Below are 60,696 nucleotides of genomic sequence, written 5' to 3' on the forward strand. Positions count from 1 at the left end.
CGGGTCAATGTAGGTAAGCTCCACATCTATGACGTCAAGCAGCTAAGTCGCAAAACTTAAGATACAAGGACTTTGAGGTAAGCGGAGATGTATATTCCCCAATGGACTTGCTTTTGCAGCAATTGGGATCAGTGCTGGGAAGTTGCCTTTTCCTTCCAGGGCTGCAGCACCAGATGAACCATTTCTGGTTCTACTACATATTATTGACTTGCACCACCATTATGCAAAGCTTCTGCTTGGTTCCTTTTGAGTGAGAGGACAGTGATGATGACAGATGTCAGATGATGCTTGCATTTATTGTAGCGGCAGGCTCCTTGCACGTGGTTCCTTGTTGATGATAGGCTCATTGGTCTGTGTGTCATGGGCTACATTTCCATTTAGTTTAAACACTCCCAAGAAACTCCAGGACACAGGTGATTCACTTCCATAAAGGTTACTGGGAATCTTGTGAAACTGTAACAGCACAATGAGATGTTTATATCGTTAAAGAAGCTAAACACACCGTATGAAGGTAAGCAGCACTGCTTAGCTAACGTAGCTGTGTAGCTTATAAAATGAAGCACAACCGAGCTAGCAGCAATGAAACATAAAGCTAACTTAGCCTAGCGTAAACTAATTAGCGTCTTAGCCACCACAATATTCTTAGAAACTCAAAATAGGTGATAACGTTACACAATGAAAAATACTTACAGACGTTGCCTAAGCAAAGAGGGAGAATGAAGAGCAATCAACTCAGAAGCTGGGAGAGCTCACACATGACTGTAGCAGATCACCACATGGCAGTATTCTTTTCGTTTCCCAGCATACACTGGTCCTAGGTTGCCACGGTGACAAAAATAAACAAACTACACTGAACTGGTGAAATGCAGTGACGAACACATTTTCTAGGAGCATAGCACTGTGGAACACCTGACCCAATCACTTCCTTTTCTGTCTTCTTCCAAAACACAAACAAAACAGAAGAACGAAAACGTTTTATAAAAGTTTTAACAAACAACTGTCATGTTTAGCTTTTCCTGCTTTCTTCCTCTACAGCAGCCTCCCTGTGCACTTGTTCTAGGTTTGTCCACAACTTCCACTACAGTGTTGGAAATCAATGGCAACTCTTGTTCCATCTTTCAGAACATACCAGTCCATTGTGTCAGGATGCACTAGGACCTCCCTCTAGGACTTTCCCTCTGATTCCACCACTCATAGTGATGCAGGATGTAGCTGTTGGAGTTTTCAACCTGGGGTTCAGGTTTGGTTATCAGCTGAATATCAAATATATTCTAGAATTATTAATAAAACTAACAAAATAAAACCAATATTGAAAATTATTAATTATAGTTAATAAATACGGGGCACCACCCAGGGACCAATAACCAAATATGAGCCAAATATGATCAGTCTAAAAGAGGGTTTGTCCACTAAAGATGGCAAACAGTAAACAGTAACAATAACAGCAAGTAAATCACTATGAACTATTCTAAGCAAAATTAAATAAAGCCAATAAAAAAAATCATACAGAAACATACAACAAACTAGCAAGCATGTGTGTAGGTGTGTGTGTGTGTGTGAGAGACAAAGGAGGGGGCGGTGGATCCAACCATGTGGGTGGTCGCAGATCTGGTTCAAAATGGGCTTGAGGCCGGCTGATTTTGGAATTAAAATGGTGGTTCAAAACATGTGATTTCAGGATCAAGATGGCGGAAAAATGTCTTTCCCCTGAACTACAAAAATGGAGACGCACTCTGATACTAGCCCGCTGTGGGTCACAGGTCTGGTTATCTGCAGAGGTCCCGTGGTGTGTGCATGTGGAGTTAGTAAGCAGAAGGAGGAGAGAAAGGCACAGAGAAAGCTACATACAAGCTACATACCACCAACTATCGTATAGCCACCAGCAGTGAATGTTCATTCAGCAGCGGTTGCTGGCTTTGGATTAGATGGAATGGGCAATTGTATCTGTTCTCAGAGAACAGAAACAAACACCAAAAATCATAATTACTGTTGTAAATACTCAGCTACAACTTTATCAATGAGTGGAACGGTAGGGAACTTTCATTCAGCAACTGTGTTCCTTAGCTTGATAAAAATACTGACACGTTTTCACACAGTAATAGGAACAAAGCGGTCACGGCCCAGCGGGTGGTACCAGACACAAACAACGTGCGTAGCACGGAAACACACAGCAATAAAACAAGACACGGCAGTCTTTGAATATCCTTTGGAGTTCTTAACAGAAATTTACCTCATGAACCTTGAACAAGTAAGTTACAATAACAAAGTTATAGAACTATCTGCTGCCCAGACATACTAAAGCCCCTTACGTGTCACTTTGTTAGCGAGTAGATGCGTCAGTCCTTTTAGGAAATCCAGCGGAGTTTCCTCTCGGCTTGGATCTGACGATTCCGGTAGTTTCAACGGCACAGCTGATACTTCGGTGGCAGCAACAGGCATCAGTAAAGTCGACGTAAGTTTGAAAAGGTAGAACACAATGGTGATCTTCTCTCAGTTAAGCACGGAGTTTATCCGTCTTCTTCTGCAGGCATGATATGTCATCTTGTGTATAACCGTTTTCTTAGGGATCCAAAATAGTCTTTACATGCCAACTTTGTGATGCATACTCATCTTTGCAGTATATTTAAACATTAGGATACTGAGATACTGATAAGGTTCGTTTTGTTTTTTAACAATTTCATATTTGTGGATTCACCATGATAAACAGAGGCAGCCACAAAATGTTGCTTGTGGCTCCAAACTGGAAACAGATTACAATTTAAGAATACAAATTTACAATTGTAGTTAACACATCTTTAATCACAAAGTGCCGTGTTCAAGAAGTGCAACAAAAAGATTTGAAATAATTACTTCAGACTTGAAATAAATGTGTGTGTTTTCTGGACACAGGTGGAAAACTGCATAGATGCATTGCCGTGAGCTTTTGTCTGTTGTGTATCCTACAAGCGGCTCTTAACATTTCCCTGCGCCTTGCTCTCTGTGAGTTGTCTTTAATTTATAATATATATATAATTTATTATTATTATAAAACTTGTCACTACCAACATTGTATTATCCTGTGTGATACATGGTACTTTAATTCAGTAATATTCAATGCATTGCAAAAGAATTTGTGCTAGGCTAACATTTGGAAGAAGATACAAAACAAAACACAAGCATAATTGCAGAATCACTTGTGGTGACTGTCATGTTGAAAAGAAAACAAATGTCATACTGTAATAGAATATGACATTACAGTTTGAATAATACTTTATATTTAATATCATATATTATATATAACACTTTTCAGCCTGTAAACATTCTTATAGTCCAGTACATACTGTATAAAGTCACAGATCTATGGTGTGTTGCTGTATGAGTGTTTTCTGTAGAAAATTTTCTGTAGAATATCAAACAAAGTATACCTAAAAATTAATGGGAAATGGAAATTCTGTTTGATTAGTGATTTGTCATGGACATTCTCTGATTCTGTTGCAAATTATGGTAACCTCTACTCAAAATGGCAGCTTTCCAGCAGAATTCCCTGACTGAAGAGAGAGAAGAGCTGAAGAGGCAGCTGAATGATTATGGTAAGAATGAGGATACATTTATTAATTCCAGTAATCAGAGATCCAAAGGGGTGTTTGGGTAATTTGTGTGACTATTTGATACATGCTATGCCCCTTTTGTCCTTCATTTAAATATATATTTTATCAGTGTGAAGATCACTTTATGGTTTCTCTTTAAATGGCAGCTTTCCAGCAGAATTCCCTGACTGAAGAGAGAGAAGAGCTGAAGAGGCAGCTGAATGATTATGGTAAGAATGAGGATACATTTATTAATTCCAGTAATCAGAGATCCAAAGGGGTGTTTGGGTAATTTGTGTGACTATTTGATACATGCTATGCCCCTTTTGTCCTTCATTTAAATATATATTTTATTAGTGTGAAGATCATTTTATGGTTTCTCTTTAAATGGCAGCTTCACAGCAGAATTCTTTGACTAGAGAGAGAGATGAGTTGAAGAGGAAGCTGAATGATTTTGGTAAGTGTGAGAATGGACTCATACCAATAATCAGGTATCCAAAGGAGTGTAAAAATTGAGTGACTTTTTTAATTTTAGTATTTTTTTAATCCTTTAAACAGGCACAGTAATCCCATTGGGAAGAAAACATGACGTGTGAGCGTAGACAGAACACACAATCTTTCACAACAAACACACACAAAACAGTAGTTGAAATAAATTCAGGTTGGTGTGGCTGTGGCTCAGAGGGTAGAACAGGTCCACTGATCACAGGACTGGGGTTTAGACTATAGGTTTGCAGTGGCCAGATTTAGAGAAAAGTTGGTCACATCTAAAATTGTGTGATCTGCATAGAAACATTACAATGTGGATGACATTAACAATATAATTTATTACAAGTAGCAATGCTATAGCTGTTGTTACCACCTGGCACAAGGCTGGCAACAAAAAGGGAGGCCTCACACAGATAATAGGAACAAAAGTGGTTTATTTAACTCAAACTAACAAACAACTTAACTAAGTTAATGGCGTGGGTAGATATAAAGAACATCAGTCATGTCAGAAGTGTGTGGATGAGTGAGAATGAAGTGTAATGCATGTTGGTGGGTGCAGCAAATTAAACAAAGGAACAAAGGCTGGGGTTGAAGCAGCAGGCCAGCAGAGAGACAGACTCCCAGAAAGGCAGCCCTTTTATGCCCTCTAGGAAGCCCAACACAGATGGGCAGGTAGACGCATTGGACCCTCCCAGCTCTACCTACAAACCACACCCAGAATCTGCAAAACAGAGAAGACATACAGGCAGGCAGACTGGGGAAGTTGTCACACTGTGCCAAAAGGACAGATACAGTGCAAATAAAAAGTTCAAACAGTCCAGTATCTTAAGTGAAAATACACATTTGTTCAGATAAGGGGCATTGCAAAATACCTAAAAGGATTATGAAGTTGTGCATGCAATCATATTTTACTGAGAGTAATAACACTGAATCCACTGTTTTCAGTTTACTAAATCATTAGTAAAGTATTTATTGCAACAGGAATTATTTGCTTTATGTTAAGTAAATCTGTGATCAACCAAGTAGTACTGGTAGTTTTTCTACAGATTTTTTCTTTCTTGGCTTTGTTTGTCGAATATTCAGATATTTTTATTCTTTCTTTTATCAACAGCTAACTATGCTCAGCAAGGATGGGTGTATTTCAGTGATAGTTTCTATTACATTTCTTCAATCAAGAAAACCTGGCAAGGCAGTAGAGATGACTGTCTGCATAGAGGTGCAGACTTGATAATTATCAACAGCAAAGAAGAACAGGTGTGTGTGTGTGTGTGTGTGTGTGTGTGTGTGTGTGTGTGTGTGTGTGTGTGTTTGTGTGTTTATAAATGCACTGTATGAAACAGTGTTTGAGACAGGTATGTGTCCTGAGAGCTGTGTTTTGGGGTTTTGATTCTGAGGGTTTGGTTTTCTGCATGTTAGTCCTGTCATCTGCTCTGTTTAATTCTCTGAGTTTATTGATTTATCAGTTGGGTATCTGTTATATACTCTGTGGTCTTGTATCCAGTCTTCGTGGTCTGTGTTGTTCTGTTATCTTGTCTCCCTTAGCCACCCTGTCTTATTAGTTAGAATCAGTTTTGCTGTGCTGTTAGTTTAGACTTAGTTTTTAGTTTGCTCGCTACCTTTAGTGTGCGACCTCTACCTGATGTTATAGTTCATCTGGTTATTATCTGTCAGCTGGTGTTTAGTGGTGTTTTGGTATTTTCCTGATTATAGTCCTGTTCCAGTCTCATGTATTAGTTTCTGTACCATCATGCTTGAGTTCTGTCTGTTTGCTAGGTGTCTATTTATGTTCTCTGCCAGTTTCATTAATTAATCTGATTTTGATCATTCTGCTTTAGTCTCTGTGTAGCCTTTATTATTATTATTCATCCGCATCTTTAAGTTACTTAGTATCTGTCTTGTCTCGTATCTTAGTTCCTAGTTTGGTGTCTTAGTTCTTAGTCCTGTACTTTTAGTTCATGTCTTAAGTGTTTACTCCTGGTCTGTGTACTTCTGTGTTGTTTTACCCACGTCTGCTCTGAGTTCTGTTTTACCTTAGCTTCTATCTGTGTTCCTTGTTGGTGTTAGTTTATTTGTGATCTGTCTGCTTCTATTATTTTATTTATATTACTCTGATATGTTTAGTGTTGAGTAACTTGTGTTATGTCTTTTCCCCCCTCAGTAATCTGCCTGCCTGCTAGTCTCTCTGTTTTCCCCTGCTCTCTCTGTCTGCCTGTGTCTCGTTAGTCTCATGTCTCTCACCTGTGTATCCCCACCCAGCTGGTTAACCCTGTGTATATATGCTTGCTTGTTTCCCCTCAGTCTTTGTCTCGTCATTATAGTGTGTATACGCTCTATTATGTTGTATGTGTAGATTTCTGTCTGTTGCTGTTTCTCCTGTTGTTTTTGGATACCAGTCAACTACCTGTAAGCCTGATATTCTGCTTCTTTTGGATTAAATCCCCTGAAATGAATCTCTGCCTTGGTGTCTTGCGTTTGGGCTCACACTCTTGCTTGCACTCGTTCTGTAAATCGTGACACAGATTAGTGGAAGATTCAAATATTAAATGAATACAAGGGCACTGAGGGTGGACATAAGTTAAATATTAGTTGATTACTGTATATTTCTCTCTCTTTAAAAAAAAAGGTATTCACAAGACAATTTGAAAAGATAATGTGGATTGGACTGACTGACAGAGAGACAGAGGCGAGATGGGAATGGGTGGATAGGACTTTGCTGACAACAAGGTATACACATTATTCAAATGTATTATTAAAAATTCAAATTAAATCAGTCTTTGTATTGAAACTAATGGTGTTTAAGCTTGTTTCAAAGAATGATAGTACTTGAGTAGAATTTTAATTAAATGACTGAAATTGGGATTTTATATTGTTGTTTGAACTTTAACTGTTGCTGTTCATTAAATGCTTGTTGGTTTGCATTCTTTGTTAAAAGCTTCTGGTACCCTGGAGAACCTAACAATTACATTGGCAGAAATGAAGACTGTGTAGAAACATGGTACTATAACGATGATAATAGCTGGAATGATGTTGTATGTGAAAATCAAAACTTCTGGATCTGCGAAAAGAAAATGGCTCTATAACTTAGTGTACACACCAACATGACAGCTACTGTATTCAGAAGACATGAAGATATGGTAACAATTTTCAGCTAATCTGTAAAGATAGAACTGAAACACAAGCAAAGTGTTTTGGTTGTAGAAAACAATAAAACTACTGTACTGTATTACCATTACTTTGAATCATTTCCTAACAAATGTAATTGTCTATTAGTTGTCATGACAAAAATGTGACAGACGTGTGATTAGTCTCAGCAGGTTAAACCACCGGTTCTGCAGGATCTATTACATTATGTATCTGTTTAACTAAACTCAAAGTTTAGTTGTTTTCTTAAATCTTACAATGCTTACTATATCCTTGCTAATTTATCTAACTTCTGCATTCTGCAGATGATGATTAATCAAATTCATTGTACCAGTTCGTGGGTGACCCATACCACACGACAACTATTGTAGTTAGGGGTCACCAAGTATTCTAGAGCAAAACTGCCAGCAAGTCACACACACAACAGCACAACATCATAACTGCTCAAAACAGACCCATACAATGCTGAACTAGAAGCAAAGACACTATCATAAAACATAGTCTGCATTATCATTTCTAATTCCTAATTCTTATTATTATAAGTTTAAAGTAGCAACTTACTCTTTTTAGCAAATATCTCCTTTCCTCGGGCTCATGTTGACTGTGAATGATATAATCTGCGTCCACTAAAGCAGTGGTCATACACTGAATTGGGAATTGGGAATTTTTGGGAATTGCAGAGTTAAAACAAATGCCATTATTATTGTGAAAGACTTCAAATGAAATAAGAAACTCTTTATCATGGTTAAAATGTATCTCTACAATAACTAATCCCCAATTTCACTGCTCATGCCTAAACACCAGTGTTAGATGACAATTACATAAAATTTGAAATGACATTGTTATAATGAAATGATAGGGTGGGGTCTTAGCTAGCTAACATCAGATAGCTCATTTTAAGTAAAAGAAATGCAAATTACGAAACTCTGAAGGTAGGAAAGATAAATGTATTAAAGCAGCTAGATAGTTAACTCCTGACATTAACCAGCAATTGCTCCATTAGTGTGTGATACACTGAACTGGAGCAACTACCACTGGGAGTGATGCAGACTGACGTTCAACTAATGTCAATGTTAGGAAATAGTATGGTCCATTTTGGGGTGTCTTAAATATAAGGCATGAGTATGGGAAATATATTGTAATATTTACAATTATAGATAAGAAAGACCCCCCTAAACTTTTGTTTTAGCCTCTTTTGGGGTGGTCCAAGCCTTAATTAGAGTGGTCAGACCGATGGCTCACAAATTATTTAGAACATTACAGCCTAAATTGTTGTCATTAATTGTATTGCCATCATTTCATTAAGTGCAGTGTTCATCATTTAAAGTATTATTTTAGAGTGTAAAAGTTGGGATCACAGTGTCAAAACTCTAAAGCTCTTGTCACCATTTAAAGAGTTATTTTATAGTGTAAAGTTAAGATCACAACGTTGAAACTCTATAGCTCTGAGTGTGTGTGGTCCTCTCTGTGTCTAACTGCCCGGAGGCAGTAACAGTAGCACATGTGTGTGTTAGCAGGCACGTGTGCTCTGGGAGCAGAGTGAATGAGCACAGCATGACATCATAAAAACACCAGAAAAGTTAAAATGTAGAAGCAGAATTAGTGAAAATTGGGTTACAAAATATACATAAACATAGTCCATCACAGTAGGAATGTCTTTAGCACACAGCACAAAAGACACCAGCTTATTCCACAAAGTGAGGTTTTAATCATTTTATTATCCTTAATTAGCATTAATCATTAATCATTAGTAGTTAGTTTATTAATCATTATTAGCTTATTAATTATACTTAGTTACCTCTTAATCTTTGAACATTTCCGAAATGTGTCTTATTTTCTACTTAAAAGTGCTGTGCTGTAATCATGAATGCAGTAACAAAGTGAAGATCCCTGAGTGGGAGCATTGACCGTAGACACTTAGACTATGCATACCTTGGTCAACTGTTATCTACTGTGGCTTTATGACAGCATGGGAGGCTGCAGGTGTCTGCTGTAACAAGTGCATGCTTGGGTCTACTGATATCCACTGTTGTTATAACATGATGAATTGCCGAGGTGTCATTCTGCTGATATTAAGACTACATGTTTAATTACCATTGTTTTGGAATAAACTCTTTTTGCACCAACTCTTGTTTTTTGTCTGCAGAGTTATTGACTATAGTAGAAAGCTAATGGACTATTTTTTGACAAAGTTTAGCTATTAGCTATTAGCAAAAACGCTCTAAAAATCAACATCAGACAGACACAGTTAATGACTAGTTGGTGAACATAGTGGAGCTTTTAGCAGCTAAAGAGCCAGATATTTACCTTAGAAGTTGATAAAGAACAAAAACAGAGATAAAGAGGTGGCCAGAAACACGACTACAAATGAATCATAATGTTGCTCCTTCACTGCTGGATGTGTAAATAAGAAACTGTTTGCCAATAAGCTTGCCATGTCAACTTTGTTGTGTGAAAGGTTGCTGAAACACCAATGTTGAATTCACAGCTTCTTTCCACTGGCCCCAACATATCGTTGATTGCAGGTTTAAGGCAAACAATCCAAATTCTTTCTAAAACTGCATGCCCATGTATTGTTTTTTCTGATATTCCAACTCCATGGGTAAGCTCTGGTAACTGTGTTTAATTTTCATGATGACATGACTTGCCTTAAACCATACCATGATCTTTCCCTAAACATACCTAAGTTGTTTCTGGGCCTAAACCTAGCCAAACTTAAACCATATTGTTACCAAATGATAAGAAGATACATTTTCAACAGTGATTTGTAAAAGTTTTTGAAGTCACAGGCAAATTATGTCACCCTGCAGATCAGATCATATGTGATGTTTTATAGAGGCAGGTACAAACAAGGTGTATTGCCATTATTTTTTAGGACTTGCCGCGCCTTTCACTGTGAAATGTATTTCTTTGGGTGCTATGATTCCCCCCCCTCCCTGCAGTAGTCAGATATTGTTTATGTAGTATTAGCATGCTAGGCTAATCTGGTGATACAGATGTGGTTTTATTTCTTTGGGTCTAAATATTGTTGTTACTACTTTTATGGTGTACTTGTTTGTCTTTTTTTGCATTTGATTTTCTCTTCTTTTGTATTTCTTGCTTGAAAGGGCCATGTAAATAAATGTATTATATTGTTGTTTTACCTGTGGTGTATAACATATATGCATTTGACCATTACAGTTTAACATAATGCTCTGCAGCTGGTGAGAGGAACAGTGAACCCTTATGGGGAAGTAATGATTGATGGGTGTACCAAGAGTGAACCCTCCTATAGAATTTGACCCCTGACCCAGAGCTGGAGAGAGACACAGTGGACCCAGTGTTAGGGGAAGTGATGATTGATGGGTGCAGGGTTAGGGGAAGTGGTGTCTAACAGATGGGTTACACTTATTCTACAGCACTGTGCCCTTATATGGTTTTTAGCAGAGACCTAAACATGTCCTATATAAGCTGTGTTCAATGTACAGAGAGACAGAGTGGTCATCGGGCTGGGTCACTCTCCAAGCTGCTGCAGAGCTTGTAATTGATGCTGAATTCTTTGATGTAATAAACTTTTATAATCAAGAACAGTGTCAAGCGGATTTCTTCTCAACACATCATCGCAGCATTATCGTTCGGACACCACATACCCTTGTATTTTTCTTTACACTTAGGCCTATATACACAAATCCAACTTCCATGTGTTATTTAGTTACTGAGAATCTTAACTTGTGTCATGAGAACACTTTTACAAGCTTCAATTCTCTAAAAACAGAGGTTATATTTTCAGACAAGTGACTCAAGTTGCAAGTTATCAAATTATGGACTGAAAACAAAAACGTGGTGATTACACTACACCTTACACACTACAAACCACTTTGGTGGTTTGTAGAGGAAGACGCACCATCATAGCAAATGCAACAAGGCAATACACTGTCTGTAGTCATTTAAGGGTGGAAGCAAAAAATTTCCCTAGGGCCACTTCAAGGCTTGTATCTGAACATGTCAGTGAAAATATATGGCTGTGACTTTTATGAGGACGTTGGAACTTTCAACATTCAAAAAAGACCTCTAGGTAAGAATATACATAAAGTACAAAGTCTCAAGGATTGAATTTTCCTTCCATCTTTGTTTTTGCTCAGTTGAAGCTTCTTGTTTAAGAAGATCTTTAAAAAAATTCTTTGAAATTAGAGAATTGAAAGGATTGTAAGGACTTGGTTATCTTGATACCATTTGTTCAAGAATGTGTTGTTGTCACTTGTATTTGCTTGGTGAAGAATGTGAAAGCCACATTCAACTTGTGTGGAGATTTGCAGCCGAATCAGGTTTTATTCAAAGAAACCAGTAGCCTCATAATTTAAAGATGAGTATATTGTATCACACTCAGGGTGCGAACTACAGGGGAGCCAGGGTGAGCTTAGTTCTCCTTAATAAGACATCAGCTCCCCCCTGAAAGCATGATTTGTGATATTTTGGGGGTTCTCTAAAATATTTACCGCATGCTTTATTGACATTATTCTCTATATTTCTCTATCATCATGGATCGTGCGGAGTGAAGAAGTGACATGAAACTGCTTTGATAGGGTCTTGCTCCATATAATAGACATTGTGATGATTTCTGCACACAGGAGGAAAACCATATAGACTTGTGGCTGTGAGCTTTGGACTCCTGTGCATCTTACAAGCTACCCTCAACATTTCAATGCGTCTGGCTGTCTGTGAGTTAAATTGTGTCTCTACTTTCACTTTGTGTTGCACATTTAATTTCACCATCTATGACCATACTAGTAGTCGTACTCTAATAATAATGTTACATTTAATACTGTATCTGACAGAGAAGCAGAGAAGTGGGAGAGATTATATCTAACTGTATACAATGGACTTTGAACACATTCGCAAAATCAATTTAACAAAAAACATAAAGCATAAACTAAGTCTCCCTCTCATATGTTTACTTGAGCTTTATTGTACAAAGGTTAAATTTCCTTTATATTACTTTAAGGGATGTTGTGAACAAAGACGCAAACACTAGACTACAGACATGTTTATCTATTTTCACTATCAACAATAATGATAGTTATTCATTTGAAGTGATGATTGTTAATTGGGACAGACCAGGTGGTATTTATAAATCTCATGGAACAAGCTGACCATGAAACACATTATTCCAAAACAAAGAACAAATGAGAAAAAATATACGAGCAAAGCTAAAATTGATATCATAGTCTTTATTGTACGTTAAAATATTAACATATTCTTTTCAAGTGTAATAGACGTAAAATTATTTTAAATTATTCTATAACAGTAATAAGAAACATAAGAAAAATGTTTTGTCAAATGGCTAAATGATTCTGTGACGAGGTGCCCTACTACGCTATGTACCACTGTGCACAGTTCAATATGGCAACCTGAGATAACCTCAGTGTTGAACTACAGTAATAAAATGTTTCTACATTCTCAGACAATTCTGAAGATGAGACATCAGATATCGACTTTGAGGCCATTTTCAAAAACGTGACTGAAGAGAGAGACGAGTTGAAGAGGAAGCTGAATATCTTTGGTGAGTATAAGGAAGAAGCTCAACTTTTTCTATTATTTGCTCTTATCTGGGTTTCTTTTGGATGGATTGGTATCGGGGCTGATGCTAACCTTAGTGGGTTCAATTCCTACTGCGACATATCCAACACTGTGTCCCTGAGCAAGACACTGAAACTCTAGTTGCTCCATAAGCGTGTGACCTCTGACATATATAGCAATTGAAAGTCGCTTTAGATAAAAGCGTCAACTAAATGAGTAAATGTAATGTAAGCAGATTGGTATCAGTCAGAGCCACGTCTGACATGACAGAGCCACGTCTGACTGGCACATTAAACAGTAGTGATTTTCATCTTAAAGAAGAGCCTGACTTCTTTGTTTGAGATGCAACATTTTTATTTTCCTTTGGGTGTCAGTGACTGAGAGAGCGAGAAGTGGTGTCTCTTACTGTGATAAAATCAGGAAGGAAGCCATGCAAATATTTGACACTTTTATTAACTCTAATTCTAGCTGTGTGAAATAGCGAGCAAACACATCCTGTACACAAGGGCAATGAATATAATATATATATATATCCAATCCAATCCATTGTATTTATATAGCACTTTTTATAAAACGGGTTTGCAGAGCTGCAAAAGGAATAAAACATAAAACACATAAAAACACACAGAACACAAACACACACAAAAAATGGTTCACAAACAATTGAAAGGCAACAACAGCCCTCAAGCTGGGTTAAAAGCCAGAGAATATAAGTGAGTTTCCAGGTGAGATTCAAAAGTTTGGGCCATTTTGAACTGTGGAGGTCGCTCATTCCATAATCTGGGGGCGTGGCTGAAAACGTGTGGTCGCCCCCGGGTATATTAACCTGGTTTTAGGCGTGACCAGCCAGAGCTGATTAGTGGATCTTAGTGACCTCGAGGGGGTGTAAACTTGTAAGAGGTCTGAGATATAACGAGGTGCCAACCCATTTAGTGATTTAAAAACAGTAAGACCTTAAAATGTTTTCTAAAATGGACCCGGAGCCAGTGGAGCGAGGCCAGAACAGGTGTGATGTGTTCACACTTGCAAGTTCCAGTTAAAAGACAAGCAGCCACGTTTACACTAAGATTGCGAGATAAAAACAGATCTCAAGTGATAAAAACAGTATTATTATTATTTAACAGTATTTATCTTTTGGTCAAGTTTAAAATCATTGTCTGTTTTAACACCCAGATTCGTGACTACAGATTTCACATCTTGTTGTAAGGAACCCAGGTCCAAAAGAGGAACATCACCGTCCCGACTAGGTCCAAAGACAATGACCTCAGTTTTATCTTCATTCAGATTGAAAAGTTAGAAGCAATCCAGGCCTTAATATCTTTTAAACACTCTAGTTGAGGTATGAGGGAGTTGTTTTCACTTCTTTTGAGGGGCAGATGGACATTAGCCGGCAAACAGCCCATACATTCTGAGTATATTAGCATATTCCACTCGTAGTTTTGCTTAAAGTAAGGATCCGTTAATGTTCCCATCAGTTGTTGATGGGATACTTATTATTGGAGCAGAGGAAAAGAGAGGAAAAGAGATGACTGGAGAGTACAATTTAGGACCAGAGAAGCAGAACAGAGCAAATGCCTCTGCTGCCCACAGAACTTTACTTGTAAATATGTAAATAAATAACAATTTGCTAAACCTTGACCACAATATCTGGACTTTTCTTCATATACCAATGCATAAATTTATGTTCATGATTGTGGTTATGGTTGTGCTTTATAACAGTTTTTGCAATTGCTAACTTGCATTGGTCAAAACTACAGTCAGCGAAATAGATGTGTATGTGGACCAAACTGTGAATCCTTTTTCATTGCTTTCACACAAAATGCATTCAATGACTACTTTCTCCAAAATCCATGAACTCTTTTCTCATTACTACTTCACCACCTGCAAAACTTTACATATTTGCAGCACTTTTTTCAAATGCTAACAAACCATGTCCAAAACTGTTAAAAACACATTCAAAACAGAATGATTGCAAATGTCCTGCATTTTTGCAGTAATCAGGCTGAAATATTTAGAACAGCAGAATGGCAGAACGTTTACGAACATTTTATGTTTACGTGCGTAGAGAAATGTGTGTAGTGTTGTGAATGTGGTTTTACTGTAAAACTGTAAGCTGAGTGTAAAGCAGGAAATGTGCTTGTATTTTAGCAGAATTGGTTCAAGGGGTTGGTACATTAGTTACAGGTTTTGGTCATTGTGTCTCAGGTATCAGTTTTACTGTGTATACAACTGAGAAAAACTGTATTGCAGCACTGAAATTTCAGGAACTTTTTTCCACAATTACTGAATGCAGTGATACAGAAAAAAAGGATTTTGAAGCAAATTTCAGCATTTCTTGTTACATAAACTATAGTACAGTCAATAAAGTGACAATATGTTATTCTTACAGCTTTCCTCAGTTGCTTTGGTACATTTCTAGAATCATTCCTAACATTTGCAAAACTATTTGTATTTGTAGACTAAAGCAAAGTTTGGATGACAATGATTGAATATGCACATGGCTGCACTTTTTCTGTATGGCATCAATTTCAACAGTACAGACTCATTATATTGCAAGGGTTTTGACAGGATTCACAGTTACGCTTTTATTGTATGCACTGTAATTTGTTGACAATGCATGTCATTGTGATGCAGAAAAAAAAGACTATTTTATGTATCAGTATAATACATTGTGATCAACATGACATAAGAAATTGATAATGTAGGAAACAGCAGAAAATTGTACATAATCATTTGCATAAGTGTGTCATAGCATTTGCAATTTTCAATTTCTCAAAAGACTGAGAAATTGCTTTTACATATGATGTGCACAAGTGACTAGATGATGTGGAGGTTGAACAATTAGAATTTCAATTCTGAAATGACTGAGAACAACTTTCTATAATGAAATACTGATTTATGTGAAAAAATCTGTCACATTTCGCAGATAAACGTTCATTACATTTACGTAATGCTCCCTGTTGTTAGTGTTTTGTAGGTCAGTGTGTGTTATGGGTCAGATCGTATGCTTTCTGAGTGAGAATTGTTGCCAGTGTTTTGGCTGAACGAGTTAATTTTGAGACTTGTATGAAGTGTTTTGGGGGTTTGACTGACTTTTGGAGGTGAGATAACTGTTTGGCCAAGATGCATGTTTGAAAAAAACTGTAACATGCAGTATATACAATAAAACAAGAAAAATAAAGAAATAACAGCAACATAATCAGGGTTGGAAATTAACTTGAATTAACTTGACAGACATGAAAAAATATGTTTTTTCTCAACACTCAACACCTGCTGTATCCATTTCAGATTAAAAGCCCTCTAGTGCTTCTGTGGAATCTTTTTGTTTGTTAACAAGGCTTTTATTGTGACCTACTGTATTTATCAAAGACAAACTCAAAGATAGGGCTGGCAGCAGCAACACTTTCTGTGTGGACACCATGCGTAAGCCGCAGCAGTTCAGCAAGGTAGTCATCACACACAGGTAGTGTGGCCCAAGCGTTAGGGGATACCAGGGGATGTGGTAGGTTGTAATTAGTTAATTAAGTAAATTAAATAATATAGACAAATGAACACACCTTATTTGAATGATTTAATTTACTTGTGCTGAGCAAATTAAGCATTTGAAACATCCATTGTGAGGAAAAGTTGCAGTGCAGGCAGAGGTCAAACTCATCTAACAGGCTAGGTTGTAAGACACAACGTTAAGCAAACTTTTATATCCTCTAGGCTTTGTGGATGCAGCACAAGCAGGCCAAGTATAATGTTTCTTTGCAAATGCATCAAAATAACGAAAACGTCAGAAGAGTGAATGATGAATGAAAGGATATTTTGATGCCTTTTCATCTTTACTACTTAACATTAACTAGCTATAAAAAAAAAATTTAATTCACTGTGCCATTCAAAGGCTACCGGCAGCTACCGGAAACTTCTAAGGTGGACAGTTTACTTGCACATTACCCAGTAGTAGTTGGATGTAGCCACAGTGACAACACGTATTGGTTTGTGGACTAAGTTGAACCCTTTGGTTTGGCATTTTGTCTGTCGCCATCTTGTTTTTGGTATGCTAATTTTGGCTAGCAAAAAACAGGTCAACAGCCAACTCCTTAGAGTGTCCTTAAAATGTCTTTTAGTACAACTGAATGCTGAACAAGGCATTTTTAGGCAACCAAAATGTTACATTTAACTTTCATGAACTGAAGACATGCTGTGAAAGGCTCAAAGTTCTTAGATGAAAACACCAACAGCACACAGGAACACATCCTGATTGGCATGGTTCACCATGGTAGCGACTTGTCAATCACAAGGTAGCCAAACCCTAATGCATACCCTGCTTTATTGTCTGTTTTGCTCTAAATGGGACCATTAACTTTAAACTAACGATTGAGACCATGAACTCTTTAGGAAAGTGTTTACTGAGGTAATAAATCAGTCATTTTGTCATATAATGTCAGTACAATGTAATCAGACTTGTTTTTGCAACCAGTGGAGTCGCCCCCTTCTTGCCATTAGAAAGAATGCATGTTTAAGGCACTTGGCTTCACATTTTGGTGGCAAAACGGATTGTAATGCAGCTGTCAGCTAATTTAAATGTTTAAATGTTGTTATTGTTTTATCAACAACTATTACTCTTCCTGTGGGGCTGGTGTATAAACATATAATGAATGATAACATTGTAATACACAGTTGTAAAAATATAAAATATGGCTTCATAAGGAAAGTTAAATGTAGACAAACGTAAAATACAGTGTTACCCAAAGATGTTCTCTCAAAGAGAGCCACACGGGGTTTCCTCATTAATTACTGAAATGCTTTTGTCGTTAACAGCCAATTATTCTCGCCAAGGATGGATGTATTTCAACGACAGTTTCTATTACATTTCTTCACAACAAGAATCCTGGCAATACAGCAGAAATGACTGTCTGCAGAGAGGTGCCCACCTGGTGATTATCAACAGCAAAGAAGAACAGGTGTGTGCCAAGGTGGAGCATTGTAGTTACTGCAGTTACTGTGCGTTTCATTTACGATGATGACAGTCTGTTTCTCTCTGCAAACAAGCAATTCACAAGACAGTTCCAAAAGCACGTCTGGATTGGACTGACTGACAGAGAGACAGAGGGGGTGTGGAAATGGGTGGATGGGACACTGCTGACCACAAGGTTCACACTTTTTTTTATCACTAATTAATCTGTAATAATGTCAAAAAGTAACATTGCATATTCTTTCTTTTTGGGTTTTTAGCTACTGGGGCATCAATGAGCCTAACAGTCATGAAGGCACAGATGAAGACTGTGCAGAAATAAAATTCTTTGATGAAGAAAACAGCTGGAATGATAAACCGTGTGAAATTCAAAATATCTGGATCTGTGAGAAGAAAGTGGTTCTGACTTAGCAACCAAACTCTCAAAACAAACGACTGAAACATTGGTTATGGCCAAGTTGCAGATAAAGGGGCTCATTAACATGGACACAAATAGATAAGCCGTCACAAACACACACATATTCATTTACTACGAGTTTCACTGCTTTGAATGCTGAGAACCATAACAAGAATGCAATATCACTGCTCTGACTCAGAGCCTGCAGGTTGTCATCATTAGAATGCTTGTTTTAAATACAGTATATAAATGTGTCCATTAATTAATTAATATGTGTAACTACGTTTTTTTTACATGATAGGTCAAAATTTCTGTGCCACTTGTGGAAATATAACCACTAAAATACTGTTAAAATAATGTAAAACCTTTAAATCACATTAAGAGTGTTGAATTGGATCTGTGACCTTGACCCAGAGAGCAGTTTTTGTGCTGAAGTGTCATTGCTGGGGAAACTCCACTGATTGTGCTGGCCTGTGTAGTTTATACTGATGTGCTTTTGGCAAAACATTCTTATTTTCTTATTATTATTCTTATTGTTTGAAGAAAAATGGCAAATTCATTATTTTATGACATAAAGGATCTTGTTATATTATAGCATTTATTATAGGTTGCTAATACTGTATTATAACAGTGCATGCATGTGATTACAATTCAAGGAGACTATGAGTCACTGACCTGACTTACTTAATTCTCCGACATGTTTATTGTATCTGACACCAGGGCAGATACAATTACAGTTGCTTTCTGTTGCCTTGAAATACACCATGAATTTAAAGGATCGCGTTGATTTTATTTGCTGGTTCACTAGTTAGTTTTGACAATAACACGTTTGCTGGCTAAGCCGTTTAATTATCCACCATTTCCTGTTATGCTGTGAACGTAGGCTAAAGACAACTGAGAAGTTCTGTGATTATAGTTAAATTCATGTTATTTGCAGTGTGACATCTATCTATCTATCTATCACGAACAAATACTTATAAGTCCTCTTTCAACATTGTATCACGTCTTGCTTGAATAAAACTTTTAAAAAGCACTGGCATTTAGGATGTGTCATGTGTTGTTTTGTCTAGATTTTCCATGAAATTTAAGGGGGTTCCCAGAAGCTGCATTTGAATGTCTGGTGATGGTGACACCATCAAGCCATAATATGAGACAGTTCTCAAGATTATTGTTGCAAAACCATTTAAGGGGGGAGGGGGGAGGAAAGCTGAACCTACAAAGTGTGAGACTTTGTGTTACATTGGAGAACATAGATCACGCCAACAAACATCAACATTGGTTTCTGTCAACCGTGATGTAATCTGAACATGACCACAATCTTCCCTAATCTATCTAAGAAGTTTTGTTTGCCTAAATAACACACTATAAAGACAAAGAGTGAGTCATAATGATAATTTGCTGAAAGAAGACATACCTTGCTTTGGTAAGCAGATTAAGGTCAGAAACAGAGAAGAAGTTTTTCAGATCAGTCCAATTCTCAGAAAACATCATTACTTTGCCATACTTAAGTGGGTAGCATATTTTGAGGTTTGCTTTTAAGGAGGAGTCTGAGATTACTTCGGATGATGAAAAGCTGCCTGATACTTCATCCAGGAGTAAGTAATTTTAAGGTTGTTTATCATACATTCTGCATCTTGTTTTGTTTGAGTGCAGAGCACGAGTTTGATATGACCATCCCACCATCATGGAGGGCACCGTTTTTGTCAGTCAGATGGGCGTTTTCTTCAGAAAATACAATAAAGAAGCAACAAAGTTAATTCTGTTCTGTCTGTTCTGAGAAAAAGTAAATAAAAAATGGACAGTTTCCTGTTTCAACACAACATGAGGCCCGGCTGCCTGATAATCAAAGTGATTTTGCATGTGTGTGTTTGATTTCTGCACACAGAGGAAAAACGCTACAGACTGGTTGCTGTGAGCTTTGGACTCATATGTATCCTACAAGCTGCTCTTAACATTTCACTGCGTCTTGCTCTCTTCTGCGTCATCTAACATTTTCTCTCTAATTTCATTGAAATTCATCATCTCACATTCACAGTGTTATAAGACCATTAAGTAAAAAAAATTATTTGGATCAAGCAATAACAGGATGGGGCTTTCCATCAGTTTGTTAATTTAGTATGAAATGAATGACTATGTAACCAACTCAGAGTTTGTAATGAGCTGTGATCAATGTAATTTGATCACGGCTCATGTGGACCAGCCATCATTACCAAGTTGCTAAAATGCAGATAAAATCAAACTTTATGATTCAACATCAGACAAAATACAGAAAAATTGACAATCCTGTCTCCTTGAATTTTTTTTACCAATTATGTTGTGGTGTCCACTGCCTGAATTATGTTCACAGATAACATTTGTTTGAGCACTACAGTGAGTCACAGGGAGGTGATCGGGGTGGAGGGAGGAGGAGGTGGGTGCAGAAACTTTTTTGCGACTTATGAGATACATTAATAATAATTTCTTCATCATCAAAACATAATCTGGCATGAATTCCGTTTGGTGTTGCAAAGTAATTTTAAACATGATTTCTATGAGTTGCAAGCATGTATTCATGTTTGTAAAACATAAATACATGCTTGCATAAAACATGTACATGTTTACATGTACATGTATAAAACATGTACAAGTAAACAAGTATCAGCAAAAAATCTCTGATCTGCTGAAGAACAAATGCTGCTCTTCTGAAACCTTTCCAGTGGACTTTGAAACATGATGGACATGTGTGAGGGAACAACTTTTCAGTATGGGTTGCTGCCCTGGATATATGCATGCTTGAGACAGTTTATGTGCATGCTCATTTTAATGTTTAGACTGACAGATGTAGTACATTTTCTAGAGTTAAATCTGAACCGTCTGTGGAAACCATATTACAGCATGATCCATGATATTGTCCACATGATCGGACACGCTCAGCTGCTGCTCATTTAGTTTCAAAACTGAGAATAAGAAAAACATGTGGGCATGAGAAGAACACATATGGGCTGATCACCACTTACTTTTTATTCAGTATGTTTTTGATGCAGCCTGCCAGAACGTCATGTTTAAATTAAGTCCATCTTGTCCTGTTAGTACTTTCTCTGCAGAGTTTTTGTTTTTATTTCCTTATCTCCACATGTCAATGGTGGATTAGTTGTTGCTTTGTGCACGCAAGATAAAACAGAGATTCAGTTTTAGGAAAATAAGGAAACACTTAATTTACAGGATAAAAGCCAGGCAGCATAAAAAACAGTGTAAGTGATTTATAAATGCACCTGGGGATGTACAGGTAACATGCAATCTCACACTCACTACTGTGTACTGTGGCTGTGTCCTTTTTGTAGATATAGCCTATTTTTTGTTGGTTTTGAACTATTTCAAGCAAGGAAATATGCTGTATTTATATATTATATTTATATTTATTTATTGTAGCTATTTCAACAAGGGGCCAAATCAACACAGTCCCAGACAAAAGTACACCTACAGTACATGTAGTGTATTTAGGTTAGTGTCAAAAGGTGAACTTAACACAAGGGTACTGTAACCTCAGTGTTAACTACAGTAACAAAGGGGAATGTGTAAATATTTCAGCTCAATCAGACAGTTCAGAAGATAAGACACCAGATACGGATTTTATCAAAAACATTATCAAAAATCTGACTGAAGAGGGAGATGAGTTCAAGAAGAAGCTGACTACCTTTGGTGAGTATAAGCATGAAATTAAATACACCTCTATGACATGAAAACAAAAAGATGCAACAAACAACATCATAAGAAGGTTTTTTTAAAAGTCTGTTATTATTAACAGAGCATTACTCCCAACAAGGATGGGTGTATTTCAGCCTCAGTTTCTATTACATTTCTTCTATTAAGAAATCCTGGGAAGAGAGTAGAAATGACCTGGTGATTATCAACAGTAAAGAAGAACAGGTGTGTATGAGAGTGAAATCTGTGTGAGAGAGACCTGAGAGAAATAGTGTAAAATCACGTCAAAGCAAGGTCACAGAGGTGGAGGGTGGCTGAAACTGGTAATATTTTCATCATCAATTCAATCAATCAATCATTGTTTCTTTCTCTTATTGTAAACAAGACATTTATAGGACAATTCAAAAAGCTCACATGGATTGGACTGACTGACAGAGGGGACATGGAAATGGGTGGATGGGACTTCGCTCAACAGAAGGTTTCATAAATTACTTTTTTCATTTATTAATAGTGTAGTAATTATGCTATTACAGCAATATTGCTGAATAAAACTGTAGTATAATTTATAAATCATCCAGCCACCAGTAGCAGCAACTCCAGTGCTGCCACTGGTGTAGTTGAGTGAGGCAGAAATCCTGAGTTATCTTTGATTTTACTTGGTATGTATTGTAGAGGTAAAACTAGTTTAGAAGCTAGTTTAGGATCAAATGCAAGACACAGAGTTCAGCAGGTACAGTTCTTAAGATTCAATGACAAATCTGGTGGTGTACAAACAAATCCAACTGAACAGGTAAAGTCCAAACAGAGGAAGTACAAAAACACAAAACCAAATCCAAAAGGCAAAAATCCAAATATCCACAGGAACAGGCAGGGTAAGCAGGAGACAACACAACAGGATAGGAGAGGACACAAGACAGAGCATGACAAGCTACTGAGACAAGGTCCAAACTGACAGAGCAGTCACAGACAAAACCATAAACAGACAGGAACAAACTCAAGTCATCAAAATAAACAAAGGGCAAACAAGTACGCGGACAAAAACAGACATTCAGGCCAAAACCAAAACCAAGCATGCGACAACACCCCACACAGACCAAATCAAAATAAGACAGGAGAAAAGACTAAACAGACAGATACACAGACTAGGATGAATGAAACAGAGCACAGAATACATGAACTACCAAAAAGGACAGAACTCAGGACGGGAGCACAGGACCAGGACTACGACTAAGACATGAACTGAGACACAGCAAGAACTAAGATAAGAAAACGGGAAATAAAACATAAGCGGTAACAACTGAACTAATGCAGAGCAGAGAAAACACATGACATGGAACAAAAAAAAACATTTTAACAGACTGAAACAAGAATCAGACTTACAATCACAGACCGACTCAGACCAGGAACTTGACAGTTCAGTACAAACTAAGCCTATAGAAGAACTGTTTATTGAGTTAAGAGCTCAGCAGCCACCTATTTGCAACAGGTTATCACATCAGAAATGTTTCTGTAGCTTTCACAGTCTTTCATAAAATATTTTAACCAGGGAGTAACACACTGCATATCTCTATCACTATATCAATACTCAGCCCAGCTACATCAAAGATGCTTTTACTCAACTCCAAAGCCTCCACACCCACATGTTGCATCTTCTGTATTTACTAGGTGTAGAAATGTAAAAAAGGGACATGTATACTGGGACAGGTACACTAATTTACTGACCATCGACTAGATTGGCCCCTGTGACTGCATGCAGTTCTCCGGCTGTGAATAAAACCCAGGTGATTCCTGATTGTGGTCTTAGGTATCAATGGCTTGCCAGCAGCTAAGAAAATCAGCTTGTGGTGGGCAACCAGACAATCAAAATTACAACTTTGGAGATGCCGGTAGTGTAGGCACATTTGTCCTTGCACAGAGACAATTGTTAGTGTCCTACACTGATTAGTCACAAGAAGATGACTGACCTTTCAGAGTTTGTATTTGTGACTGAATGATTCTTCATGTGCTGCAGCATCTGTCTTTCTACTGCTGCTAGTGTAGACTTTGCGTCACCAGAAACGTACAGTTTTTGCAGTGCCTAACCCACACAAGCTACCTGTCTATAACAATACTAAATAGTGATGTTGGGTTGAGGTTTACTTTGGCTATGTGCTCCTTTGGTTGTGTTTGGTGCGTAAAAACATTTTTGTTGTTTGGTTTCAGCTACTGGAACGCTGGGGAGCCCAACAGCTATATGGGCAAAAATGAAGACTGTGGAGAAATACGTTTCTCTAAAGAGGATAACAGCTGGAATGATACACCGTGTGAAAACTCAAACTTCTGGATCTGTGAGAAGGTGGTGGTTCTATAACTCAGTATCCAAACCCACCAGACTGGTTATCGGTAACCTGCAGGGAAGGTGGTTCATTGTCATGCATAGACACAAATACATATGGGCATACAAACAGACAAGCTGGTGTGTAAACCTAGATATGACTTTTTGACAAGAAGTCTTTGAACTAACGGTATATGTTCAAAGTAACAGTGTTTGGCCTTTCTAGTTATTTTATATTCTAGCATTCATCTACATACCTAATTGTTATTTGTTTAATCATTTAATGTTCCTCTGATCCTTTAATAGCTTCGATGGTTTTGAATAACATGCGGCATAAGAGAAACAGGTACTGCATCAGCAGGTTTTTAATGTATATGCAAGTGTCTCTTTTGTAAATATGATTGCTGTACTGACTGTTTTGTGTTCAATACCACACAAATTGTTATGAATAAATTGGATCCATTTTATGAAAAGGTCAGAACTTTATTTTATAATTAAACAGGACCACCTCACATGCGTCACATGCAGAGGTCGTCTGACAAATACTGTAATACCAGATTTATATTCATGTGTTTCGAGATTACAGCAACACAGAGTATCAGTGTTACATTATAAAATATTACAACAGCCTATCCCATCATGCCATCATGCACAAATATATACATATATACAGTGGGTACGGAAAGTATTCAGACCCCTTTAAATTTTTCACTCTTTGTTTCATTGCAGCCATTTTCCAAAAATCAAAAAAGTTCATTTTATTTCTCAGTAATGTACACTCAGCACCCCATCTTGACAGAAAAAAACAGATTTTTGCAAATTTATTAAAAAAGAAAAACTGAAATATCACATGGTCATAAGTATTCAGACCCTTTGCCGTGACACTCATATTTAACTCAGGTGCTGTCTATTTCTTCTGATCATCCTTGAGATGGTTCTACACCTTCATTTGAGTCCAGCTGTGTTTGATTATACTGATTGGACTTGATTAGGAAAGCCACACACCTGTCTATATAAGACCTTACAGCTCACAGTGCATGTCAGAGCAAATGAGAATCATGAGGTCAAAGGAACTGCCTGAAGAGCTCAGAGACAGAATTGTGGCAAGGCACAGATCTGGCCAAGGTTACAAAAAAATTTCTGCTGCACTTAAGGTTCCTAAGAGCACAGTGGCCTCCATAATCCTCAAATGGAAGACGTTTGGGACGACCAGAACCCTTCCTAGAGCTGGCCGTCCGGCCAAACTGAGCTATCGGGGGAGAAGAGCCTTGGTGAGAGAGGTAAAGAAGAACCCAAAGGTCACTGTGGCTGAGCTCCAGAGATGCAGTCGGGAGATGGGAGAAAGTTGTAGTAAGTCAACCATCACTGCAGCAATCCACCAGTCGGGGCTTTATGGCAGAGTGGCCCGACGGAGGCCTCTCCTCAGTGCAAGACACATGAAAGCCCGCATGGAGTTTGCTAAAAAAACACCTGAAGGACTCCAAGATGGTGATAAATAAGATCTTCTGGTCTGATGAGACCAAGATAGAACTTTTTGGCCTTAATTCTAAGCGGTATGTGTAGAGAAAACCAGGCACTGCTCATCACCTGTCCAATACAGTCTCAACAGTGAAGCATGGTGGTGGCAGCATCATGCTGTGGGGGTGTTTTTCAGCTGCAGGGACAGGACGACTGGTTGCAATCGAGGGAAAGATGAATGCGGCCAAGTACAGGGATATCCTGGACGAAAACCTTTTCCAGAGTGCTCTGGACCTCAGACTGGGCCGAAGGTTTACCTTCCAACAAGACAATGACCCTAAGCACACCGCTAAAATAACGAAGGAGTGGCTTCACAACAACTCCGTGGCTGTTCTTGAATGGCCCAGCCAGAGCCCTGACTTAAACCCAATTGAGCATCTCTGGAGAGACCTGAAAATGGCTGTCCACCAACATTTACCATCCAACCTGACAGAACTGGAGAGGATCTGCAAGGAGGAATGGCAGAGGATACCCAAATCCAGATGTGAAAAACTTGTTGCATCTTTCCCAAAACGACTCATGACTGTATTAGATCAAAAGGGTGCTTCTACTAAATACTGAGCAAAGGGTCTGAATACCATGTGATATTTACGTTTTTCTTTTTTAATAAATTTGCAAATATTTCTACATTTCTGTCTTTTTCTGTCAAGATGGGGTGCTGAGTGTACATTACTGAGAAATAAAATTAACTTTTTTGATTTTTGGAAAATGGCTGCAATGAAACAAAGAGTGAAAAATTTAAAGGGGTCTGAATACTTTCCGTACCCACTGTATACCTCAACCTCTAGAAACAAGTAACAAGATTATCTCTAAAAGCCTTATTTTTCCTTACTGTTTTCCCTTTCCCTGATTAGATCAGATTTCTCATTTTTTGTCAAATACACTCACCATCCACTTTCTTAGGTACACCCGTTCAATTGCTTGTCAACACAAATAGCTAATCGGCCAATCACATGGCAGAAACTCAATGCATTTAGGCATGTAGATGTGGTCAAGACAACTTGTTGAAATTCAAAGCAAAGGTCAGAATTTGGCTTAAACAACATGAAAGCATTGATCCATCCTGCCTTGTATCAACGGTTCAGGCTGCTGGAGGTGATGCAATGGTGTGGGGATATTTTCTTGGCTCACTTTGGGCCCCCTAGTACCCTTGAGCATTGTTTAAACACTTCAGCCTACCTGAGTATTGTTGCTGACTATGCCCATCCCTTTATGACCACAGTGTATCCATGTTCTGATGGCTACTTCCAGCAGGATAATGCACCATGTAACAAAGCTCAAATATCTCAAACTGGTTTCTTGAACATGACCCAGTCACCAGATTTCAATCCAATAGAGCACCTTTGGGATGTGGTGGAGATTCATATCATGGATGTGCAGCTGACAAATCTGCAGCTACTGCATGATGCAATCATGTTAATATGGACCAAAGTCTCTGAGGAATGTTTCCAACACCTTGTTGAAAGTATGCCACAAAGAATTATGAATATTTGCCTCGGGATTTGAAATGTGTTTGTTTTTATGACTGTTCATTCCAAAATAGTAAATGTAATTCAGCATGAAAAGGCTCAATTTCACAGTTCATTGATACAATGAATAATACTTTATAATAATAATGATACTACTTTGTTTCATAATCAGTAAAGCAGAGCAGTCTGTTTAAAACTGGAAACCTCATAGTTGGCTTATGTAGGGTCATCATCACTAAATAATAGTCATATGTGCAGCTGAAACACCACAGTAAGTGATACATCCCACATATTAACTTTCATAATTTGCCATTTATGCTGTCAGAGGTTCTTGTTTTTGGCCTGTTAGTATCAGATTCCTAACCAGGTGCTTGAGTTTGAGTTTAAAACTCTTTGTTAAGGTCGATCTGTAATCATTTCTCTCTGTATGCTTGGCTTTTTAAAGACACTGGCTGGAGTTTTTTCAGTGAGCGATGCCATTGAGTTCCTTTGTTGTTTACAAATAAAATAAAAAAAACAGAGATAGAGACAGAACATCGAAGAAAATAGAGAAACGAAAGTTCTCTGAACAGAAAAAAAAACAGAACTCACAGGCTTGTTTGTCTAAGTTATAATGCCAGTACCTAACAGAACAGACAGCAATCCTAGACACACTGCAGGAGCTCTGGAGTCCACTTCTGTAACAACATGACAAAATCATGACAAAACATTGTCAATTATTCATGACTATGTGCCCTCGTCTAATCAACAGCTTCATATGTCTCTGATGATAGAGAGTTCCAACATTAAAGTATCTATCATGTTCATCGCCCTGACTGTATAATGCTAATGTGTCATGACCTCTATACAGACATACAGTACATCTCCTCTGATATCCTCAGATAGTGCACTTTTTGTTGATGCCAACAGAAAACCACTAACACAGATTCATATCTGATAACTGTGAAAGTTACCTAAGGTTCTGTCTTTAATTAGATATCCTGTATGTAGAGCGATAGGCATGACCTTTCAGTCTTCACATCTGCTGTTGGGAAACTATTCACACTATTACAGCTGTATCTGTACTGTATCTCTCAAGGCGGATTTAAATGCATCTTGTGGGTTTTTTATTTCAGCCAGTGGGCGAGTGGGCGAGTGAGTGAGTGAACGAGTGAGCGGGGGACATACAGGGTATGTACACATCTTGTGTATAACACACACATAACAAACTGGATGCATCACTTGTTGTTACTAGTTGAATATAGTGCTGATGGGAGAATGTTCTTTGTTTGTTGAATGTTTGGATAGTTAACCAGATCTGTCATCAGAGAGCTAGTCAGCCTGTTGGTGTGCATGTTGCATAAATACATTTTAATTCCTTACTATTGTAGTTGATACATAAACATAACAAATCAAAGGAAAACTAATATAGAAGACAATGTGGAGGTGAAGTACAAATTTCCACTGGGCTATTGTGAAAAATAAATGAACACATCCTAAAAGGTTGACATTGAAGTATAAATTCAGTTTAGCCTACAGTGCACACCCGTTTCTACTTTCCTCAAAGTTTAATTTGTCAGCTTTATTATCTTATATTACAATAAAATCTGAATACAGATAAACACAACATTGCTTCACCTGTGAAAGATTCAGTGTATGAGATGAATCATTCAGTCAAACTGTATTTATATAGCACATTTCGTACTTAAATGCAGTGTAAGGTCCTTAACAGCAAAGAGAGAATCCACAGAAGTGAAATGAAAAAATACACATTATATTAGCTATGTACATATAAAACAAATCAAACAAAAGACTAAAATCACAAGCAATAAAATCATTAGGAAAGAAGGGTACAGGGGAAAAGGACACAATAAACAGTAGGTAGTTGCTATGCATGCGAGTATAAAAGAGTCATAAGACAAATCAAGCTAAAAAGATGGTTAGGGAAATGTGAAGCTAAAAAGATGTTTTAAGATTTCTCTTGAAAGTATTCACTGATTGACCTGTGTCCACCAAAGCGTTTTTTCCCAGCTGAAAACGCCACCTGCTGTTCTGAAAACGCCTCGCGGGGAGCGCTAGGGTGCGTTTTGGAGGCGCAGTGGGGGGGTTTCGAGACAATGTGGTTGCTATGATACATAATTTCCGTGGAGGCGATGTGTTGCAAGTAGGGTAGCCTGCTTAATTTTAGTGAATGTAAAAATGTCACCACAAAGTATGTAGGCCTACTTTCTCTGGCCCTTGCTCTGCATGAAGAGAAGGCTGAAACATGAGAGCACAGACTGTCCGTACCATAGACAGCATAATACTGGACGAAGCCACCCTGCTGATTTGAATGGAGAGCAGTGAAGCCAGTTTTGGACCAATAAAATACAACTACAGGGTTACTTCCTGTTGGCACCAGTGTCTACTGCGCATGATTGCGCAGCATAACCCTGGTTTAATTACGTACAGCAACGGCAGAAACACCATAGTTCTGGTAGCTGCATAGCTGCGCCAACATAAAGTTTCATGGCTCAGTGTGTCTGACTGACTCGGATCGTCATTGATTAATCAGCCCACCTACGAGGCTCACCTGCCATACACCAACGCAGCGTCACTGATCGTCGAATAGTTGTTTTAGATTCACTGAAATTTAAATTCACAGATAAGAAACCTTTGTGGCCTTTTCAAATGAGTTCAAACATTACATCTCATCAATTCTGGGATCTCTAAAGCAAAAGGCAATTAAAACTTTATCAGCTTATGTTTAAAGTTTTTATATATAATTTTTCAATCTCTTTCAGTAAACAATTGCAACAATCTGCCCTTTTAGAAGAGACCAATTTGGCAAGGGAGATAAGTCTCTGCTGTAATAAACCCACCCTTACGGATACTGACAAAAGGAAACTACTTACACTACAAACCAAATTAGATAATATATATACAAGAAAAGCAAATGGAGCCTTCATCAGATCCAGAGCAAAGTGGATCGAAGAAGGAGAGTGAAACTCTTCTTATTTCTGTTTATTAGAGAAAACCCGCCAGGAAAGAAATAACATAGAAACACTGGTCATTAATGAAAATGAATGCTCTGATCCTAAAACTATAACCAAAGAAGTTTATTCCTTTTACAGCAAATTATATTCTTCTAGATTCTCAGCTGATGCAACAGAGGCCTTCTTTAATAAAATCAGAGGTTTTATTCCCCAAATAAATGAGGACTTCCAAATCACATGTGAGTCAGAGATCACGTATAATGAGCTTGAAAAGGCATTGCAGTGTTTGACTTCGGACCGCTCCCCTGGCCCAGATGGCCTCACAGCCAACTTTTATAAACATTTCTGGGAGCATATCAAAGTACTTTTATTTGAAACACTTCAGCTTTAAACAACCGCTCACTTCCACAGACGTTGAGGCAAGGTGTAATTGTTCTAATTCCAAAACCAAACAAAGATCCCAAATTCTTGGACAATTGGAGACCGATTACACTATTAAACAATGATTATAAATTACTAACACACATATTTTCAAATCGTTTTAAAAAGGATCTTCCTCAAATAATAAGTGACACTCAATCAGGATTTATGAGAGGTAGATCAATACACAATAATGTTCGCCTTGTCCTTGATTTACTTGAATATAATGAGCGTATAGGAAGGACGATGGCTTTATTCTCTTTTGGGATTTTTATAAGGCGTTTGACACGGCAGAACACCCCTTTATTTTTAAGGCTCTGGAACTCTGTGGTTTTGGGGAAAAATTTAGAAACACTATAAAATGTTTTTATAATGACACCAACAGCTCAGTATCTCTCCCAGGTGGCACTACGCCTCGCTTCAATATCAACAGAGGTATAAAACAAGGCTGCCCCATCTCACCCTCACTCTTCATAACTGCAGCTGAAATGTTGTCAATCCTCATCAAAAATTCAGATATTGAACAGTTAAATTGTTATAAGTCAACTGGCTGACGACACCACTCTGTTTCTTAAAAATGTTGAGCAGGTCCCAAAGGCTACTGAAACTATAGACTCATTCTCAAAGGCATCCGGGTTACAACTGAACCTGAAAAAGTGTGAGCTGTTATCTATACATGACTGCCACCTTGAGACAGCATATAGTATCCCTATTAAAACTGCAGTGAAATACTTGGGCATACATATAACCAAAGATATTAAGTTAGGTGAATCATTAAATGTATGGAACAAATTGGATGAATGTAAAGCAAGATTAGACAGATGGTTAAGTAGAGATCTTTCTCTGTTTGGTCGCATTTATATTACCAAAATGGAAAGCCTTTCAAGCTGTATTTACCCAGCCTACTCTCTGTCCATCCCCAGCAAAGCTGTCAAAACCATCAATACATTAAACTTTGGAAAAGAAAAAAGCGACTATAGTGAAAGACTATGAAGGTGGTGGGCTACAAGCCATAGACTTTGATTGTATAAATGGAACCTTAAAGATTAAATGGTTAAGATGCCTTCTAGCAAACAGTGGAAGCTTCTGGTATTGTGTGTCCAGGGAATTGTTTAAAAAAATTGGAGGTACTGATTTACTTTTACGCTGTGATTTTGATGTTCCAAAACTTTCTATAAAACTGTCTGCGTTTCATTCACAAGTTCTGTTATATTGGAATTTCCTGTACAAACACAATTTTACTCCTCATAACATACCCATCTGGAACTGCAGATTCATTCTCTTTAGAAATAAGTCCCTGTATCTCAACGAATGGATGGAAAACAATATTTGGTCTGTCACACATTTACTGGACAACTATGGAAATGTTTTATCCTTTGAAGATTTTGGTACAAAACTTAATTTTCAGTGCAATCGTAAACATTATGATATGGTTATCCAAAGCATCCCATCTGCCTTCCTTTTGATGGCAAAAAATGAACTACCTCATATGTTCAACCCCCCTCTTCTTCCTTCATTGATGATTGCTGGTCACCAGTTCTGTAGTAAGACTTTGCAAAACAAAGTGTTCCGTGATCTCTTCACTCTGACTTTATACCCAATATAACACAGCCGAAATGCTGCCTCTCTTATTTTCAATCATTCTTCTGTGAAGAAACTACGCACAGATTTCTTAAAGTTACCTTTATCACCAAAAGCTAAAGAGCTTCACTTCAAAGTATTTAATGACATATATCCTTCAAGAGATCTCCTCTCACATAGATTTAACATTGATCCAACTAACTGTATATTCTGTGATGAGGACATAGAGACCACGGATCATTTGTTTTTCTTCTGTCCTTACAGTAACACATTCTGGTGTGACATGTGTGATTGGCTGGAACCTTATCTCCAGTCTCTCTCCAATTTCACTAGAGATAACATCACATTTGGAATTATAATGAAGAACAAAAACTATGACTGCTTTTAAACACTTATCTCAGGTAAATTTTTCATCCACAAATGTAAATGTTTGAAAACACAGCTTTTACTGTCTTCAAGAAAGAATTTGCATTATACTACAAGTCCCTGTTGTTCATGAAGAAGAAAAACTTCTTGATTTTATTGATGCATAAAAATTATCTGAAGCCCCATAACTGTTTTACTTCTGTTTCTTTATCCTGTTTTTTTTTAATTGTATTTTATTTGTACTATTATGTAATACTACTACTATTACATATTTTCTTCTCTTTTAATTTATTTTCTTCTTCCTAAAGCGTTGTGCTCCGTTTCCTGTTAGCACAGATATTTGGTGATCTCTGATTATGCCAGATACTGTAAATTTTCACCTCAATAAAAAAAAAGAACTGTAGCTTACCCCCTTGGTCCGTACGTGGATTCATGAGATTTTGCGGGCGAGGAAACACCTCGGCATCGCTTCGTTCAAGATCGGATTTGCTCGGTGCGATGTTTGTCCCGCCCCTCCTGCACTGTGATTGGACGGCTGGGTAAAAAGTGACAGTGACGAGCGCAGCGTTTTTCCCAAAGTTGAACATTTTTCAACTCTCGGCGACCGGAAAAAAACGCTCAGCGCTCAGCGACCAGCGCGGAAAGGACGGTCAGCGCCTCGTCACGCTCCTGGCGTTTTTACCAGCTAGTAAAAACGCGACGCTCCCATTGGAATGAACTGAAAAAAGACGCTGGCTTCAGAAAAAACGCTTTGGTTGACATGGGCCCTTATACACAGTAACCAGCAGAGGGCGGTACGCACCACGGATCAATCATCAAAGGGAACCTCCGGAAACAAAGACCGAGCGGCTCACCCAATCAAACAAGACTTCACTTTTAAATGAGCACCCATAGTTCCCCTTCTCCCTGTTACTGAAACCCACAACAAAACCAAAACGGACCCAACTGTTTAGGCTAGAGTTGGGGCTCGGGGTTATACGAGACTCTTTTTCAGCGAGCCAGTGGATTTTGAGCTCCAGCTGTTTCATGGGAACCCAGGAGGGAGACAGAGGTGAGGCAGCCGAGTCCGGAGAAGGCTAACGACACGTAACACTAACGTAACGTTACAGCTAACGTTAGCTGTCCGGTTATTTTTGCTTTCCTGCTGTCACCGAGCCTGTCACCACATGTACGCGTCTTAACAACGTTTTAGAGGTTAATTTAAGGGTTAGAGCTCAGAGTTTGACGTTATCTGACAATGTCCCCGTTAGCAAACACCGAATTAGCAACGTTAGCTAGCTACTTTTTAGTTAACTCAACCGGTAAAGTTGTGGTGAAACACTTTAGAGGTGACTTACAGATGGCAGGTAACTTTAGACACTAGTTTGCTTGTTGTTTTGTTATGACCAATCCATGGCCACCGATAATATTTGTTTAAAACTCTAATATATGTCTTTCTAACCGGGTCGTCTTCAACGGTATCTAGTGTAGTAAGTAGCGACAGGGAGAAAATACTCCGCGCTCTCAAGCTGAAGTTTGCCGCGGCATTAATGATTGAAATGACAATTTCACCCCTAGAGGAGGCACTGGTTTGTAAATAAATGACCGGTGAATGTCACTAAAATGAGTTTTCTGGATGTAAAAATATACATTTATAACATGGTGCACTGATGTGGACCCTCTTGAAAATGAGATGATGCATCTCAAGAGGCTATCCTTTTAATAATAAATTCAGTTCATGTCTTATTATTATTATTAATTTTTTAAGGAAGTAATCCACATAAACTAAATACTATATTAAATATTACATTCAAATTCCCACTTAAGGACTTCACTGTCGGGCATAAACAAGACTGTTGCTGTTGTTTACTACAGATTGGGTAGATGTGGCAAATGACCTACTCAGCAAGTGTCACATAAACCTGAGGCTGAGGAGACTGACGGACTGTGATGCAAATGTTTTCATTGCTCTGTATGAGAACATCTTGGGAGAGAAAGTTCCAGGTAAGAGCAAGCTGCAGATCTACCAACTGTCTACCACGGTTGGTTGATCAGTTAATTAGTTGATCAATAGAAAAAAATAGTATGCAGCTAATCGCAGATCATAGTCATTTTCTGGTTTCAGCTTCTCACATGTGATGATTTGATGTTTTTCTTTGTCTTGTGTGAAAACTGAATATCTTAAGATATTAAAATTCATTTTTCATTACCTGACATTTATAGATCATGCAATTTATTGATTCATATAGCTGAACATAATTACTCAGCAGATTAGATGATGATGATGATGATGATGAGGTTTTAGTTTAGAGCGTGATCTCCTGAGTTTGCTTAGTATGTCAGGAATGCTTCCTAACAACATCGGAACATTACACCATGAGACTGTTAATGTCGCTGAGCTCTTTCCTGCATTGTTAAGTACAGGAAAGAGCTAAAGTGAAAGACCAAAATGTTCCAGGAAGCGTGTGAAAGCATATTTCTGTAAGTTTGGAATTGCTGTCTGCATTTCACTGTTTCTTTGGTTTTTTACATTGGCGTGTGTGTGCATGTGTGTGTTAAGATTACATTGCAGTGCCATGCAGTCAAGAGGAGGACATCCATAATGTTCAGTCTGTGATTGATTCATTGTCCCTGGACTACCTTCAGATCAGTCTCTCGCACATTACAGGTATAATAAATGTTTTCACTCTTAACAACAATATTAAGTCTTGTCTTTGTACAAGAGAAGAGCAACTATGATAACTACATACATGCATAACTTTCACTTGGATTGGCTTGAGATCGTAGAAAATTTCAGCCTCTAGTCACTTTATTTTAAGCTGCATGACCCAAGTTCTTTATTACCTGAGGGGTAAGCAGAAACAGAAGGAAAATACAATACTTTTTTTTTCTTCAGCAATAAAACTGATGAGTACTGAGTATAATGCTGACCATGGCTGTGTGTTCTCAGGAGAAAATGTTGTCAGAGGAGACAAGGAGTCTATCAAGAACCTCTTGGAAATCTTTGATGGCCTCCTGGAATATCTCAAGGAGGAGATAAGCGAAGAATCACAGAACAGTGGTAGGGAGATTCATTTGTCACTTTTCCCTTCCCAGATAATACGTGTTAACAATGGCAGATAATAAGCATTTTTATTTTTAACAAAGGCATTTACACACAAAATTGCTAGGACCGTATCATTTTTAATCATATATTTTAAGGCTTCACAATGTATCAGAACTTTCCATGGCAGCCTTTAGCATCTGGTGTTCTCAGTTTGCCTGAAAGTGCTATTTCTCCTTTTACTGACCAAGACATATGTTCAAGACACAGTGAGCACAGCATAAATTTAATGTGTCCTAAATCCCAGTCTAAGATCAGCTAGTGCAGGACTTTATAGGGAACAGGCAGCCCTCTTCATTTGGTAGAACTGAGCATGCCTTTGTGTGAGTGGGCCGTCCCTCAGACCACTGCCAAACAGCAATGACTGTGTCTGCACAAATTATGTGAGTTTATAAAAGGCCTAATTAAACGTCCTGGATGTGGAATACTGAAATTGACATTGATAGTATAAGTTAACAGTGGTCTGTTTTCTGTGAAGTGAATGCAGAATGTTTGAGTTGTTTGGGGCTGAAATCTGACTGATCTGAGCTGTGGAGACAATGGGACAGTATGGTGTCTATCTTCAATGTCTAACAGTGACAAGTTGTGCTCCTGCTTAGTTTAGTTAGAATCTAGTAATTGCTGTATTTGGCTGAGGTTACCTTTGTGCTAAAAACTATAAGATGGCTTCAGTTGTCTATCAGACTTTTTTTTAGATATTAGTATTTCAGGTTTATTTTAGTGAATTTACAGCAGCGTATTACTGACATTGTGTCAGTTTGTTGAATTAAAGGTCATATGTTTTTGTTCCTCTTTATAATTCCCTGGTAATGCTTTCTGTTTGTTTTTGGTTCTGTTTTTTAATAGTTTTTTAAAGTTGTCTCTCTTCCTCTCTGTCATTTTGTATCATTAATGTCTCTTTTTTTCTTTTCTTTTTTTCAGAGGAACTGAATGACAGTCTTCATGAGGATGTGCCTGGTGAAACAAAGGAGCCAACAAGTTGCAATGCCACAGAGCACAAGGAGACTAAACAGGAAGGAGCATATTCGTCTTCCAGTGGAGAGTAAGAGCTTCTCCTAGGTGCACTGCACATACTCTCAAAGAACACGTGCTTCAACTTTAGTGCAGATCCGAGTTATAAATCCTGTTGACACAACAGGCCAACTTCCTAGCAGTAGTGTAAACATTAAGAGGTTAGTGGGTAGCTGTCAAACTGGGACATCCCTGCATCTCAGTGTGTTTCCCAATTGCCTTTTACATTTGTTTTGTATTTATTTGGGTGCAGGTTGTGGCACTGCATGTGTAGTAAATAAATCCTACTCTTAGGTGATTTATAAAACTATCTGTCAATATAAATATTTTGGAGGCACATAAAGCAGTTGAAATATGTAAATAACTTTTGTGTGGTGGTGCTGCTGTAAGTAAAAGAAGAACCACTCATGTCTGTTTAGCGCAATGCAGCTGTTAAGTAGTAAATGAGTCAATGCTCCTGCTGGGATGATTTCAACAATATGCTATGTCTACATACGAGGAAGACTGCATGGATTTTAACAGTAACACTGCTATGATTTTAGCCAAGGTGTAGATCTGGAAAACTAATTTTAACATACCTTTGGTGCTCTGTACTCATTGACTTTTTAAATTCAGTCAATCCCACTGCTTGAATTGGTTGTGGTTTGAGGAATTCAGAGCAAGTATATCAAATTAAACATCTATCATTTTAAGATATAGTACCTATGGTAAGTAATATTATGTCTCATCGTTCAGGTCTCCTGTCCATTCCAGTAAACATTCCCTCCCTTCCTGGAACGCTGAGGAGATGGGATCAACTAGTGAGGTCATTGGGCTGGGAGTCTCCGCGCGCACATTTACAGCCAAACCAGAAGGTAAACTTTACTTGTCCCAGTGACATTTCTGTGTTTGGGCAAAATGCCTTGTTGTCTTAATGTGTGCACAGTCAGCCATATCACTGTTTATTCCACTCTCGTTTTCCAGATGTTTTGTGGCTAGAGTGTTAAGATTGAGAGGTTCTCGTAGCGGAGAGAAGTTGTTTTATGCATTGATTTAAAGTTGTTGGTCTAGTTGTCACAGTATACAGTAGTAACCTAACCTGTCGTGTGGCTTTGCTGCAAACCAGATAGTCGGAGCCAATTTAGCATCATCACTCAGTTTGTTAGACAAGCCATAACATTGTCTACATAAACCAAAAGAATTATAGTTACAGTGAGGAAAATAAGTATTTGAACACCCTGCTATTTTACAAGTTCTCCCACTTAGAAATCATGGAGGGGTCTGAAATTGTCATCGTAGGTGCATGTCCACTGTGTAAGACATAATCTAAAATCCAGAAATCACAATGTATGATTTTTTAACTATTTATTTGTATGATACAGCTGCAAATAAGTATTTGAACACCTGTCTATCAGCTAGAATTCTGACTCTCAAAGACCTGTTAGTCTGCCTTCAAAATGTCCACCTCCACTCCATTTATTATCCTAAATTAGATGCACCTGTTTGAGGTTGTTAGCTGCATAAAGACACCTGTCCACCCCATACAATCAGTAAGAATCCAACTACTAACATGGCCAAGACCAAAGAGCTGTCCAAAGACACTAGAGACAAATTTCTACACCTCCACAAGGCTGGAAAGGGCTACGGGGAAATTGCCAAGCAGCTTGGTGAAAAAAGGTCCACAAGGAGCAATCATTAGAAAATGGAAGAAGCTAAACATGACTCCATGCAAGATCTCACCTCGTGGGGTCTCAATGATCCTAAGAAAGGTGAGAAATCAGCCCAGAACTACACGGGAGGAGCTGGTCAATGACCTGAAAAGAGCTGGGACCACCGTTTCCAAGGTTACTGTTGGTAATACACTAAGACGTCATGGTTTGAAATCACGCATGGCACGGAAGGTTCCCCTGCTTAAACCAGCACATGTCAAGGCCCGTCTTCAGTTTGCCAATGACCATTTGGATGATCCAGAGGAGTCATGGGAGAAAGTCATGTGGTCAGATGAGACCAAAATAGAACTTTTTGGTCATAATTCCACTAACCGTGTTTAGAGGAAGAAGAATGATGAGTACCATCCCAAGAACACCATCCCTACTGTGAAGCATGGGGGTGGTAGCATCATGCTTTGGGGGTGTTTTTCTGCACATGGGACAGGGCGACTGCACTGTATTAAGGAGAGGATGACCGGGGCCATGTATTGCGAGATTTTGGGGAACAACCTCCTTCCCTCAGTTAGAGCATTGAAAATGGGTCGAGGCCGGGTCTTCCAACATGACAATGACCCGAAGCACACAGCCAGGATAACCAAGGAGTGGCTCTGTAAGAAGCATATCAAGGTTCTGGCGTGGCCTAGCCAGTCTCCAGACCTAAACCCAATAGAGAATCTTTGGAGGGAGCTCAAACTCCGTGTTTCTCAGCGACAGCCCAGAAACCTGACTGATCTAGAGAAGATCTGTGTGGAGGAGTGGGCCAAAATCCCTCCTGCAGTGTGTGCAAACCTGGTGAAAAACTACAGGAAACGTTTGACCTCTGTAATAGCAAACAAAGGCTTCTGTAAAATAGCAAATATTAACATTGATTTTTCTCTTTCTTTCTTTTGAAGGCAGACTAACAGGTCTTTGAGAGTCAGAATTCTAGCTGATAGACAGGTGTTCAAATACTTATTTGCAGCTGTATCATACAAATAAACAGTTAAAAAATCATACATTGTGATTTCTGGATTTTATTTTTTAGATTATGTCTCTCACAGTGGACATGTACCTACGATGACAATTTCAGACCCCTCCATGATTTCTAAGTGGGAGAACTTGCAAAATAGCAGGGTGTTCAAATACTTATTTTCCTCACTGTATGTGTCTGCTCTTTCCCAATATGTGCCTCCAGGTATCATATGTTTTATTCGTTTATTGTATTGGATTATTAAATCTTTTTAATAACTCTTTCAATAAATCTTTTGATTAATCTGCCACAACTTGCTGTCCCTTTCCCAAACCTCAGACGCAGGCACCACCTCTGGTCCTCTGGACACCCAGGACGCTCCACTCACTGAGTCGCTGCACTCAGCCATCGCTCTGCAGCCACCCAAACAGAGTAACACCCACCACAGACCCAACATAGACACACACTCACCCACCCAGTCCCCCATAGCTGAAGGCCTCAGTCTGGGGCACGAAAAGGATGAAGCCGCTCCTGTCACTACAGAGGTAGCCATACAGCATGATGTGGTTCATTTGTTTTACAATTTACCTGTTATTTGCATGCAATTTGAATGGACATGCAAACTTTGTTATCTCCTAAAGGTTCTAGGAGTAATGAGATGAATTACTGTAGAGCCAGCAATGCAAGACCGTCTCTCTATTTCTCACACACACTAATGCACACTTCCTATTTTAGTGATTCCAGGACAATGTAGGAAGGATAAGCATAAGCTTGACTCTTTCAAAATGACCAAGTAGTGAGTCACGTTGGTAATGAACTCATGCATTTTACTTTTGATGCTTCCTTACTTGAATACTGTACTAACAATATTGCGTAATAACCTTTTGAAGGGTCGTTTCAAGTGATTGTGTTTTTGAATGTCTTCTGTCCACTGGAAGAAACACATTCTCAGCTCCTGTACTGGCCTACAACCATGGCCAACCACATTCTCACATTTTATGTACCTAAACCAACCCCTGATCTGAACCAAAGGCGTTGACCGTTTAGCAGCAGTCTGCTGATAATTTAGGCAGGTGAACTTGAATAAACTTAATGGTAGTTGACATACAGCACATTAAACCACTAATAGTTTTCTGAACATTCTTGCTTAAATGTACGTGATAAACTAGAGTATCTGCTGATGCATTTATGTAAAGCCAAACAAAATTATCAGAATTAAGTGGTAGATATTATTTTTCTTATTATTATTGTTTTATTATTTTTCTTGTAAAATGCTAAAAGTAGGTGTTCCCAAGTTTGTGTACTGAATCTGCCTTTTTAAGTCTTAACCAAGTTCTGGTTTTTAACAGTGCACTAACAATTAAAAGCCTGTTGGTAGAATCAAAGAAAGCAATACCTTATTCAAGACATTTTGTGTAAAGTCAGAGAATCTGTCATGTTAAGGAAACCAGTTTCAAACCCAGACAGAGGAAATTACTAAACACAGGAAGTGCCGTCTGACTGACGGACACCTCAGCACACTTACTAAATAGCAGGTCCTGACATGCACAGGAGCCTATGGCCTGCTTCTACAACTACACAACAAGAGTACACAACAACACTCACCAAACTCAAACCTACAGAAGATTTTCCTCTTCTTTATTTGAAGTGACTTGACCCAGCACCTGTGTTAGTATGCTCTGAAAATATTGTCTGCTCTCTGCTGGTCTACCGTTTCTCTCATGGACGATTTTAGAAAATGGACAATACGAGCAGCAGATTATGTTCAGTACTAAACTGTGTCCCTCGGTAGTAAATGTTAATGACCTCAGCTCAACTTCAGTCATTTATTTCTTGCTCTTTTTCTCTTCTCACACAGACTAGACCATTAGCTGATACAGTTGTTACCAATGGACAACAGTCTCCTCCCCTTTTCCAGTCTCCTGGTGAGTGTAACAAATATACCTTCATTCTTATCCAGAACAAAATGTCAACCGGTTTCACAGATTAATTTATTTAACTCTGCATCACAAATCATGGGATTTAACAAGCCTGCTAGCACTTGATGGAATTGACAGTTGTGACTGAATGGTGTTGTCATTGGATCTACAGGCCACTAGCAAATTGCATTGTTTATCTGTAATGCTCGTGTCACAGTTAACAAGTGAAACGAAGTGTAACTTACTTCTCAATGTCATGTTTTGCTCAATTTCCAGCTGCGAGTGAGAAGTCTTTGTCCAGTCAGCAAAGAGCCAGGACAGAAGTGGAGGGGGAGGCACTAGAGGTAAGAGAGCAACAAGCCTTCACTTGTTCCTCATTTTACAGCAACCTCTGACCCATGCAGACACATTTGGATCTTGTATTGTTCATTGATCATGCTTTGTAAACCACTCAGCTGTAGGTCAGGGTTGGAACTGTGGGTGTTACACTGGTGTTTAAAAAGGATGGACACAAGATAATAAACTGACATATACAATAACGGTTAAGTGCAATCTGATGAAATTCATATTAAAGAGTTATTATGCTTTTTGGCTTTTTCCCTCTCCTTTATTGAGTTATACATCTTTTTTGTGCATGTACTAGGTTTGCAAAGCCCAAAGTCCACCCCAAAGGGAGTACCCATCTCCCACAGAAAACACTGCTCTGAACTGCCTGAAAACAGCTCGTTTGTAGCTCCACTAGGTTGATTCAAAGCCATAACTGTGATGAAGAATTGCTCCACTCTTTGGGAAACCATAAAAGCCTTTACTTCCCTTTCTTGTGACGTCACAATGAAAATACGTGTCATAACGCTCGCCAAGCGACTACTCCAACACGCCCTCAAAAACACCAGTGGAAAAACACTGAGCTGCAGCACACCCCTCCTCTCCCTTCCAAAAACTAGCTACCCTCCAGGCAGTCAATGGACAGAAAGTTGTTACTGTGATGTAGAGACAGAGCTCAGTTAACTTTATGGATGAAAGATACTTTTGTTACAGATTAATAACTCACCACTCTGAAACTCTTGCTCCAGTCCAAATTGCCAACCTGGTCGGTAACATGTAGCCTACAGCTGAATCGAAGCTGTTTAGGTTTTCGCTGACCCGCCTTTCTCTGCTTCTGATTGGCTATTACCGGCCTTTCACTGACCTGACATTCTCTACTTCTGATTGGCTACTAGTCCTTAACTAGGAACTGCGCATGTGCAACTCGCAACAAATATCATTTAGAGACAAGATGTATCACACTATAGCTAAAACGAAGCCTTCAACACAGGGTGAAAAGAGGAGCTGCAGCAATGTGCAGTATTACAAAAAATATGGTGTTTTTTGAAAATTAAACCATGTAAACCTGTTCTGGTACAACCCCTAAATAAGATTATGAACCTGAAAATGAGCATAATACCACCTCTTTAAAATAAGCCAATATTTTGACATATTTTCTTTCTTTCCTTTGGCTCACTTACACACCTTTTAAAAGTGACTTGCTGAACATATTTTCTGTGCATAAATCATAATTTTATGTAGAACATTTCCCACACATAGACTTTATTTGGGCATGCCACCCAGGAATGTTAATGCCCGCCCGGGTATATCTGGCAACCCATTTTAGCATTTTGCAGAGAAACACAGAGAGAGAGTTGTTACCCATTATGTTACAAGACGCGGACACAGAGGATATTTTACAAGCACGGACCAAGTAAAGTGACAGTGAACAAACACACCAGTGCAGATGTATTTCGGTACCATGATGGTTTCGTTTCGATATGCTATGTCGTTAAGAAGCCTCCCCCACATGAGGCGTACCTACTGCTGTAAAAACAAATCGCGGATGAAAAGACGAGTTCTGTGTCCTTTCTGCGACCTTATAAAACATACTGCTGAAGGAGAAAGTCATGAGGGCAGACACGTACAGGGAGAAGGAAGAGCTGGTGCAGGTGTGGGAGTGCGGGGAAAACTGAACCAGATTCAAGTGGCCTTGGCTAGTGATTGAAAACTAAAATAAGGTGGCCAATTAAGTAGAATTAAAACGGTCATTATATGACGTAATATCTGCTGCCCTGCTGATGTATCGAATCAGGCTCTAGTTTATTCTATTTTCCAATCCAAGCCCATCCTGTGTCATGTACATAAGCTATTAAGGGGGAACAGATTCATTTAAACACAATTGCGTCACATTTCTGTTGCTTTCCCTCTTTCTTGTTTTTTATTATTATTTATTTTCTATATTGTGTTACTTTACGTTGACTGAATTAACTTGATTCTCTTTTGTCTCATCTCAGCCAACTAACGGGGGTCCCAGGAGGGTTTTATTCCGCACCCAACCAGATGTTCTCTTCCTCAACCTGCAGGATGAGATGGCAGCCTCGATCCCTTCTCCACCAGACACAGAAGAGGAAGAGCAAGATGATGAGGATCTGAGTTGTACACGAAGACGACCGGGCAGAAGAATAGGTCACAGAGATAGGGTGAGCCTCAGGTAAGAGAGGTGCAGTTCCAGAGAACCACAGGAAGCTAATAAGGAAAATAATGGGCTTATAGAAATATTGTTTTGTGCAGGGACAATGTAGTAATGCTAATTTTTCTGACTGTCTACCTATCTCTTCTGCACGGTGTCTTTCTGAGCAGTAGCAGGTTGGAGGAGGAAGGTCTTGGGGAGCCTCTGTCATATTGCAGACAGAGGAACAAGCAAGCAGAAAAGGAGCTGCATCACATATCAGAGAAACTCTCACATCGACTCGAGGAACTTGATCAGGTGTGTGTGTGTTTCGTCCCAACATATTGTCATGGATGTTTTGTATCCAAGCGAGAGATTTTTATCCCTTTTGCATAGGTGTGTCTGTTTTGTCAGGGGTGGATTAGAGAACGTTTACCTGCTCTTTATTTTCAAAAAAGTTATGGTCAGTTCAATGCAGTTTAATTGAGTTGACCAGGATAAACCCCTCGTTATCAGTACTGCTTTCAAGGGAGTCCTGGATACGTTCTCTTTAATCATTGTTAATTGTACTGACTTCTGAAGATGTAGTGCGTGTACTTATATTTTTTTGTATTTGTGTATTATCCCTTTAATGCTTACAACAATGTGTGATGTGTAATTTCTATAGATGCTTAAACGAGTCCTGAGTGAAAGTGGAGAGACCAGTGAAGTCCGAGAAGAGGACAAGCTGTCCCACCACAGTGATAGCATCATGGAGTGTCGCAGGACTCCCAGACAACACACGGGTACACACAAAATTTGGCTAAAACACAGTGAACACATTTATTTTCTTTAAAGAGAAAATCAAACTGCAGCCTTAAAGAAATAAAGTGTTTAGCTCATTAACTACATTACACATTGTTTCCATTATTTTCATTTTCCAGAATTCTGTCACCACGCCACAACGGATTTGAATAGTGGTTTGTGCCGATACTGAAAATACATGTATTGAATGGTATTTGTTTCAGAAACACCTGATGCTGAATCCACCCACCGGACGCGCTCCTTATCCCCCTCCCCTCCACGGGTCCGACACTCCCTACAGGGACAGTTAGAAGACGCTATGGCAGAGGCCTTGAGTCTGGATGGTGGGAGGGATACCAACCTCACAGCTTCTGATCATTCAAGGCCAGAAGAGCTACACCACAGACGGCCTCGCAGAAAACATAGCAAGGTATTAACACAGTCATTGTTTTCTTTACGGGTTTCCCTTTAAATTTATTGCATGTCAGAAACCACCTTAAGTGAATGCAGTTTAAAAATGCAAAAACTGGGGTGCCCCGTTAGCTCACCTGGTAAGAGCCCTTACCATTGAAGCTAGGGTAGAGAAACTAGCAAGTTGCAGCTAGATTTTGAAGTATCATCAATGCACATTGAGTGCATGGGCAGAGTGCACGCAGGCAGGTAGTCCATCTAATCATTTCATGGCTGTGCTTATTTCAGTCCTGCAGCAGCCACAGATACAGGATTTAGTTCATTTTTGTGTCAGAGCATTTGATTCATTGATTGCTGTCGGGATGTAAAGAGCATTTTAACTAAGATAACAAATTGCATCTGAAATAAATTGCCTACCCCAGCTTTATTGCTGTCCTTACCAGCACAGCTGTGTTTTATTCCAACCTGCGGCCCTTTACTGTATGTCATCCCCTCGGTTTATCAGCAGCTACTGCTATCAAATATAAAATACCCCCCAGAATCTAGGTTCACACTACGTGACTGATGACTGGTGACAGGGGGTCACACACTACATGAGCTGACAGTGGCTGTGTCACCTGACGCTGATCTCCAGACCACGTTTTGTCAAGAAAACACGTGTGAAATGTGAAACGGGAAATGAAGTGAAACTACACACGAAACAGCTGTTGTTTGTTATTATAAAGATATCAATTATAAAGACAAGGAATCTGGGTGAAAGAATGGATTAGCACACGCAGGTAGCAGGGATTGTCTGAGCTACAGAGAGAGCTGAAGGTGAGTAAAAAGTGTTTTGTAGTGAAAAAGTAGCTGCCTGCTCTGCCAGCTGCCTGCTCTCATTGTCCGGATGTGGATGTAGTCGGCCAGCTCTTCCAGATATTTGGCATGCTAGATATCTGGCTGGCATCAGCGATGTGTCGGGGAGCCGTTTTGATGCGTCGTTGAGTAGTTCACACATAACGACTGGCGACCGCCGATCCACCGCTGATTTACTCAGCAAATCGGGTTAAAAATCGTGTAGTGTGAATTGGGCTAAAGGCACGTTCACGCAGATGAGCAGGGACCCAGGGCATCTTCTTGTGTTTTTCAGAGTCCGTAAAGAGAGTTCTTAGGGTGCTTTCACACTTGTTGTTCAGTTCATTTGGTCTGGACCAAGTGAAAAAAGTTATACACTGTTGCATTTTAGTTCTGGTCCGGTTCATGTTCACACTGCAGTTTTACAAACGAACCAAGAAAAGTAACTATGATGTTACACAGATTTACAGGTAGCTTGTTGATTGGACAGCTTTGGCGATTGTCATCCTGTATCATTAGGACCCACGTGGGGAAATCAAACTCCGGTGACTGACAGAAGTTTATGCAGCACTTTAATGCTTCTGATCTGTATCTCAAAGAGCTCACAAAGTAATAATTTATTATAAGCATGAATGGTAGCCTAATGTTGGACCGCAGATCGACCACATAGCCTAAAATGAATAATAACATAAAAACAGGACATGTAGTACAGGAATAATTCGGGGCTTATTAGCCTATAGGATACTGTGGTACCGCTGTCACAAATGTTTTATGGACTGACAGGATAAACGGAGTACTACTTGCTCTCCTTTTTTAACAGATTTAAACCTATTAATCAGGGGAAATACCTGCGCTGACAAATATAAGTTACCAAATGATTTTCATAAACACAGCCTATACATGGCTTATACAGATCAATTATATGTCGCGGTCAGCAAATGGATTTATTAGTGGTTTAGCTTTGGAAATAATGCACAGATCACATCTCTGCTATCATAAAATCCTGAGGTTGGTTCGTTTGCTTTCACACCACATTCGAACCGCACCAGAGTTCGTTTGAAAGCGAACTAGATCATAAACTAGATGGTCTCGGTACGCTTGTTTGGTTCTCTTTTTGTGCGCACCCAAGTGCGATTGCTGCATTCTTACCTGCCCAAACAAACCCCGCACCAAGGGCGAAAATGAACTCTAGTGCGACTAAACTAAACGAGGCAGGTGTGAAAGCACACTTAGTTTTTATAACTGTCACTTTAATTGCCTACCGTCTGTACGCTGTTAGTGTCTTAACAATGGTTCCATAGGTGAATGTTTATTGATTGTTTATGGTTCACTGAACAAGCATGAAAAACATTGTTTACACCCTTTATAATAAACATCTGTAAAGTCATTTGGATTTTTACAGAATAATCTTTAAAATACAGTGTCCTGAAGAAGGGATGTTTCATTCTGAGTTTTTTATATATAGAAATAATGATGGCAACCCATATCATAGTATTTGCTAACTAATTGGTCTTTTTCTAAAAGTTTTATTTCAACCAGATTGGACAGAGGTTGCACATTTTAAAGATAAAATCATAAAAAGATCATAAAAATCAAGACATTGTGTATTTGCTTGATTGTTTGTTAGTCATTTCTGTTCTTTCGTCATGCAGTTAATTAAAATCTCAGTTGAAAACTTATGTTTAGATTAAATTAATTAGCTTCTCGGTTCTGTTCATCATTCATTTCATGCACCTATAAAATTAAAAATGAATATCTCTCTTTCAGCATCTGCAGAATAAGGCCTATGAGGAGGAGTTGAAAAGATATGAAGACAAAGAACGGGCAGATTTAGACAAGGCGCGTCTCAAAGCTCAGGAAGCTGTAAGTCTTTAGTATGATGTCTAGTATGAGTGATTGTTGGGCAGTTTGTCCCATTTTACTAACAGTTAAGTGTGCGTGTCTGTGTGTAGGAGCGACAGTACAGAGAGGCCATACTAAGGGATGTTTCACAAACCACCAGACCGTCTCCAGCTAGAACAAAGCATGGGTCGCAACGTAACACACAAACCACACCAGGACGGAGAAGGCAGGAGGCCCCCTGGAAAGCTCCACCAAGTAGGTTAAGACTATAATATTTACCACATGGACCTTTCAGTGCAGGTCATTTTCCGTATGAAACGTGCTGTGCATTCACTCATGCTTGGACTTGCTGACATATAAGCATTTATGCTGCTTTTACTGCTTAATTCTAATTGTAGCTAATAAAATGCAGAAGCTACAACTTTACAGAAAACTTTACAGATTTGTTTGTCATCATCACACCTCCAACTGCAATATTATGGTCCACTTGAAGGGCACATCTGAAAGTGGGTTCCATGCCCAAATTCAGATTCATGTAAGTCTATCATATATAAGACAGTTGACACTGGGCTCCTCAAGTCTCTAATGTGTCGTGGGACTCAGAGACTGATGGTTCAGAAATGCTTGTCTTAAGTTGTGATGACTGAATCTTGGCATTTACAGACATGTCGTCCTTTGACTGAAGTTTCCTCTTAGGCGGTGTGTGCGTCGTATGAATGTTCAAGTTTCTAGCCTCAGGCTGGCTGGCCCACTTGCGTTGATAATGGCAGAAGTAACAGCTCTGGTAGACTATGAAGTAAGGGCCCCGAGTGTGCTTGGTACAGCGGCACTTTCTGTTGCACATTGGGCAGTTCTTCATCAGCTGCAGAATGGCCTCCTCATCAACAATGTGCTCCAGAGTTGGTCTGTCATGGGGCAGAAAAAGAAAGCTAAGAAATGATGATGACAAACAGGTTGTATGGAGCATGGCTAGTGGCAGAAACATGAGCATGCGGTTACTATGGATATATTGTTGCAGGTGCAACAGCAGTAAACTTAACTTGCATTACCATAACCAAGTGAGCCCTGAATTAGTATCCTCACAATAATAAGTATCACAGGTCTGTCTGTCTGTCTTATTTTAAGCTACATGTTTTTTTGGCACATTTGGGGAACATGATCACATTTTCTTTTTGTTATTTGCTGACTTACTTCTCTATGGTTGGTGTAGTGCATGTCTCCGGTGCATTTATTTGAATGCCTGTAAATGAATATCAGTATTGTTAGTCAAAAGGATATTTTTAGTTCAAAGCTGGAAGGAAACTTTTAAAGAAAGCAAATGTAAAACAAAAAAACATAATTAACATCATTTCTAATAGTCGACTCTATTGGACAACTTTTACTACATCAGCAGACAAAGTGTCTTCACAAGGCTGAGGAACAGCAGAAAGTTACTAGACCAAGATTGTTTTCTAGTAAGCTCCATGAGGAGTATACAGGAAAAAAGTGCATTGTTTGTCACCAAAACTGGGACCTTGATTAATACCTATTGATACTGATAACTTCACAACATATCAATTGTGGGAGATTTGAGTCATTTGGCATGTCTGTTAGAGGCCTCTGAAGGAATGTCTCTTTTCCACTAATGCTTATTTATTGCTGCCACTTGTGAATGGCCTACTGTATGACAAGAAACATTCTTAGTTGGAAACATTTGTGCGACACTGTAAACAGATTTTAAAGTTTGCAATGAATGGAAATGCAGTTTACTGACTGTGTTGCATGAACAAGGTCCCCTCATGAACACCACTGCTGCAGTCTTTACACATAACCATAATTCACTATGGTGGCTACTTATAGCACCTACAGTGTCATTCATTAATCCCACATGCACCTGTAAAAAACAACAAACTGTGAAGATCATTCACCGACTCACCTGTGCTTCTGACCTGGCCCGGCAGTCTGTCCATTACTGCTCAGGTGTCTTGCTGCTGTACAATACAACACAGTCACACTCCAAACACCTGGTTGCAGACACTCATTTTGTTTCACTACTACACATAAAGTAGTTCGGCAGGTGTTGTGCCGAATTCTGCCTGCCTGCCCAGAATTGCATGCACTTCACGGGTGATAACGGTAATTTATGAGAGAGGTGGATGCAAATCTCGGCAGGTGGGCTACAAAATTTGTTCTGCCGAATTATGCATCCACCTTTCTTTAGGACTCCTTTAGGGATGGACCCCTCAAAGAATAGTATAGCGTTTAAAAGCAGTATTTGGAGGTGCATGCAATTCTCAGTAGGCAGGCAAAACTCGTCATAACTCCGGAACTAAAATACGTTATTAAAACTATTATGTATCGTGCATAAATCTGTAATGTCACCTTAAAGCAGTTAGTGTACGCGGAGGCTTTATCACTGAAACTAGCACTGAACAGCACTATAGTCTAAAGAAAACACTAACACAGGACAGCCTACCTCAACGTGACGGTGTTGTGCACCGGGGGTTGGGCGGAAGAAGGCACCGGCTCCTCTTCGTCCAAACCAAAAGACGGGACGGCAGTTTCTTTCAATGGTTTTACCGTTACGTAAGGCTCTGTTTGGCCCAAAACATTGTGTTAATAGTCTTCCGGTGTGAAATGAAGACTGCAAACTTGGAAGACTAGCACTCCACGCTCTGTACTCTCCAAATTTAAGATTATTCACTGCCCTGGCAACCGATAATAACTCTCTACAGCACGCTGTTTGTGAACAATGCAAGTCGACACCATTGCGACTTAAAGGTTTTTGTAAACTAACAAAAAGAGGACTTTTTCCTGCTCCAGCAACATAGTACAATGGAAACCGACGTCTGCGCCAAGTCTAAAAAATAGGAATGGCCTGGAAAGGGGGCGGGCCCAGTGCATTCTGGTTGTTGTAGGTTTTCTGCCTTTTGAGCAATAGGGAATACCCTCTATGGGAATACCGCAGCCCGGGTTAAATTTAAAAAATGGAAAGGAAACAACACTTGGTGCCATCATTGCACACTTCCACCAACCAGGAAGCTAAGATTAGCTAGCCAGTACCTCTGTAGTCAGCCAGTCGGTCGGTGTCGCACCAGCTGTTAAAGTGTGTGTGCTCGTATTCTCTCGGACGAACTGATTCATAATACGCCATGTTTACATACAAATAACGCCATTTAATAGTCAGACTTATCTTCAGCAAAGTGGGGACTATCTACTGTCTGTCATTACGTGTGTCTGCAGTGATAATGAAGGACTCTGATCTGTGTTTACTGCGCACACATAACCTCCCCTGAGGGATGCTGCTGTCCAGCCTGTGCAGGTGTGCACCGGTAAGAAACAATAAATCCCAACCGGTTCCCAAACCGGTGGGGTTGTGGCGGTTGACATCCAGCTTCATGCCGTATTTACTGCCACCATCTGAACATTGGAGCTCCCATATCCTTCCAAAAATCCCAGTTTCATTATAAATGACTTGCTAATACCCCAAGACCCCTGTACCACATGCAAACATTTACACGGAATCGAGCACAACAGATGTGGGACGATGAAGCTGTGTTAAGATAGTAGGGTTAGCTTTGACTTTACCAAACAGTTACTACATGATACTGTAGCTAAGTTACTAGCTACCTAAATCTATCAGACAGGCACCGTCTTACCTCTGCGCCCACATCGGGTGTGGCGACACTGTGAGCAGCTTCAGGTGTGTTTTTGATCCGACCTTGTTTAAGTAGTCACCTCTGTCCAAATGTTGGCTAATCACACGATAGTCTGCCACACGTCGTTCCTTGATACTTGTATTAGGGTCTATTTGTAGAGCAGCTACAACTTACATATTTTAATTATATATTTTTCTTATATATTTTTCTCGTATAATGGCAGTCAGTGAAACCTGCGCGACCCGTATCTTGGTAGGTCTTGGTTTGATGCTCTGGCAGAAGCACACAGGCTGAATTTGAGCCACATCACCAGCAAACCGGTGTGCACGCTTGACCACGGGTTAATGATTGGTCTGCGGCAGGGGTGGGAAATTGTGGTGACATACATAATGTCAGTCAAATGTCGGTAGCAGCTATAAATGTGCATGCAAACTTTCTGTTATTCTCTGCTAGAAAACGGTTGGCATTAAAGTGAATGTGGACTTCTGAAAATTGAAACAAAGATTATGTCAAAATAAATTTCTGTGGGAAATCAATTGAAAAGGTTTTAATATTTCACAGCAAGTTTTACAGAACAATTTTGTTGTAACTTTCGGTTGTATTTAGCTACTACTGAGATGTCTTTAAATAAGCCTCCCCAAAGATGAGGCACATATGCTGCATGCTGGGTGGCATGACAATAGAAATACTATAGAAATTCCTGTTATGTTACAATATCAAATTTATTGTCAAACAAAAAAAGAAATGTGATGTCTCATTATATGAGTAACATTCTTGTTTGTGCCCCCTCTGTCTCTCTCTCCAGTGAAGGTGAAGGGGAATGAGCTCCTCCCTGTGCTCCTGGAGGAGTTGCCCCACCTTCACATCTCCCCCCAAGCCCTGGGTCGGATGTGGGACCAGCAGATGCAGCAGGTGGACAGACTCCATGCCCAGTCATCCTCTCATAGCCAGCGTCGCAGCAAACTCTCCAGCCAGGTAGGACTGTGGCCATTACAAGCCACGGCCAAATGCCAAGCGCGGTGAAATGTACCGGCTGCCTTAGTTTGATGTCTGTGCCCTTTTTTAAATCTGCAATGTATGATTTAGTGGATGGACTGATGGACCAATATGTAAAATACCTGCTTGTCTGTCAGGTGGAGGAAGCCCAGAGGAAACATGACCTGCTGGTGGAGATCGTCCGTAAAGACCAGGACCACAACAGGCGTCTGGTAAGCCTCAATACATAAACACTCTCAAAAGATCTCTTCACATCTGGTAAACATATGATTCAACCTACACAAGTGCACATAGACATTTCCAGATATACGGTTATTTGTCATATCAAGCTGGCTAGTTACAATATAAAATGCTCATCTTCCAGAGGGACTTCAAAGAGCGCATCCAGCAGCAGAAGTCGACCCAGAACAGACTGAGGGAACAGAGGCAGCAGATAGCACGCGCCAAGAAGTACCACAATGACTACCATGTCCAGCACCGTGCCCGCCTTATGAGGGCACGCACCAAGGAGGAGAGGGTGGGTAGTGAAGGCCATTCATAACCTTGTACTCCAGTTCTAGGACTAGGGCCATGTCTAATGATTACCTGCAGAATTTATTTGTCTTCATCATTTTTGTTTTGTCTGATTAAGAGTTCAGTTCACAACCCAAACAGATGACATTTTCAATAAATATAGAACAGTGAAAAGCAAATTACCTCATTTTAGAAGCTGGAATCGGCAAATGTTTGGCAACTTTGATGGCTCCCACAAATTACAAGGACTACATGGACTTGAGGTTGTTGACATTGTCTTCTCGTTCAGCTCTTCTGAAACCCAAACTTGATTACACAAGTTAGGTTCCCGTCCTAAAAAGTCAGGGGCATCTTAAATATTTGTGTGGGTGTTGGAGAGGAATGAAGAGCTAAATAATACATTCAGAGTTAAGTTAAAGATTAAATTACACATCTATCTGGCTGTAGTGTGGGTGACGCATAATGCCCAAGTGTGGTTGTGTGTGTGTGTGTGTGTACAGACGTTTCGGCAGCTGTTTGAGGAGGGTTTGGAGCTACAAAAAGTCCGGTTGAGAGAGCAGAGAGCCTACGCCAGAGAGCAGCGTCTCGAACATCAACGACGACACCAGGATCAGATAAAGTCAATGGAGAACTACTACAAAGACCAAGTAGGACCCCCCCCCCCAACTTAAGAACCAGGAAGTCACACACATTTTGGGTTGTTTTTGTAATGTGATATGGACTCTACAATCTACTCAAATTCCAAGTGAGCTATAACATGCTTTCTCTCTTTCAGTTTTCACTACTAGCTGAAAAACTTGCACAAGAGCGGGAGGACATCCAGGTTCGGAAAAGAGCTCAAGAGAAGGTAATCTCTTTACTTACCACTGCTGTGAATTAGGGCTGTCACTTAAAATGTTGAACTTTCATTCAAACAGGAAAATTATTAAAATTCAAACTGTTCAAATGCTCGCTCTGAAGCGTTTTTTTATTTTGGCAGATATTATATGACTGATATTCCATGATTCCATCCTGAAATATTAATGCTCTATACATATATACACACGCACACGTGTATATTCACCTTTCCGACTTTTTCCAGGCTCTGCTGAAGATGAAGAGAGAGCTGCGTTCCAGGATGGAACGTGAGATCGGTGAACTGCAGAAGATCATCATCCAGAACGATGAGGACGATCATTTCCAGGATCTAGAGGTCCAGAGGCTGCGCAATCGGGTACAGATGGCTTCCTTCCAGTACAACACTAGCTATCTGCACTGACTGGGGAAGCGTGACACAGGGCCATTTTAAGGTCCACTCAATTAAGGCTGGATTTACATCAGAGGAACATGCTGCAAAAGACTTCCTGCCATTCACAACTAAGGGTACTACATTCTGACGGCTGAACAGTATTGTCTCCTCGGCATCTTCCTACAGAGATTTGCACAGGAAGAGGAAATTCACTATTAATGAACTGAACACACTGACTAAATGTAGCCATTAGGTTATGTAGCTAACTCTTCCTCCCACCTCAGCTGCTATACCTGAATTTAATAACACCTTGGACCAAGTCCCCACCTCCTTCAATGGTTTTTAGTACTTGATACCTAAGAATGTTTTAAAGTGGCTCACTCACTGTGCAGTCTTGTGTGTGCTGACATTGTAGCAGACATCTAGTAAAAGTTCTTCCTCTTGCCAAATAGGGACCACCGATGCAAAGTGGATAAGTATGAATGTCACACAGTTTTAACTTCCTTTTGTGTGATGTCTTCCTTAAATGTCTTAACCATGCCAGTGGATTATTTATTTTTTTACTTTGTCATTAGATTTTTAATTAACCTGGTGTTGTTCTGTCAGGTCAGATTGTTTTTAACTGCCAGAATTTAGGACATGGTAGTTTTAAACAAATTCACAAAGGTTGGAATGTTAAAACACTGTCTACTGGTATTGTCCATGGAATCTAATGATCACACCAATGCCCTGTCATCTAATAAATGTGAGGTCACTCATCGCTGGCTGGCACTGCTCACCTTTCGTTTAGTTATTTGCAGGTTGCTGTTCTGTATGTAATTGAGGTAATTCTTAATACACTTGACCGAAAAACACAGAACCATCAGTTCCATCTGTAGTCTGACAAAATAACAAAGATCAAATTAAGTCTTTAATTGAAGAGGAACAATTAGATGCAAAAACTTCTGAGTTACGCCTGTACCAACTGAACGCTGACTGAGTCAATTTAACATCACTTTTTGGGAGGGAATACTTGCTAGCAATTGCTGCCATTTGTAGCTCAGTAGCAGACTTAGTGACAGCTTAACTTTTTTTGTTTGTTTTTTACCATTTGTTTGTCAGAGATACGATCTGGACAATCTGATTGCATTCAGCATGCATTACATTGTGCGTTTACATGCGTTTTTCCATATCCCCATAGGATATTCAGATTGCATGTTAATGGCAGGTATAAATGGGGTCACTGAATCTTCAACAGTGAAAAGGATGAGTCATTTCAACATTTCTCAATATTGTGTGAAAATCTGACAGCAATCCTTGTTTGAGCAGCTGAGTATTGTGAAACTACATATTGAAACAAACGATTAGTGACATGTTGCAAGTAAAAAAATCTGCAATAAGTTTCAAGACCAAAAGAACGGTCCAGACTTTTTCAGGGGAACCATCTCGCCATTACGATTGTTCAACTGTAGTGTGTTGTTCTGCAACAGCCCCACTCGTGGCCAACAATAGTGATTTAACTGTTCACCAGAACTGTCTTATCTGCTCATCAAAAGCAAGTATTCTCCCTCCCTCTCACTTGGCGGTCATGTATGACGTTAACAGACAAATGTGTTCAGCTGAAGCAGCCACCCTCTTCCTTGCATCGGGTAGTTCTTTGACGTGTTTGATGGCATCAGAACATCACTACACCCATACAGAGAACTGACAGCTTTGTGATCTTCCAGAGGAAAAAAAAAACTCCACAGGCAGGTAGCAGAATAACCGCAAGTCCAGCTGCCTGGTTCAGTGTATCACAGGTTTAGGAAAAAACTTTAACGTATTCCTCATTCAGCATAATCTCAGCACAATCACTGTCCAGTTGGACCGTCATTTCAGACATGACACTATCTCAACTAGTGTTACTACTTGGCGACATTGCTGAATTGGTCTGTCCGTGTGCTGCATCTTTTCCATTTTTCTGGAAATCACCATCGTCGTCATCTGGTAGGTTAGTCCATTTATATCGGCTTTCACAGAAACAGCACGCCTGAGAAACCACAATCTTTAGTCCCTTGACGTGTTTTCTAACGGTACATTGTCTGCTGCATTCCTTGCATGACTTGAACAGCTGAAGGATGCATTCTTCATCGACAACAAACTCTGACGAGCTGAGGGATTCGGAAAAGATGCATGAATAGCATGGTGAAAAAGATATCAAAATAATGCAACGCAGGGGGTGAGAAAACGGTCCCGTGTCAAATTTAACAAATACAAAAGCTTCAAACTGGATTGCCATTATTAATTAGCATACCTTCCCAAATCCACCAGGTAATGTCCGTCTCCTACACTTAATGATGTGCTGAATTCTTCCTCCTCATCTTCAGTATCTGTGTGTGGATCCATTTTAAACAGATATCAGTTATTACTGCACTTTTTCTGCATTTAAACATGATGTTTGCAATCTTTGTTTTTGCTGGGGAAGGATGTTGCCAATGTGAAGATGACTCACGTCTATTTTCTTTGTTTTCTGACTGGTTGCTTGTCGTCCACTCATCTTCACTTTTCAGTCTCTGAAGAGCAGCACATGTTTTCCCCGACTCCTTTAAAATGGGACAAGTAACAGCAACCCATCAAGACACAGCGTAGGCAAGACGGACAACATACACTAATTTATATAGTACAATACCTCACAAATTACATACAACTTACAGATTATAATTAAAAGATTTTAAAAGTTTACAAATTATAGAACTAAAGTGCATTGTATGTTGATAAACTATTTGCCATTGCCTTTCCCGTCAATTAAAACAAAATAAAAAAATAAATGGTTTTCTTTTGGGCTCTGATCAGTTAGTAGCATCACTTTAATGTGATACAGAACTAAAAACACTATTCGGTTTTCCAGCTGCAGGCAGCAGCACAACTCAAAAGTTTATAATTATGCATGCATATTTTTGAAAATCAAAATGAAAGTCACTGATGTTTGATGCTTTCACTTGCAGTGTCCAATGTGTTTCAGCTAGAAATGTCTGCATGGTCAGACAGTAAAGTGGTAGAAACAAAAAAAGCAGGACACAGGAAGCTAAAAATGATGGATTACAGTACACATTATGTTTGAATATTGTTTGTGTCTACTCCATGTGTGAGCCTTAAATTAACTACAGTAAAATGCATAAAGCAACAGCTTTCTCTCAACTGTAGGGATATATCACATTATCTTCAGAGTACCAATCTTCAAATGTTCCAAATATTTTTTTTTTTTAGGATTCAAATATTTTAACTATCCACTGCAACTGACTAGTATTTTTCATTATCCATTAATCTGGCAAATTTGTTTAATCGTTTACACTATAAAATATCAGAAGATGGGTGTCCAAACATTTTCAGTTTGCAATGATGTCAGACGGAGGAAAGCAGCAAATCCACACAGAAGCTGGAATCAGAGAGTGTAACATGAAAAATGAAAGAAAACAGTCAATCAACTAAGCGACTAACCATTTCAGCTTTACATGGGAGATGTGACAGAGTCACGTTTACCTTTCCATTGTCAGATGACTGGACAGAGGGATCGGCACAGGTTTCCCACTCAGCTTCATTTGGTGAACTCATCATAAACGGGTATTCAGAATGCACACTTTCACTAAATCAAAATGACGGCAAAGAAGCAAAAGGGTATAAATTAAATTCTACATCCGTGTGTGTATTTCAGCAGGTTGCGTTGGACTAACGTGATATTTTTCATCAAGTCGTCATTGACAGTCAGAAGCTACAGACACCTTAATGTAAGCATGACTATGAAGAAGTGGTACTAAAACTAACACATTAGCACCTAGGCCTTCTCACCAGGTTTCAGTTGAAGAACTCCTTTCAAGGGCTGGCTGTTCAGGTCGGCTCTCTGACTTGGTCCTAAGATAACTGCAAATATAAAACATGACAGTTAGCTTGTTGGATAATTAACATGGACACAAACAGTATCTGGAAACACTGACAGAGACGGTTTGTGTGTGTGTTAAGACAGAACGAAATTATTCTGAGCTCAAACTTATGAAAATGTACAGTTAACTGCATGGGCATCTCTCTAACGGGTTACATTTCGCTGTCACGTTAAAGGAAAAGCCGATCCTTTAGCAAGCTATCTGAAATAAGCTAACCACCTCCAACAAAAAACAGGTCAACTCCGCGTTGCTCTTCAGTCCTATCTTTTCCTTCAGTGCTCGCCAGCTAATGAAAGCCAACCAGATTTACTGTGGTTTTGTCCGCTTGTCGTTTCGCCTCGCTATGTTTATGTTTTTTCGGCACTGTGTCCGCCATTTTCATAGCTTCCTCAGTCCTACTGTGTGGGGTCAGAGCAGGACCTCTGCAGAAACAGACACCGCCACACACTTCAAGTGGGTCATAAGTAATAACTTTTATACGGAGTATACTCAACCTGCCTTTAACGTTAAGTTTTTTTATACAGTCCGTGGTTATAATCCACAGTATAGTCAGGTACGCCGATACATACCTAACCTTCCTGTCCAGCAGAATAAAAGCCAGCCCTGAGTCAGTTTTAATACCCAATTGTTTCTTAATTTACCACTTGGGTATAATTGCCGCACCGATGGTTATTCTCGTCTTACTGCGCCGTCACTTTATTATTTTGCTCACTGCCCTTCCTCTGATCTAACCATCTTCTTAAGAGAACAGTCTGCCGTAAATGAGCTCTGGAGCGCCATATTTGTTTTATACCTTGTGATGACATCATGTCCGGTGCACCGATCAAGTCAGAATCTGACGGGTTACAGGATATGGTGTAACACCCGTGTGCATGTTTACAACTGGTGATTCAATGGCTGATATAGCTTTATTTTATGATTATGTGCCATTTCGGTTCTAAAGTTATAATAGAACAAGTTTTAGAAAATGAATTACCTTAGTTAAAAAACCCGACTGTGCTTATTTATGGCCGCGCATTGCCAAGGCAACGACACTGACTGGGCAATATGGTGGTATCCTGAGCCCGTCTGCTGCCCGATGGGAGCTGAAGCAAAACAAGCATTATAATACAAAACGACAAACTAACGACAAGCAAGCACACAAACACAGCATCCAAAACAACTGAGTGTAACTTTTTTTCTGGATTGTTTTTACAACACACAGTGACCGAAGACAGGGCCGTGGGTTTGTAGCTAACAAGGAAGGTAACGTGTTTCCCATTATGCAAACGTGTGTTTTTAGGTCTTCGTGGATATAAAACCATTCGCAAAAGTTGCACGAACAAATACCAGTGCGAACAAAGATAGCGCCATTAAGCGAGGTTGTGGTTTGCCAGCTAATATCCAGAGAGGACGAGACGGCCCCAGAGGCAGCAGAGCAGCTCCACACAGCGAAAACTCGCCTGCATCACAACAACAGCACGTCTTTGCACTAGAAACTAAACTAAACGCCCGTGGGCAAGTATTTTATCATTACCTGACACATACATCACAAACATTAGCAAACGGGACATAAATACTGACCAATCAGTTCTGTAACGTTAATGTTACCCACAAGTCAAGCAGAAACAGAGCCACCTCTGCATCCGTCTTCATGCCTTCCAAGTCTCGCAGTTCCCTCCACTGTTGGAAAGCCTCGCCTATGTTAACGCGGGTCTTCGCCCTTGCCTCATCATAAAACTTCCTTTTCCGTTTGTACTCTTCCGACCTTCTCCTCTTCGGCTGTTTCTCGGCCATCACAGCGCAGGTTACGCGTTAGCATGTGCCAGTTTTGCACCGACCCTCTCGGTTCCCACTGCGCTGTGCACGAGCACGAACGGCCAGTGTTGTCGACTGCCTGCAGTGGTGTGGCTAACGTTATGTCCGAGCCACTTTGTTTGTTTCCCCGTGTACAGAGCCATGTGTACAAACGACGGATTTTTGCCAAGGCGACGGGTGCTAGGGTAGATAACGTTATCCCTGAGAGGAAGTGTGCCCCTGGCCGCCTATCAGGGGTGACTACCACAGCACAACCCTACTAATATCTCTGCTGAAATATGGCAGAATCCACATGGTGGATCTTTAAGGCAAGTTGGCTTCAGTAAGGTGGCATGTTTTTTTGCAATACTATAGAAAGTATTGAAATGCCCTAAAATCCCTCGGAAACGTTTTATGGACGTTAACTTCGAGCAACAAACAGATGGCAAGTACTGTAACTTCTTTTAGCCAGGTTGGCAAAGCGAACAAGTTGGGATCAGCTATCACAAACATGACAATAAACAGACAAGACAAAGCTAACGTATTGTGTGTGTGAAACACAAGCTAGGCTAACGTTGCTCACCTGTCGAGCAGAAACATAGCAACCTCCTCGTCGGTTTTCATTCCTTCCAAATCTCTGACGTTTCTCCAGCACTGAAACGCCGCACCGATGTTAACACGGGTCTTCGCCCTCGCCTCGTCATATAACTTCTTTAGCTGTTTATATCTTTCAGGCCTTCTCCTCTTTGGCTGTTTCTTCTCCATCTCTCCTTCGCACCGAGCCTCGACTCTCTCGCTCTGATGTGCGGGTGTGTAGCCTGTACAGCTCTCCCTCCTGCTGCTCCCCCCATCACTCCTGTGAACGGGCTATTTACAGGGTTGTGTAGGAAAACCGCACTTTCTTTTTTTTTTGAGAGTAAGCTCAAAACAATGGCTTACTAACCCTTAAGTTTCATTCCACCACAGTATTTAAATCCCCGGGGTCATACTTATTTGATGGTCCTCCCTTGCTGTCTGTTCCACAGATGTTCATACACATACTGGTGTCCTTACTACAGCGGACAGGAAGGTGAATATAATCACACAAAGCATACGCATAGATATAGCCTATATAGGAACCCCCCCAAGCGGTCGGACTAAAGAAAATCATCCTCAGCACTGCTCTACTGAATGTAGTTTATTTCTGTTTGCCATTTTTATACAAACTCAATTTCATTCTATAACTTGTGGTATTGTGACAAA

The 60,696-nt window shown here is 39.5% G+C and overlaps 4 protein-coding genes across 7 annotated transcripts in view; all 4 read left to right on the forward strand.

Moving 5' to 3' along the window:
- The window catches only part of LOC119899325 (CD209 antigen-like protein E), an 11,675-nt gene extending 2,353 nt beyond the window's left edge, over window positions 1-9,322 (forward strand). The window contains exons 2-8 of one of the 2 annotated variants that reach the window (XM_038713852.1): window positions 2,890-2,979; window positions 3,507-3,569; window positions 3,734-3,796; window positions 3,961-4,023; window positions 5,167-5,309; window positions 6,679-6,779; window positions 6,988-9,322. In XM_038713852.1, the coding sequence (XP_038569780.1) occupies window positions 2,890-2,979; window positions 3,507-3,569; window positions 3,734-3,796; window positions 3,961-4,023; window positions 5,167-5,309; window positions 6,679-6,779; window positions 6,988-7,135 (671 nt within the window). In that variant the 3' untranslated portion in view covers window positions 7,136-9,322. The remainder of the gene's footprint in view (window positions 1-2,889; window positions 2,980-3,506; window positions 3,570-3,733; window positions 3,797-3,960; window positions 4,024-5,166; window positions 5,310-6,678; window positions 6,780-6,987) is intronic. The other variant, XM_038713853.1, reaches the window with a different exon arrangement.
- Window positions 9,323-10,920: 1,598 nt separating this feature from the next.
- On the forward strand, window positions 10,921-19,140 carry LOC119899327 (CD209 antigen-like protein C). Its single transcript, XM_038713854.1, has 6 exons — window positions 10,921-11,250; window positions 11,804-11,893; window positions 12,637-12,735; window positions 17,559-17,701; window positions 17,790-17,890; window positions 17,973-19,140. Exons 1-6 carry the CDS (start codon window positions 11,178-11,180, stop codon window positions 18,121-18,123), a joined length of 657 nt encoding a protein of 218 aa, XP_038569782.1. The 5' UTR covers window positions 10,921-11,177; the 3' UTR covers window positions 18,124-19,140.
- A 2,226-nt stretch (window positions 19,141-21,366) lies between these two features.
- Window positions 21,367-24,596, forward strand: LOC119899661 (CD209 antigen-like protein A). The gene is made up of 4 exons (XM_038714309.1): window positions 21,367-21,374; window positions 21,636-21,787; window positions 21,912-22,038; window positions 23,909-24,596. Exons 1-4 carry the CDS (start codon window positions 21,367-21,369, stop codon window positions 24,138-24,140), a joined length of 519 nt encoding a protein of 172 aa, XP_038570237.1. The 3' UTR covers window positions 24,141-24,596.
- Window positions 24,597-33,246: 8,650 nt separating this feature from the next.
- On the forward strand, window positions 33,247-54,542 carry LOC119899329 (centrosomal protein of 95 kDa-like). 3 transcript variants are annotated; one of them, XM_038713857.1, is made up of 21 exons: window positions 33,247-33,463; window positions 34,267-34,395; window positions 34,952-35,059; window positions 35,342-35,452; window positions 36,416-36,536; window positions 37,241-37,359; window positions 39,482-39,687; window positions 41,001-41,067; window positions 41,338-41,405; window positions 43,452-43,579; window positions 43,729-43,855; window positions 44,205-44,322; window positions 44,545-44,750; window positions 47,333-47,428; window positions 47,518-47,662; window positions 51,851-52,020; window positions 52,179-52,253; window positions 52,406-52,558; window positions 53,055-53,201; window positions 53,330-53,401; window positions 53,636-54,542. In XM_038713857.1, the coding sequence occupies exons 1-21, from the start codon at window positions 33,439-33,441 to the stop codon at window positions 53,810-53,812; spliced, it is 2,568 nt and encodes an 855-aa protein (XP_038569785.1). In that variant the 5' UTR covers window positions 33,247-33,438; the 3' UTR covers window positions 53,813-54,542. The 3 variants fall into 3 exon arrangements, with proteins under 3 accessions (XP_038569785.1, XP_038569784.1, XP_038569783.1); XM_038713856.1 differs by having other exon boundaries at window positions 37,259-37,359; window positions 43,383-43,579; XM_038713855.1 differs by having other exon boundaries at window positions 33,248-33,463; window positions 43,383-43,579.
- Window positions 54,543-60,696: the final 6,154 nt, after the last annotated feature.

Source organism: Micropterus salmoides, unplaced genomic scaffold, assembly GCF_014851395.1.
Source record: "Micropterus salmoides isolate LMB-PRFRI ecotype aquatic unplaced genomic scaffold, ASM1485139v1 Ms_hic_scaffold_12, whole genome shotgun sequence".
NCBI lineage: Eukaryota > Metazoa > Chordata > Actinopteri > Centrarchiformes > Centrarchidae > Micropterus > Micropterus salmoides.

Bases quoted from the DNA above. Each gene is read 5' to 3' on its own strand.
- LOC119899661 (XM_038714309.1), top strand. The intron at 21,788-21,911 runs GTGAGTATAAGC...ACTCCCAACAAG, and splicing joins GAAGAAGCTGACTACCTTTG to GATGGGTGTATTTCAGCCTC. The intron at 22,039-23,908 runs GTGAGAGAGACC...AATACTAAATAG, and splicing joins TGTATGAGAGTGAAATCTGT to TGATGTTGGGTTGAGGTTTA.
- LOC119899327 (XM_038713854.1), top strand. From the start codon at position 11,178: ATGTCAGTGAAAATATATGGCTGTGACTTTTATGAGGACGTTGGAACT. The intron at 12,736-17,558 runs GTGAGTATAAGG...TGTCGTTAACAG, and splicing joins GAGGAAGCTGAATATCTTTG to CCAATTATTCTCGCCAAGGA. The intron at 17,702-17,789 runs GTGTGTGCCAAG...TCTGCAAACAAG, and splicing joins TCAACAGCAAAGAAGAACAG to CAATTCACAAGACAGTTCCA.
- LOC119899329 (XM_038713855.1), top strand. From the start codon at position 33,439: ATGGGAACCCAGGAGGGAGACAGAG. The intron at 35,060-35,341 runs GTATAATAAATG...GTGTGTTCTCAG, and splicing joins CAGTCTCTCGCACATTACAG to GAGAAAATGTTGTCAGAGGA. The intron at 47,429-47,517 runs GTAAGTCTTTAG...GTCTGTGTGTAG, and splicing joins GTCTCAAAGCTCAGGAAGCT to GAGCGACAGTACAGAGAGGC.